The sequence below is a fragment of the Symsagittifera roscoffensis genome, chromosome 2 (assembly GCF_963678635.1).
Source record: "Symsagittifera roscoffensis chromosome 2, txSymRosc1.1, whole genome shotgun sequence".
Classification (NCBI taxonomy): Eukaryota; Metazoa; Xenacoelomorpha; order Acoela; family Convolutidae; genus Symsagittifera; species Symsagittifera roscoffensis.
Window position 1 is genome coordinate 66,926,186 of NC_087063.1, and position 65,667 is coordinate 66,991,852.

General features: G+C 33.7%; 1 protein-coding gene across 1 annotated transcript; it reads left to right on the forward strand.

The window, feature by feature from the left end:
- Positions 1–33,232: 33,232 nt before the first annotated feature.
- Positions 33,233–60,165, forward strand: LOC134839924 (uncharacterized). Its single transcript, XM_063855552.1, has 6 exons — positions 33,233–33,485; positions 33,745–34,254; positions 36,560–36,743; positions 37,025–37,142; positions 59,426–59,587; positions 59,983–60,165. Exons 1-6 carry the CDS (start codon positions 33,257–33,259, stop codon positions 60,163–60,165), a joined length of 1,386 nt encoding a protein of 461 aa, XP_063711622.1. The 5' UTR covers positions 33,233–33,256.
- The last annotated feature ends 5,502 nt before the right edge of the window (positions 60,166–65,667 follow it).

Consider the following 65,667-nt stretch of genomic DNA (forward strand, 5'->3'; position numbering starts at 1 on the left):
TTTGTCATTTCCAATTCCCAAGTCAAGTACTTAAAGTTAAGTCAACATATTTTTTTCAATCTTTGCTCGGTCTCATATAGATTTCAAAAGTTAAAGTATAGGTCATATTTAGGATAAATGTTTGCAGGTGAATGCAGTTTGGAGTGCCGACCTCAATGCAACTTCATATCCTATGAGATATTCACGCAGTCGACTAAATTCCCATTACGTGACTCGTTTGCCAGAATAAGACAATTGAATCCGATTCTTTCTAATTTTTCAAAAAATTATTGGCGACAAAATTCGTTTGATGTCACCATTCATTTTCAGGGGTGTTAACTTAAGAAAAACAAAAAAATAAGTTCAAAGATTAAAATTAGGGCCCAACTAAGAAGTCAGCGTGTTTACAGGTACCTTTGATGGCGTATAAAACAAATCAGGATAAAGTGAATATCAAAATTTTATTCTATGGTCAGCATCTTCATGTAAATCTGTGACAAATATTGAAAAAAAATTTTAATCTTCTACAGAAAATTTTGAAAAATTAAGTTTGACCAACTTGAGAACTCTTTACTTTAATATAATTTTTTGGGTCAAAGACAAAAGTACTGTCTTTTTTTAGTTTTTTGCTGATAGCTTAAGCTATTATAATCCTATAACTTTTAATACCCCTGTCCAAATTTAGTCTTTGATATCAACTGAGATAACAGTGAGCCTCAAGTACTCGTTTCTAGCCACCATAAGCGCCTTCGGAGGACTTGGAGGAATATTCGTTGGTGCCAGTTTGGTCAGCATGACAGAAATACTGTTTCTATTTGGAGATATAGTCACCACTCTCTTCGATGTTCTGAACAACAAGATGAGAATGTTAAAGGGCAGAAAAATTGAACCAGAGTAGAAGTAATTTATCTAAATCAGTTTGGAAATTAGTACTAATTTAACCTTGAAAAAGATTAACGTTGCTATTGGGGACCAACCTTTTACCAGAAAAGTTATAACATGGACCTTGTACCAGACTCGATAAACAAATTTGGTTGACAGATGTATTGACGCCGTTTAGTATGGTTAAATACAATAATTTCACGGTTTCCAGCAAAGATTTGTTTGTTTTAACCGCTTCCTTTTTGAATCTTCCACTAATTTAAATTTATCTTAATTGAACTATTGCATTGTGGTCTGGTAAAAGGTCAGTCTGGTAAAAGACCTAATCCCGTTGCAATTGATTGAATTAACGCAGAATACTTTTTGTATATAGTGAATCAACAAAAGAGATCAAAAATATATGTATTTGTGTTATGTTTCAATTTTTTGTATGCACGGGTGGAATTTACGCATTCACCAATATTTAGACTAATTCAAAAAGGAGTGATCATAAATAACCCTGGTCCTGATTGACATGTTTCAACTTGTCGAGTAAATGTTGATTTTTGTTAATGTTTTGACCAAAAAAAACTATTCTCGACTTTGCATGACTCAACTTAGATATGTTTCAACCAGTCCGACTAAAATTAGAGTTGCCTCAACTGTCTCGACCAGGGGGAGAGCGATGAAGAGGTGGAAAGGTTCAACCACGCCATCCCCCCCCCCCCCGAGATTGAACCCACCACCCGCTTTCAGAGATTCGACCCCCTTATCAACCAAAGGGTACCCCTTTTACTATTGTAGTGAAAGCCGAAAAAACGCAATTTTTTGATCAAAGTTATCAAAAAAGTGCCAAAAAAGATTGTTTAAGAAAATTTGCATGCCGCGCAAAATTTTTAAATCAAAATAGGGTCTTAATAGTGTTCTGGGAGCGCTCGGAAAATCAGTTTGGTTGACCTAAAACAAAGCTTGGCTCATTTTCGTTTCCCTCAACACCGGCAAAATTTTACAAGTGAAAATTCTCAAATGGCAGAAAATTTGTAATTTTTCTATATAGAATAAATAGACTAACTTGTGAAAAGTGGCAGGAGTATTTGAACTAACTTGAAAACAATATTAACGGAATTCTCAACAGAAAGAGAGAATTAACCCGCATTTAAAAAAATGAAAACAAATCGATTATATTGGATTTTTGTGGTCCAAAATGTTGTAAATATAATCGATTTCCATGTTACGTTCAGACAACAAAATTGAAGTAAAATGGGTTGAAATTTTTTTTTCTCGCCATAACAAAATACATTATAATTCAATTTGAATCCATTATAATGGATTTTATATTAAGTAGGAAATCGCATTAAAATTTTTATTCATGGAACTCCAATGCGAGAAATTGAATGTAAAATTTACAAGTTTTGGCAGATTTCTGAAAGATTATGCCATTTGGGAAGTTACCATAGGTCAGATATACATGAAAAAATTTTCTCAAAATTCTAAAACCGGCGTTTTGATTGAAGTTGGTTAATATTGAGCTAAAACAGCTACTTTCTCTAAATCATTTGTCAATAAACGATATAGCACGCACATCGTTCCTAACTTAAGTCGTTGTCTGACACGAACAAAAAAAACAATAAAAAATGAAGAAAAGAACTGTTCGATTTTTCGACGAGTCTCGAATTATATATTGTCGGCGCTCGGCTTATGTTTATTATTTTTCAAATTTTTCCACTACTAAGTTGTATTAGCCAAGTAAAAAAATTCTAAAACAAGCTTTTGAGGCAATTTTTGCATTGATAAGTGACATGAAAATTTTGTTACAGCTAAAACTTATTGTTCCTAATTTATTTGGACTAAAAATGTACTACAAATGCTGGTCTCAAAAATGAATTGTACAAACTTTTTTACTACAACGGTGAAATATTGATGTAAAATGTTATAGTGTTCTACTGAAACTTCTAGTTGGATAAAACTAAAGGTGTAAAATTAAGTAATTAGTAAATATAAATCAAATCTGGCACAGGTTTCAGAAGGAGTATTTTCCGATGCACTTGAAAAGAACTACATGTTTCAAAGAGTCAAATAATGAGCTTCATGAAGGAGATCTTGTATGGATAGTTGACCCACAAATATTCACAGGCAAGTTTCACTTAGGAAGAACAGTGAAGTTAATCTATAGTGAAATTAATCTATAGCATCAGTAGATCAGCAGAAATGAAAACGAAGACGAAAACGTTTGAACGACCCATAATTCGACCCGTGAAAATACTAAAAGATGATGAAAAATTAAATTGAAATTTTAAGTCAACTATCTTTTCCATTTTTGAAATGACAAACTCCAATAAAATCATTGGCGATAGTCATGTTAATCGTTTACAAAATTGTTATAATACCCAAACAGAAAATAGTAGTTGTGTCAGTTTTTTCACGAGAGTCATGGGACGCTAAAATAAGCGTCCTATATACCTTCTTGGAGATGAAGCTTAGAAAGAACTTTGTGCAATTGCTCGTATATCCCGAGCGTACTTATCACAATGAGAGCATTTATCACACAATTCTGAAACTCTAATTAGAAATATTAGTTACTAATTTCATTAACTTGTTGATCTTGTTTGGCCGGTGGCACTAAGGATTAAAGATTTACTCATTTCATTATTTTATGCACAAATTTTTTGTTGATTATTTGCTTGACATTACTTATATTCTAATTAGTAATAATGTTTTGGCTTATGATGCCAAAAAAGGGCCGGCTATCAACGCCTCTGAGGGCGATTGGCTGACATAAATATTTGGTTCGTATTTTAAGTTCAGTTTCTTATTTGAAATTCAAATTTCATATTCACTGATATCCTTAGGCAACATCAAATATGACAGAAGATGATTTATATATGTCGACAAGCTACAAAAATTAGGACTATAGGGCGACGCAACTTATGGGCAAAACTGAAACTGAGCAAAGATATACTACCCACAAATAGCCAGAAGTTACAGTTTTTGCAAGAAGATCGGCAAAGCAGTTGTGTTGAATTGGAAAGTAAACTAAAAGAAAGATTTGCAAAAAATATCAGCAGAGAAGTTGAAGAAAACCAGAACAAACTAAAATAAATAAAGCAGATTCGAAATGAACATTTAGAAGTTTGCATAGTTTTGACATTTCTCATTTGAAGATTCAAAATCTTATTGATTAGTTGTTTATAATTGTAATATTTCATCACGTTTTATTTCAAGTTGGAGTGGAAAGGAAAAGCAATTTCAAGGCGACTTAGAGTAAGTTTCTTTAATCGTATTATCAGGCGCACCGTTAATTTTTGAAACACCAAATGTTTTTGAAAATACAATTTTTTCCACCGTTTTTATTTCATCCTCTGAATTAAAAAAAATTGGCTGTAATTTCCGTTGACGCTGAGACAACTTTGAGTGACAAGCCGTGATATTCTTAGAAAATTGCAAAAGAGACTGCTGTGCGTTTTTGCAGGTTGAATGTTGAAAATCTTCGAATTTTTGGGCTCTTTAAAATTTTAAAATTTTAGCAAAACTATTTTTACCTAGACTTGCGTTTTTAAATTTGTTATTCAATTTTTTCCCAAGTATGGTTTCAAATCCATCATTGAGTGAAAAGAACTGGAACAAATTTTTTTTGACAAAACTCAGGAAAAATTACGCAAATGAACACTTATTTTATCAAGTATGTATATTGAATACGAAACGACTATTTGGATTTGTGCTTGATTTTCAAGCAACTAACTTGATATTGTTAACGTTTATTTGAAAGACAGCTTAAAAGCAGTTTTGCTTTTCATCCGAACTAATGACTTCTCCTACGTGTAGTTGAACTTTGCAAAACAGAGCACATATTTTATAGTATGCACAGATGGTGTAGGGAAATCTCTCAAAATGCCCGGCATACACATATAGTTTAAGTACCGGTCGGTTTTTTGGAAAATCTGTTGAGATTTGGCTTTTGCAATTGTTTTGTCGGTCAATGGGTTGCGGATTCATTTTAACCGGTGCCTGATCCAATACGGTTTTTCTCTCCACAAATTTCGGCTCGGCTTAGAGTTTGATTCTGATTTTTTGCCACGACCGAATTTGGAAGTTTCCTTAATCTACCATTTTTCTAGTTACATCGCCTTTATTTCCGCTCATTTTTTAAAATTAAGTTAATGTGAACACTGATTAGGAAGTTGTGTGCTAGCGCACAGTTATTTAAAATTGTTTGCTTAGGCATTATTTGAAAGCATTTCCAAGTCAATATACTTTCTATGAAGTCAATTATTTATTTATTAATTGTTAGAACTTGGGACAGCTTAAACGCAATAATTCAAAAATATAGGGATATAAAGGATGGAACCAGTTTAAAACTAGTATTTATAACCAATTATTTTCTTGATAAAACTATCTCTAAACTAACCAATCATGATCCATAACTAACACTAATAATTATTGGTATTGCTGATACTACTTGTAGTTTCAGCACCAGAACAATTTAAATATAATTAAGAAGACAGTTGTTGTTTATCTCTGGAACAAGTTCCATATATCTAACCCGCAAATACCAGTTTACACTAGATTTTTTGAGACTAGGAGATAAAAGAGTAAGAATAAGATCGGTATTAGACTAAGAAGTTGCACAAATCTATAGGGCCGAAAATAAGATAGCGTGACGAACAGACGGTGTGCCGTATCTGAAATTACTTTATGAGTAAGCTACTCCAAGATTAAAGTCATCTGGTGTGACCTTTATTGATAAAAAAATTAGTCAGTAACAAATTTGAAGTTAATTTCATTCAAATTATCAAGGTTGCTTACTTCTCAAGGACTCTAATCTTTTCACATTTTCATCTTTTTCCAATTCTTTTCAACCTTGTTTCTTAAGCTAAGAAATAACAATAATTATTCAAAACCTAATACAAACTAAATTTTTAATCTTCAAATCATTTCTTCTAAACTCTTAAAATTCTTTTTAGCTTAAACTTAAAACTTAACTAATATCAAGGCCTATACTTGTTTTCTGATAATATTAACTTTCCCAAAAGCAGATCACAAGGCTATCCTTGGATCTTTAAATTGTAACTTATTTTTAATTTGTAGTTCATCAATTTAAAATTTTTTGATCATCAAGGCTTACCTTGGATCAATTAGAATCATTTTTCCCCTCAAACTCCTTGTGAAAAATGTATAACGACTTCAAACGTCGATAAATTTTCCAACCCTTATCAACGATCCAGTAATAAAAGAAGTAATTAAGATAAATAGTTAAACATTTCGGTTACTCATCCTTCACTTGAGCTCCTCCTCTTAGTTGACCCAGACTAGAACAATCAAAATGCTTGTAAGATCTAAAATAGTATCTAACGATATACTTATGTTCTAATTAAACCTGAACCATGTGGATTGATTTACTATTCTCCAACCCTCGATCACAAAATCAGAACTCTTACTAAGATTAGGCAAGTTTTTCTTAAAATAAACCTTAGCCACCACAAAAATAAAACATTATTCTAACGAATTGATATTCTTTTTCTTCAACCCGTCAACATCGACAAACTTTGCTCCAAGTTAGGGTAACCTCACAACAAGAGTAAGGACTAACATTTTAGGAAACAATAGTTCTAACCCTTGAATTTTGCAATCATCATTCTAAAGCTTATATCAGGAGATAAACTAGGCAAAGCACGTACAGAAAAACTCCAGAGTTATTTAATTCAAAACGAAAGATACGATCTTGTAATAGACTCCTCATAGACAAAAAATAGGATATAACAGATCGAAAACACAAACAAGAAAGAAGGCAATTTTAGCAAAACAAAAAGAAATTACTGAAAAACAATTTTGCCAAACACGAAACGTAGTTTCGAAATCCGACGCTAATACAAAACAAAAATTTCAAGACCTAAAAGACTCAATCGACAAATATAACCCAATAAGCGAACAAACATTTTTTTATGAATCCGAATCCACAATATAATCAACAAATTAAACGCAGAATAAATAATTCATACTTTCGTAAAACGGTACAATTAAATCATTGGAATCAACCATTAGGGCGCATTGAAAGCTACACATTAACAGTAATACAACGCAGAAAATGATTCAATAAAGCAAAAGTTTTGACAATGATTCTTTTTTTCCTTTGTCATTCACCCACAAAACGATCCCGCAAGTATCTGCCAAAATTTCTGCCATTATCTAATAGCAATTTTGTTCGAAAAAGGAAACAGCTCATTTAAACAAGAACTCCTTGAAGTAAAAATCAGATGACAAATACTTGATCACGTTCTACCAGGCATTACTAATATCATCTTACATTACGAAATAATTTCTATTGAAGTTTCACCATCACAAACAAATGAAACAACACACCGAACACAAACAGATGACATGCACTTAGATCTCTCAAAAATTTTCACAGAATAAACTAAAATCATTCTGGATCAAAATTCACAAAGAGCAATCTCAATTTTCTTAAATGATTTTTTAACCATCTTTTGGAGTTACATTTCTATATTAGAATCAAACGAAGTTTTAAATGTATCACCACCTCAAGCATCAGGACATTAAATAGTAAGGCAGGAAATGAACCTTTTCTCGCAACTTTTAGACTGAATCTGTGACACACTCACCGATAAAAAAAATTAAAATTAGTAAAAATTGATGTACACAGAATCCTAGCATGGTTCATAATAGACTTTTTTTACACAGTTTAGATTTAATCGCAATAGCAAGAAAAAGTTTCCGACGAAAAAATCAGACAATGAAACTATATTAGCAGACCGCACAGACTATGTATGGGACCCTGAGTGGTCTCATCTAGTTTTTTTAATATATCTAACGATATTTCAAGTGCAGCAATGGCCGCTGTCTCCCTGCACAGAGATATTTTAGAAGTAATTCTATTCACCATTGATGCAACATTCTCAACTTATAAAACAAAATTCAATGATAAAACAAGTAACAACTGTTTAAACTCAAAATGTTTACTTTAAAGGAAACTCCTAATGGTACTAGAAACCTGACAAAACAAGATATTCAAACCCCATTGCACTTTATGAACAAAGAAATATTTGAAACAATACATACAACAACACAACAAAGTATCTCTCTTATTCGCCCAACAATCACAACACCAAATAAAAAAAAATACCCCCTTTTCACAAACAACACTGCAATCAAACCATCCGTTGTTCCAAAACATTCTCGAATGAATTATGAAACATATAAACCAATAACTAAAACGCGACAATCGAACAAACAGAAAAACGCAAAGTGAAATAATTTCGCAAATCACAATTGTTATTTTTCCACAAACAACAACACTAGTAACCCAATAGCAAAAACCCTTTGCACAACCCGACATCAATCACAAGAACACAATTACACTCAAAAGATACCACAAAGAGTTTCGTTTCCAAGTTAGTATTCTTTGAAGAAATGCAAAAAACTCCAACAAAACGTACTGAAAATTACCCAATTTTTTAAAGCAAACAAGGTATTCACACCCCATCGCACTTTAATAATAAAGAAGTATTTGAAACAAAACCTACAACAACACAACAAAGTATCTCTCCTATTCACCCAACAATCACAGCACCAAATAATAAAAATACTTCCTTCCCACAAACAACACTGCAATCAAAACATCCGTTGTTTCAAAACATTATATTATGAAATATCAAACATATAAACCAAAAACTGAAACGCGACAATCGTTCAAACAAAAATACGCAAAGTAATATAATTTTGCAAACTACAATTGCGATTTTTCCACAAACAACAACATTAGTAACCAAATAGCAGAAAACCTTTGCACAACCCGACATCAATCACAAGAACACATTTACACTCAAAAGATACCACAACAGTTTCGTTTCCAAGTCAGTATTCTTTAATGAAAAAAGAAAAACTCCAACAAAACGTACTGAAAATTATCCAATTCTTTAAACGAAATAACTCTTCACAAGAAATCAACCAAAATATTCGGAAATTGAAGATTACTTCAATCAAAATCAGCAACGATACAATAATATCCCACAAACAAATAATTGGAATGACAATTGTGATCAACCGCATTATTTTTATCAACCAGACATTTTTGAAACTTACATGAACTCAGAACAAACACGACAAACACAATAACCCCTCTCTCATCGAAAAAAATCTGGCAAAATCAAATAAAAATATGCAATCACAAAATCAAATTATTCGAGGTTACCACACCAATCTAATGCAAAATGAAATGCAATAACCATATTATTTACAACAACACGAAATTACAGAAACTTAAAATACAAATTTTACACAAATACCAAACACAGCTAAATCACTTCGAATGACATTGAATCCATACCTTATGAGGGGATCATCTTTTACATCTAATAAACCACTCAGGGTGTTCACAGGAACAGACCCAGAATATTCATTAGAAGACTATTTAAATGCAGTTACAGCAACTTTAAGTTTTCAATTTAGGTCCAGAACGAGTAAATACACCACTTTAGAAGAATTGAATACATAGGCGCAAAGCAGTAATTCAAACCACTCTTGATGTTGCAGTTAAAAAATGGTTTTTAGTCTTACCTATAGATTTTAAATCTGATGGGAAAAAATTTACACAAAATTTTCAAAAACGCTCAATTCTGACAAAAAAAATGAAGAACACTTAAATTTTTTATGCAGCAAAAATTGTTGACTTTCAAACGAAACAGAAAACAACTCGCAGTAAGATTTTAAAATCTTAGTGAGAAAAACATATTCTCTCAAAACATATGATTACTAAAACACGAAAATTACCGGAAAGTTAATGACGACCTTAACACCACAATTGCGCAAAATAGCAATAACAGAGAGAACATCACATTCATCATTAATTCGAGAACCCGATTTAGTTTTTAGAAGTTTAGTAGATAAACTAGAACAAGTTGGAATCACAATGATATTTGAAGAAAATTCAAAACTAAAATATGTAAGCAACGTCCAAACAACAATTCCATAAACTAATAATACCCAAGACTCCGATAACCATTTAACAGAGAAAACCACTCAAATATTAAACATCTATGAAAAAAATCCGAATTTCAAAGACAAACCATCATTTTCGAAATAGCGCAATTCTTGTCGGAGATATGGAAAAATCATTGCTGAATGATGACAAAAACAACACGACAACCTAAACAAATCACAAAAACACAGAGAACCAAGCAAATCTTTCATCAAAACAATGAAAAAAGATCAAAGTTTACCAAAGAAAAATGTTTCAAATCAACAATTGCTCAGGAAAATCACTCCCAGATAGCTATAGTAAAAGAAATCACAATCCCCTATCGAAATAGATGTTACGGAAGATCACCAGATCCACGAAATTCACAAAACTATCCACAAAATAGATGAAGCAGATCAAACAGTCAAAATAGTCAGTACAGAAAAAATTACTCTAGATCAAACTCGAACAGAAGTAATTATTCAAACAATAATAGAAAACGATCTTTTTCAAACTCTAGGATTATATAATATTCCAATGACCATCCAAGAAATTCTTCAAACAATCGAAACCGGAAATTTCAAGTAGTCGAAATCGAAACTATTCGAATAAAAGATCCTAACAATAATCCAAAAGTAGACTGCTCCAACAACCATAAAAATTATAAAATTGAATCCCGTGATAATTTTAGAAATAGAATCAACAACTACCAAAACAGATCGAGAAACTATTTATAATCATCACATCGATATAAATCTCAATTTTCAATACACAAAATCAAAACTATAGAAGCAGTACACCAAAACATCACAGAAAAACTATTCAAGTACAATCTACAGATGAAACAAATTCAGACCCTCAAGGTATCGACAAAACAGAAACTTCAGAACTGCAGTTGAATCAAATACACTGTGAAACCACAGATGACGAAAGTGATACGAAAAACACACTTATTACTAACACGCTCAAAGTAGAAAATGAATGCGAAACACCATCTGAATCGAAATTTTGACAAATTGAAATTATTAGTTCTAACACTCAAGAACCAGATAAGAAACAGGAAACAACAAATTACACCCCACATATAGTTGAAACCAATATGAATGATACATAAAAAAACAAAATAAAAAACACAAATATATAATACATAACAGACATCCAACATTTTATAACTTGAATCGCATTTATTACTAACTATATCCAAACTATAATCTTTTTAAACACTAAATTATAATCAAAAACAATTATACAAAACTAAGTAACACATTTCTAACCTTTTTCCAAAGAGAAAAAAAAACAACCTCTATTTATTTCAAAGTTTACCCTTTATACAATCAACAAAGAAAATATCTAAGACCACTAACAGGATATGTATATGAGTTTTGCAACAATCAAGTATATCAATATAACATTGATCAAAATACACAGAAACTATATATGACTAATAATGAAGTCAAGCCAATTCATAAAATCCTTTGATTCACGATTTCATCTATCAAATACGCTAAAGATACAAATCGAGATAAAATATCCCTACATGTATACAACATTTAACCATATACATTTATACTACCTTTCGGACTTTTAGAATACCGCGAAACAAATGCAACATTTAACCTTAAACTTGTAAGAGCATTTAGAGTTAATAAAATTTTGAAATTACTTGATATTTGTCAATGAACAATTCTTAATGAAGACGTATCTTTTAAAAACAAAACAAATGTTTAAAAAGTAACACGGCTAATTTCATGAAAATCCCCTATTTTAAACCAATATTTAAATCTCAAAACAGACAATTGAACAACAGAAATTATTAATAATTTTCCATTTTCAACATTCTTGAATCAATCAACAAGAAGTTGAACAGCTAGCAGAATTAATGTTAAAAAATCCCACGGTTTATGCCACATCTAAATTTCATGGTGGAAAAAAGCATTCACAACTACACCTTACATTTAAGCGTGACGCACTTTTCAAAAAACAACGAACAAGTAGAAAACCAATTCGTTTACAAGATAAAGTAAACAGACTCCTAGACTTTCTTGAAGAGTACAGCATTATCTCACCAGTAAACAGAGAACAGCAACCCAAAGGAAACATCTTCATCAACTCCGTAATGATTCTAGTAAAAATTGTTCTAGATGCAAGATATGTCAATTCCCTTAGAACCATTACAACTAATACTCACAAACATAAATGGACAAAACTAACCACTGTCGACCTTAATAGCGCATACAATCAAATGCCATTAGACGAATTCTCATGTCGACCTACACAATTAGTTATTGGAAATCAACAAAACGAAATTTTTTGTCTCTTCTATGGTATAACCAAAGGATCAGCTGTGTTTTCAGCATTGATGAGTAAAAATTGTTGACCACTTTTTCTTCGCGAAATTAAAATAACTTTTTTAGATGATGATTTAAGAAAGATTTAAAGTATTATACTAAAATCACCAAAACTTTTCAAAACAAAAACTCAAAAGCAGCCCCAGATAAATAACTTTTTTTCCAAACTCGTGTAAAATTTCTTGGACACAATATTGAAGGCACCACAATTACACCTTTATTACACGGCACCACTAAATTAAAACTCTAACCGCCATCTAATAAAAAAAATCGAAGAAATTCTTAGAATTCTAGGCTTCTTGAGTAAATACATTTAAAAAATGCAATTTTATCTAAGACCATTTTTTAATATAATCCGACAACAAAATATTTTGAAAACGCTTTGACGGAAGAAAACTCTCCTCGCAGAATAAGTCTCATGCCCATATCAACTCTGGAAGCATATCAACTCTGAACGCCATGTGAGATGCCTCCAACTTTGGAATCGGCGCAGCTCTTCTACAATCACATAAACGTATAATTAAAACAAACCTTATATCACTAAATTGATGTCTTTTTGTCCAAGCAGAGCTTTGATTCTCTAGCCCTATGAGAGAATGTACAGCTATAATATATACATTAACAGAACATGAAATCCTGTCCTGATCAAAACATCCAACAGTTCTATTCACAGATCATAAGTCAATAATTTTCCTGTTTACACAAAAGTCAAATCCAAACCACAGAATTTATGGATTTCAACTTAGCCTAATGAAGATTCCAAAGTTACAAATAGTTTAGACAGCAGGCAACACCTTGCTCTACCTGATACACTTAGCCGAAACATCCCACCTGAACTAGTAACAGGAAAAACAACAGTAAAAAAGCCACAAAATATGAATTTTTTCTTGCCAAAGACGAAACATCACCACGAGTAGAATGTGAATACGCAGTAAAACCTGACTCTGACAACTACGTAAATAAACACCTTAGAACACTTTCCACTATATCGTAATTGTAAAAACAACCACTATGAAGTAGATTTTTTAAGAAATAGTACGTTCAAACCAATACCATACTCATTATGGATTAAAAAAATACACAACAAAAGACATCTAAACATCAAACACACCAAAATATTTTGTTCCCATTAAAAGAAAAGGAAAAACTTAAAAGACATTGCCAGCCCCCCCCCCCCCCCCTTCCCGATTTTTACCAAAATAATACAATCAATAAGATATTCAGTTTACAAGACCCCCTGGATAAAATACCTCTCTCAAAAATTGAATTTCGAACACTGGTCTCGTGGAATATCACACTTCTGAAACAAAACTCTCCTGCCTCCCAACAAGCATGATTTTAATTGCATTTCACATTTCACATTCTTTACAAACACTGGATAGCAAAATTTGAACTATCAGAAATCTTTGTCACAGACAATGGAACAGAAATTTTAGATAATGAAATCATAACATTATGCCACCTCTCTAATATAAACATAAGTTTAGAACATCCCATGACCCAAGACAAATCAAATGGATTAGTTAAAGACATGAACCGTTCCTTACAAGAATACTTCCAATGTATTACAAACGGAGATGATAAAAAGTACACCGAATGGTCAAAGGACCTAAAAGTTTTACCATTAGCATTTAATTCACAAATCACAACAATTTTTGGACCCACACCATTTGAAAAGGTTTCTAACCAAAAACCACGTAAATCCATAAATTTCACAGCAGCAAATTCTTTAGAAAACGCATAAGGTTATTGTCAATCCAACAAAGACTCAATTTATTATAATCTACCACTTCACAATCATGCCTCTGGAGGCCATACAGAATGGATTTTAAGTCGAGACAAAAAGCATATTGAAATTTATCAAAAAACTGCAAAGAAATTGTTTCAAAGACAAAACTTATAATCTCAAGTAAATTTGCGTTTTACACCAGCTTCAAACCTAAAAATAGGAACATTTTTTAAACCCAAATATTGCTATCTAAAAAGCAATTTTGAAAAATTTACAACCTCTCCAAAAAGATCATTTCAATTAATCAAAAAACCTACAGATGTCACTATAAACTTAAAGATTAATATAAAAAAGAAAAAATACAACATAGAAACACTCTTTTACCATACTCCGGAAGGAAGGCACCATCCATGAATTACCACAATTATGTTCCTTCACAGGACTACATATTGTTGACAAGACCACACAAATAACATAAAACAAAAATAACAAACTCTAAGTATCTATCGCAATCGTCAGATGTATCTCGACAACATTTATGAGAGAACCCCAAAAACAAACAAACAAGAACCAAACACAAATTCGTAACCTACAAGAGGAATTAAAGAAAAATCACAACAACGTCGATCATCTTGTTTTAAAAATCAACCAAGAAAAGGTTATAGAACCTTTTTTCCACAATCCAAAAAACTGAAGAGAGAAGAAATTCGGAAACCCTCATGATTAATTAAGCAACATAAAAATGTTTTTGATAAAACTTTAAATTAGTGGTTAGACAACCAAACTTATCTACAAGTACGATAGATATACAAACAAGACAATAGGCTATATAACCTTCTATAACCACTTTTCAGGATTATCATACACATGTGTTTTTTAATAGTTTTTCTAATGAAAACGCTTTTCTCCCTTGTACTTTTAGGGCCCGTACCACATCAAAATCCTCAAGCGAGTTTGAAGCACAAGAAATCGAATCAACAACTATACTAGCTACAATTTACTCAAAATAACGAGCTACAGCTCTAACAGGATATAAGATCACAGCAAAGTTGTCAGAAAAGAAAGTACACTGTTCACAAGTCTGGAACAGCAGTAAAACTAGAAAACTAGAATCGGTTTCTTCAAAAAACTCACGGGTAAAATGTGACATTAGTCATAACGTGCTAGGAGCTTGCCTTGAACAGGAAATTGAACCGGGAGGTTTGGCCCCAACTGCGTTTGCTTCGCGTTTTCTTAATAATGCCGAGGCGAAGTATAATTCAAATGAATTAGAACTGTTGACGATTGTTTGGGCTTGCGAACACTTTCGTACTTATTTGTTGGGTAATCGTTTTCAAGTGCCGAACGGATCATAAAGCCATCATTTTGGCATTGAATGAAAATTATAATAATAAGTCGTATCAATCTTGTCTTTCTAGATGGGAAGATCGTGTATTACCCTTTGTTTTCGAGGTCATTCATGTGCCTGGGGTCACTTTGGATATTGTGGATTATTTATCTCGCTAACCTACATTTTCGGCTCCTGCTCCATCTAATTACGATGAAATTTTTGTCGTTAAGTCATTGAGGTTTTTAGTAAAGCCTTAACAATCATCAATTCATATAGCTCTTATAATTCGAGTGATGGGTATTGTCCTTTTTCGCAAGAGGAGTTTTTTCGAAGTTAATCTTTCACCATGGCATTCTGTTTTGCCTTCATCTAAGCATTTTCCGGTAGGGGGCGACTAAAAATTTACTCGGTCTGTTAACCAATCAAATCACGTACTGCAAATATGTCCTTCAAATTTCTCGCCGATAGAGGGCGTCGAGTTATGCTTAAAGAATGTCATCCAATCAGAAGCGGGTATGCTAATTTAAAATCGTAGGCCAGTTTCTCTCACTCAAGATCATTGTCTCCGACCTGAATCTTTCCCAAACAGTCATACATCTATGCTCTCTAAAACAACATTTTCTCCTCATATATGAAAACCTTACCATCAAGTCCTGAATCTACCGGATCCGAATCTACCACCTGATACTACTCAAAAACTCACTGAAAACGATCTAAACCTACTTTAACTCACCCTATCGACTCTCAGACTATACTCAACTCAACAGAGGAACCAATTGACCTCCTCATTTTTGTGGAAAGCTTTCCATTGAACTCGCCGAATTTCAGACGACCAAGCTCGCGTCCTCCGATGAGGTCCCGACAGTTGGGTCGAAATTCTAGAATGGATCAAATCCGACAACATAATCGGACCCGTGAACGAGCAGCCAAAATTCGCTTTGTTGCCGCGAGGACTAACTCCAGAAAATGGGGGACATAATCAGCTGTTGGAGGCTATGAGAAGGAGCGGTCTAACTAAATCTGGGAAGGTCAACACAGCCGCCAAGATCAAGGTTTTTGCTGCTAATGGCGGCAAGCCGATCCTCTCGAAATCCAAGAAGGACACTGTGGGACTGCCAGGCCTTTTTGATGCTGACCTCTTAGCTGAACTCACCGAGGAGGACCGCTTTCTGGGCCCTATGAAACTTGCTATTGTCAATAAAGTTGTCTTTACCTTCAATAAGCTCGGGTCCTATATGGCTCAATTCTGGCCCAAGGCAGCGGTGGTCAATTACTGCGTGATCATTGACAACAATATGGCAATTACCGAACCTCTTAGACAAGCTGTTCTTGCTCGCCTTCATCGCTCTCACCCAAGACAGGAGGCTATGATGTCAGCCTCCGAATACATCTGGTGGCCGTTCCTCAATCGACAGATTGCCCATCCTTGTGAGAAGTGCCGCAAAACGTTGTATGGTAAGAATCTTAAGCCGGCTAAGACTTTTCATACTGCACAAACTTTACCTAATCTGTCTGGGCCAAATCAGGAATTACAATTAGATTTCACCGGTCCTATATTAGATGATAAGGGTTCGAAGATCTTCCTCTTAGTTGCCGTAGATCGTTTCTCTAATTTTCTTTCTATTTTTATTACCAAAGCTACTGGGGCTAAGAAAGTTACAAAAATCCTCGCATCTTACATACGTATTCATGTTATTCCTCAATCTATCAGGACTGATGATGGATCTGGGTTTTAAAATGATTTAGTACAACAATTTTGTTCTAGCAAGGATATCAAACATAATCTTTCACCTGTTGGAGACCATAGAGGCAGTGGCTTAGTCGAGCGTTCGATAAAGACTATAAAGCGAAAACTGGGTACTGCAAAATTTGATCCTAAATTTAGTAATTTTAAGGAAACGATTCAACAAATAGTCGAACATATTCGCAAGAGTAATCTTCCTGTGCTTAAAAAATTGCCTTTCGAGTTACATTTTGGTCGTAAGCCAAATAACGAATGGTCTCAAGCTTATCAAAATGTTGTTCACTCTGATACTTCAGCCCAAAGACTTGAACGAAACCTCCTTACGCCGGACCAGATTGCCAGCCAGGACTACAGCAGGGATCGCGCTAAGGTGGTACCCAGAGGAAGTGCCAGCCCTACGATTAATCCCCGATTCAAACCGATGTTTTCCCTAGAGGATAATATTGCTGAGAGTGAGCCTTACAAGGCACTAACCGAACTCGCTCGGGCGGCAAATAAATGAACGCAGTACAAACGAAACCTGCCGCCGGATGAAGGAAAGCGGGTCCCAAAGGAGTTGCCAAGCCGTCATTCGGACCTTGCCCAATCCTTGAAGACGGATCTTACTCATAACACGCTTCGCTTCTCGGAGTGTGGGTCTGATTCTACGCCCCCAGGGGCTCAGACTACTTCACGTAGATTACCAGCTCTGCAACCTCGTCGTCCGACAAAAACAAGTAAATTGGAAAATTTTCTGTTATCCGATCCTAGTCTAGTTAGAGCGTTTAGGAAAATTATATATCGTCAGTCCGGAAACCCTACTTATAAGACTGCAAAAATCAAGATTACTCAGATTACCGATCACACTTATGTTACTGGCAAAGGAAAAGTTTATCGTACAAACCATGTTTGCCTTAAGCCTAATTTTCGTGATAACATTTCAGTTGGCCAAAACACACTAGGTGAACGTCTTCAAGCCTCAGGATCGACCTCTCGCAGTGCGGTCTAAAGGTCAGCTACTCGCTCGCAATCAATGATGTTGGAGAAACGGCCGGAAGACCCCAGTGTGTCTAACCCAATGGTGGTGGATCTTACAGCTGATTTGTCTAGTGAGGGCTCGTCCGGTCGCCACCAGTTACAAGTGGTTAGGAAATCTACCCCAGTGGAGAAACGGCCCAAATTACAGGATGATTTACCGCCTGTTACGTTTGCTAAAACAGCAATTACTTCCCAGCAACTTAACATGGATAGTGCTACCCTCTCGCCACCTGCTACCCAGATTACTGGTTCTGGCCTAGCAGATCCTCGGACAGAGTTTCTATCTTCGGATGGTGTGTCTCCGGAGGGCTTCGCTCCACCCTCGCAAAACGCGCTTTCAGAACCGCATTCTTCTTACCCTTCGTTATCCCTTCCCGCTCAGCCAGTCGTAGATGATTCAAAGGATATCAGGACCTCTTTACGTAGTAAAAAAAACCTCCGAAATTCATTGGCAACCCTCTACGCCACTCTGATAAACTAGTTGAGGACGAGGTTCAAGATTTATCCTCAGAAACGCCTTGCCGTTCTCTCCTTTGCCACGGAAACCCCTCATTCGTGACCGACCTCAGATAGACTTATTGGATGTGTCCTCTTCCTCATTTGTCAAATCTCAACAAAACTCTAGATGGCGATTGACTAGTTTTTGCATATCAAACTCTACAAAACTTTTGTCACCATGCATTTGTGTGGGATAGGGGTGCTACCAATCTAATGCTCACCTGGGTGCCGTTTATTTTTCTTTAAAAAAATTTGGGACTGATTTCCAAAATTTTTCCTCCCGCGGGGAATGTCATGAGGCGACCTTTGGTACCTCGCTCACAACTTGTCCTTTTGCAGCCATGCTGCAAATTTGTGATCATTGCTTATACAAGGTCACAGATATGGCCTATACCGAATGCCCCGCTGTGCGTTGTCACTCTGTTGTTTTGCCACATCGTTTTTTAGATGTCTGCTTATCTCTTTCTCAAGCTCTTTAATCTCTTGGTCAAAGTTTGACTAACAAAATCTAATTGGAGCTAAATATCTAATAATAACTTTTGCAACTAACTAAACAAGTAACCTATCAGTTTACTTCTACTGAACAACTAAGTTTTGACTCGTTATTTCTCGGCAAATTTCATGGCACAGCCAGCATTTCCTGTGAATGAAGACATGACTGACCTGTTAGTTACTCCTCCCTTTTGGCAAATGTCAAAGGTGTAAAAAAATTTTAACGAATTTTAGATTTATCAATCTTCAACCTCAATCCATAGTCTTATATTTCAGAGGCGAAGAGCGTGCTGCGCCTTTTCAAATGTTTTTTAAAAATAATTTTGAACAAATTTTGGAAACAGTCAATTCGAGCGTAGGACCAAAAAAATGGCGAACGTCATATTTACCGTTTTTATTTTTGGTCTCATGTTTCAAAAATAAAGTTTTTTGGACAAAATTCTTCCGAACCAGGCTGATTCAGAGTCTGAATGTTGGTTTTGAAAGCTCGAAACTGTACAAAAATTTTTTCTGAACTCTCAGTGAAAAAGCATCTTGTTTTATTTTTTGTCGGGTTTTGGAAGGTATAAATTTTTGTTCTTTTTTTACGAATTTTTGATTTACCAATCTTCAATCTCAATCTATTGTCTTAAATTTCACAGGCAAAGTGTGCTGTACCTTTTCAAATGTTTTTTAACGATAATTTTAATAAGATTTTGGAACAGTCGACTCGAGCATATGGTACCAAAAAAATGGAGAACGTCTTATTTACCATTTTTATTTTAAGTCGTATCTTTCAAAAATAAAGTTTTGCAGACAAAAATCTTCCGACGCAGGCTGATTCACAGTCTGAGTGTTGGTTTTCATTGCTCGAAACTGTACAAAAACTTTTTCTGACCTCTCAGTGAAAAAGCATCTTGTTTTATTTTTTGTCGGGTTTTGGAAGGTGTAAGCTTTTGTTCTTTTTTTATGAATTTTGAATTTACCAATCTTCAATTTCAATCGATTTTTTTTTATTTCACGCTCGCAGAGTGTGCTGTGCCTTTTTAAATGTTTTTCAACAAAAATTTGAAATAAGTTTTGGAAACAGTCGATTCGAGCATAGGGTACTAAAAAAACTGGAGAACGTCATACTTACCGTTCTTATTGTGGTTCTTATGTTTAAAAAATAAGATTTTTTAGGCAAAATTCTCCCAAAGCAAGCTGATTCAGAGTCTGAGTGTTAGTTTTGATTGCTCGAAACTGTACAAAACCTTTTCTGACCTCTCAGCGAAAAAGCATCTTGTTATAATTTTTGTCGGGTTTTGGAAGGTGTAGTTTTTTTTCAATTTTTGGATTTACCAATCTTCAATATCAATCGATTGTTTTACCGCTCTCAGGCAAAAACTATGCTGTGCCTTTTCAAATGGTTTTTTAACGATAATTTTGAATATATTTTGGAAACAGTCGACTCGAGCATAATGTACCAAAAAAAACTGGAAAACGTAATATATACCGTTTAGTTTTGGGCCTTATCTTTGAAGAGTAAAGTTTTTCGGGCGAAATTCTCCTGAAGCAAGGTGATTCAGAGTCTGAATGTTGTTTTTGATTGCTCGAAACTGTACAAAAACCTTTTCTGACCTCTCAGTGAAAAAATATCTAGTTTTATTTTTGGTCGGGTTTTAGAAGGTGTAAATTTTGTTTTTTTTTTCGATTTTTGGATTTACCAATCTTCAATATCAGTCGATTGTCTTATATTTCACAGGCAAAGAGTGTGCTGTGCCTTTTTAATTGTTTTTTCAACGAATTTTTAAAATAAATTTTGGAAACAGTCGAGCATAGGTTACCAAAAAAAAACTGGAGAAAATCATAATTACAGTTTTTAATTTGGGTTTTATCTGTGAAAAATAAAGCGTTTCGGGCAAACTTCTTCTGAAGCAAGCTGATTCACAGTCAGTGTTGGTTTTGATTGCTCGAAACTGTAAAAAAAAACTTTTTTTGACCTCTCAGTGAAAAAGCTTCGAAAAACAGTCGAGGAATGTGATTATGCTCAAGGGTTCATGCTTTTTCACAGTATGGGCGGAGGAAAGGGTAGCGGGCTACTGTCTTTTATCTGTGAACAACTTTTGAACTGTTTTCCTAAAAAGTCCAGGGTTTAATTCTCAATCTACCCTTCACCGTCTGACGCATCGGCCGTTACGGAACCGTATAATGCTGTTTTAGCTACAAATGAAACCCTGAAAACTTCAGATTTGGCGCTTATGCTTGACAATGAGTATTTGTATGATATAATACGTCGTGTTTTATACCAAGACAGACCAACTTTTTCGACTATAAATTGAGTTCTGGCTCAAGTTTACAGCACAATAACGGCTCCAATGCGTTTTGATGGCCCTTTGAATTCTTATTTAACCGAGTTTGAAACAAATTTGGTACCGTACCCGCGAATTCATTTCCCATTAACTACTTACGCGCCATTTCAGACGGTTGAATCGAATGATTATCAGGACAATACGGTTTACGACCTGACCAAAAATTGTTTTCAGGCTTCAAGTCGTCTATTGCAGGTCGACTCACGTGAAGGAAAATACATGGCTGTGTCTTTATGCTCTACAGAGGTCAATTTATGCCGAAAGAGGTCAACGACGCAATTAATGAATTTGTTCAACGACGCAATTCTGTTCAATTTGTTAACTGGTGTCCAACTGGTTCAAGGTCGGAATTAACAGTTCAAAGGCCAACTTGTGTGCCCGGAACTGAATTGAAACCATGCGACCGAGCGTTGTGTATGTTAATTAATAGTACAGTATTAGAACACAGTTTCAATAGCCTGATGACTGAGTTTGCGATGCTGCACTCAAGACGCGCTTTCGTTCATTGGTATGTCGGTGAAGGTATGTGAGCAAAACTTGAAGTCACCAGCGCCGTTTTTGGTACTTTTTCATGACAGCCAATCCAGGCTGACCACGCTAAAAGTTTTCCAAGGCACCTTCGTTGTCAATATGTAATATGCAAAACTTCAAAATGGATGGAATTTTTGAAATACTTTTACCCTCCACTCCTCTCGTTGATTTTTGCCTTTTTTCACACTGCCTCAATTTTTCAATTTCAATTTTCAAAAACTAGTTACACGCTAACTCTTAAATCCTTTTTAAATGTTTTTTAGCGATAATTTTGAATATTTTTGAAACAGACGATTCGAGCATAGGGTACTAAAATTTATTTCTAATTTTAGCTTCTTGGTAAGTGTGTTTCGTTTAGTTTTCGCTTTTTTTTAAATTTTCATTTAACTTCTCTAATTTATGTTTGATTTGGATGATTTCTAGCTTTCAGTTTTTGTGGAAACAAATTTGTTGTTGCCTTAAAAAGATAGCATGTATTTTGTGTTGGGACCATGTGTAGGCCTTCTCGTGGCGGTCCTGTATATGATCAGCAAATTTGTTGATCTAGCTAACTGCACATTAAAAATTTATTTATACTGGATAATTTTGCAATCTGAACCTGTATAATGCTTATGCAAGCAAAAAAAATCCGACAACAATTCCATTACTTCAGCTTTGCGCGACCCATGTTGCGACTTTGCGCGACCCAAACTTTTGTTGCGACCCTGTTTGACTCATGATTCGACCCTGTTCTACTCACGATTCGACCCTGTTCTACTCACGATTCGACCCTGTTCGACTCATGATTCGACCCTGTTCGACTCATGATTCGACCCTGTTCGACTCATGATTCGACCATGTTCGACTCATGCTTCTACCCTATTCGACTCATGATTCGACCATGTTCGACTCATGATTCGACCCAGCTCGACTCATGATTCGACTCTGTTCGACTCATGATTCGACCGACCCTGTTCGACTCATGATTCGACCCTGTTCGACTCATGATTCGACCATGTTCGACTCATGCTTCGACCCTGTTCGACGCATGATTCGACCATGTTCGACTCATGATTCGACCCAGCTCGACTCATGATTCGACTCTGTTCGACTCATGATTCGACCCTGTTCGACTCATGATTCCACCATGTTCGACTCATGATTCGACCCTGTTCGACTCATGATTCGACCCTGTTCGACTCATGATTCGACCCTGTTCGACTCATGATTCGACCATGTTCGACTCATGCTTCGACCCTATTCGACTCATGATTCGACCATGTTCGACTCATGATTCGACCCAGCTCGACTCATGATTCGACTCTGTTCGACTCATGATTCGATCCTGTTCGACTCATGATTCCACCATGTTCGACTCATGATTCGACCCTGTTCGACTCATGATTCGACCCTGTTCGACTCATGAATCGACCCTGTTCGACTCATGATTCGACCCTGTTGGACTCATGATTCGAACCGGGTGTCAACATGACGTTCCAAAGCGCACAAAAGGAGCTGTGTAGGTCCATAAAAATTCCCGGTGAAGTGTATGTGATAACCCTATCGTATGAATAAGGGGACACCCAGGTTGACCTCCATAGCCCAAAAATGCTAATCATACAATTCCATAAACTAAGTCTATGAGAAAAACACTTATCAGACAAATTTCATTCATTTTGCTAAAATGGTGTCGTCGAATTTTCGAAAAACTTTTCTCTTGTTTTGGCATAAAATTCGGTGTACATCGTACTAATTAAAAATGAAAAACTTTTTGTCCAAACAAATGCTAAACATACAATTTCCATATATGGAAAATGTATGACAAGCAATTTTTTGATGGCGACGACAAAAATTTTTCAAAGTATTTTTGAAACAGCCCCCAACATTTTTTTGTGTTTTTCTTTCGTTATATTATTCGTGTGAGACAGAATTGAAACATTTCTGGCTGTTTCCAATGCATTTTTAATGCGAGTCGGCCAAACCTTTGGCTACTACGTTTGAGTAACCAAGGTTTATGTCATTTGTGTTTGGTTACGAACACAACCAAAAAATTTTGAGAAATTTAAATGTAAAAAGTCAATATTTTCGGTTTATGGAAAAATGTTAGTCATACAATTTCCATATATGAAAAAATACTAATCATAGACCTTTGATGCAATTTTCTTTACTTAAGGAATTGCATCAAATAGCTTTTTTCCATTTATGAAAATTGTATGACTAGCATTTTTGGTCAACCCGGGCACATATGTGAAAGTGGCTTATCATTAGCGTCAGCGTGGGCGCTCGAAATCAAAACATAACAAGTGAGCGCAAAATGAGCCGAATCATCGACCACGTCGTTCAGGAGGGGAAGAGAAGAGAGCAAACAAAGAGAAAAACAGAGAAAAAAGAGAAAAAAATGACAAGAGATAGAAAAAAGAGAGCTTCTAAGGTTTTGTACGCCCAGGAGAGGGCAGATCTCATTCAAGACTTCAATTGATTTTCTGTTTTTGAATTTTCAATTGTGTTTCAAAATACTAAATGAAGGGGATTGTTATGTATGTACCTTCAAGTAATTGGTAGTTTGAGTTCTGAGTTGTTTGTCTGTGGCCTTTTTAGCGAAATCATTGTGTCTCCAGTTCTAATTGGTATCAGTACACCGTCAATTCTCAGTTGCAGTTTTTATACGGTTGATCTTATATAGGACGTTGAACTTACTAGAAATGCATTTGCTTCCTTGCGAAAACCCTTATGATTGTAGCAAAACAGTGTGAATCAATTGTGAAATGAGGAGTAAGAACTTGGTTAAAATTTTTGCAAATCAATATTTCAATGAATACTATAAGTTTCACTTTTATTAAACTTAACGAAAAAAAGGCTTGCAGCAAGAAGTTTGTAAGCAAATCAAGCTATTTTTATCCCATAATTTTTCAGTTTCTGCGTTTAAGTTGTCCCAAACTGCGTCTAAGCTGTCCTACAGTTAGACCTGAAGAAAATGAGGTGAAAAGCCAAAATTTTGTGCGCAACTCATTTATATCCCCAAATTTTTCAATTAATGCGTTTAACCTGTTGGAATTAGTTTAAAACTAGTATTTATAACCAATTATATTTTGATAAAATTATCTCTATAAAATATTATTTACTGACCAATCATGATCCATAACTAACACTGACAATTGTATTTTTTCAAACTGTATTTTTCTAAACTACTAAAAAAACTAATGGAAAAAATGTTTATTTTTGCTGAGATTTGACCTCATTTAAAACTTTCAATTTTTCAATTTTTGCTATTTATATAGTTTCAAAAAAATGCTCGTGAACTGTTAAGCTCATCCTTCAAATCAAATCTCGCAATTAGGACAAATTGATTGTAATGAACTAACAACAAACAATGCAACAAACAAAAAATTTACACACGCAGGTTGCTACTATTAGGGTTTACCAAATTTACGAAAAAAAAAACTTATCAACTATTCTATACAATCAACTAATTTGTAGCTTGAAAGTATGGAAAAATCTTTTTCAAACAATTTTCACACAGAAAAATTTAAGGATAAACATGTAAATTGTGAACCAAAACCAAAAAGCACACTGGAAAAGTTGCTCAAGCTCGCCGACAGCATCAAATGTTCTGAGATGACACGCACAGAACTAACCGGATTTTTATGATAAATGCTACTTAAGTGTAAGCGACACTTTTCAACGAGAGAAATAAGATGGATTTTGTGGGGGGAAACTAAGTCATACATGAATAAGAAACTAAGTCATACATGAATAATACTAAACTAAAGTCATCAAGTAGCTGGGTTTCAAAACTTTTCTGCGACTATTAAGATCACAAAAAGCAAGGACAAGATGACAGCCAAATCTCAACGCGACTCGGTGACATTTGAAAGTTTGCCAAACCCAACACATGAACACAGTGGAAAAAGAGAAAAAAACCTCTTGAACCAGATAAGACATTTGTCACAAATCGGCCTATCAGAGGTTTAATACAAAATTCAAATACATCAAAAAACATAAAAAAAAACTCACTACACAAAAGCAGCAACATTTTCAAGTTTTTTGCAATGTTTCCTTCCCAAAATCCCAATCACTCAATCAACTTAGCTCTTAACTCTTAACTCTTAACTCACAAAACGTTATATCTGAAGCACATCAAAACAGATTCTCGATGTGATTTATTTTTTTTGATCCGCAATATGTACAGGCAGATAGTAAAGCTTCTCTTGTCAAGATGTTATAGAATCTGAAATGATTTGTCAAAATATCGCCAACAATCTATCTAGAGAAATCGCTTACTTTTCTGGCATGTGACCTCGTTTATACACTTTCAATTTCTTATTTTTTGCGTTTTTCATAATGGTCAACAAAATGCACTTAACCTGTTAAATTTTGCTTTCAAATCTCTATTTTAAGCTACGCTGATTGTATTGAGCTAGGCAAACATTCAAGAAAGCAGCAAACAACAGATGGAGACAATCATGTACTAATCATCCGGGTTGAAATCCAGTTACAAAAAAGTGTATTATAATTTTACTTTCAAAAAAAGTTATCTATTAGTTCGTACCTAATTTTAAAAAACATTTCACTCAACTCCTATACAAAAAAAATGTCGATGAGCACGATGTAATACATGGCATAAAAAAAACCAAGGAAAAGATATTCAAGCTCGCCGATAGCATCAAATGTGTTATATGACACTCACAAAACTAAGCACCAGATTTCTTAAGATTATGAGACTCATTCCAATAAATGAAATCAAAGATAGCATTTTGCGACAAAATTTAACGAAAAAATATCATTCTAAATTAATGTCAACCTTAGTTCTAAAAGTTTTAAAAATATAATTATGGCCTTGGTTTTAATTGTTTTGTCAAACCCAACAGAAGATGATGACACCAGAAGAATAGCCAAAGAAAGCTTCTCAAATTATATCAAACAATTCTCTGAAATCCATCCATCAGAGGTTTTATACAAACGTAAAGCTTATCAAACACCAAAGAACTCACTTAACGAGACTAGCAACATTCTCATCAATAATGTCATGCTTCTTACCAAAACACCGATCGCTGAATCAACTTGTTTGTCCGATCTCAGCTTTTTTGCTTCTTTGTAACACACTTAAAACTAACAGAAAACATTAGAAACACATCGGAATCACAACCAAAACAAAATTTTCAAATGGAAGCCTTAAGGGTTTTTTTAAATCCCTTATGCGAAAAGCAGATACTAAAGCTTCCCGGGTCGAGTCATTTTAAAAACTTTGCTGTCTTGAATGTGCTTAAATGATATGTTAAAAGGTTGCCAAACTTTAACTCTTTAAATGACTGATTTTGCTAAAATTTGACTCCATATCTTACTTTTTCCAAATTAGGTTGTTTCAATAAAATGCACTTGAACTGTCAATCTCCGCTTTCAAATGTTAAATTTAATGAAGTTAGCAATTAATAACACAAGTAGACCTACAGGGAGCAAGCGCTCGGGTCAGATTCGATTTAAAAAAGCTAATTCAAATTATAAATGCTTTACATAGAACAAAATAATCATCAATTACTATGTACCTTAATAGTACTGAAAAAATTTCACGAAATATCCGTGAAGGAAACTTTTATTTTAAAAGTGTAACAAATGTCTCAAAAACACCAAAAAAAAGTTGACACGGATAAAACTAACAAGCAACCACTACCCGGTTTGACCGCTTGTGTGCAACATGCTTGCCTAGAAAAATTCCATGGAAGAAAAACGCTTGTCATATAATTGGTACCTTGAGAGTATAGGAAAAATGGTTTTTAAACATCGTCCTTGAAGAAAGTTTTTATGAACCGCATCTATTAAATGACGTTTAAAATGTTAATGATTAGGGCTCAATTTTGCCAAGAGCATCAAATGTTTTGAGATGACACGCAAAAAACCAACCACCTGTATATGATCAATTCTGCTTAAATTCTAGCGACATTTTTCAATAAGTGAAATAAAAAAAATTGCCAGATGACTCATACAAAAATTATAAGAAGCTAATGTCCTGCGGTCCTAAGGATATCAAAAAAGCAGCAAATGAACTCGGTAACATTTGTGTTTCTCAAACCCAATACACAAGACTCCACCGGAAAAAAACCGAGGTGAGCGTCTTAAATCAAATCAAACAATTCTCAAAAATCTATCCATAAGAGTTTCTATACAAACGCAAAAAACAGCAAACATCAAAGAACCCACTACGCGGCAACATATTCATTGTTTTTGCCAAATTCGTTCCAGAAATCAATCACTATTTCACTTTATCAATTCGTTCTCAATTTCGCAGATTTTACAAGGAGATAATACCCCCCCCCCCCCCCCCCCAGGTCCAGTCATCCTAAATGTTGCCAAATTCTTAAAAAATTCTGAATGGTTTGTCAGATATTGCTAACTTTTAATCCAAAGAAAAGACTTACTTTACTGACATTTGACGCCATTTATACACATTCAACTTCTTTTTGTAACTTATTTTGTTACAACAAAATGCACTCAAACTGATAACCTCTCTTTTCAAACCTCTCTTAAGCAACTTGTCGTATGACTGAAATGACACGCACATTACTAATCACTTTTTTATGATAAAGGCTGCTTAAGCTTATGGGACACTTTTTATTAAGTTAAGTAGTTAAGTAAAATAAACTTTGCGAGAGTTTTTAACTCATACAAAATCATACTAAACTAAAGTCATTTTGTAGCCATAGTTTAAAAATTAACTGCAGTTTGTAGGATCTCAAAAATCAGAGGAAGGATGACCTCGGTAGCATGTGTAACTTCCCAAACCCAGTCTATCAAATCACCGGAAAATATTCAAACAGAGCCTCTTGAACCAGATCAAACCTTTCTCTAAAATCTATTCATCGGAGAGAGAGCCCGGGTCGAGATCCCGCTCAAAAACCGCTCAAGATATGAGCGCTTTGAGCGGTTTTTCAGCAAGGTTTGAGCAGTTTGGGCGTTTTTTTTTGGAAAACCGCTCAAACCGCTCAAATCTTGCTTAAAAACCGCTCAAAAACCGCTCATTTCTTGCGGTGATTTTGGAACGGTTTTTCAAGCAAGATTTGAGCGGTTTTTGAGCGGTCTTATAAAGAAAACCGATTAAAACCAACAAAAAGGCCTGGAAAGGTAATGTGACCCCGGGTTGACATCCATAAACCGAAAATGCTTATTTTAAATTTCCCACACCGAAAAAGCTTATCATACAATTGCCTGCATCAAATGTATGGAAAAATGCTACTCATACAATATTCATACAATTTCAAAAAACCATTGAAAAAAGATTCAATCTAGTTTCTCCGGCTATTTGAACCAAATACAACAGTCTGAGGATGAATAATAACTACTAGTTCAAATAAAAGAAAAGTAGAGCAAACATCCTGGAACCGCTACACGAAACCAACAAATTTCTCATTTTTGCAGTACTTCCTAATTGAAGTATCAATGACGTGTTTAAATTACATTTCGTTCTCTACTATTTGTATTGCTATATCCGATTCAAAGCGTACAAAAAGGAAACATTGGAAACACAACAAGACTGCTCGTATCGGGGCGAAGCCCTGAATGTTCCGACTGCTTTTTAAGTTTTATGGAGCAGTATGATATAATAAAAATTCAATGAAATAAAACAAAAAGAAAAAAAAATTTCTAAAATTTGAAATTTTTTTTATGAAAACCAATTATGGCAAATAAGCTTCTTTGAACCAATTTGGAATGATTTCTAAGACGCATTAAATCGCCGCTTACGCATTAATAGCGCGAAATATATCGCACATTAATTGTCGCAAATTGGCCAATATGGCAATCATTAAACTCCCATAACTTCGCGAAAAACAATGCCTTTTGAATGATAAAAAACATTCAGTCAAAAGAGGCTAGTTAAAAATTCTAAATTAGTCCGAAGAAAAAAAAACCCACCCCAAGCAAAAACATTCCGTTACTTTCGTTACGAAAGTCGGAAGAATAAAAACAAATTTTCAGACCAATTTTCAAAAACAAAATTTGAACTCAAAAACAGGCAACCAGTTAAAAAAAATTTCCAGGTCCATATATTCTAGAAATCTTGCCCAGACCTTTAAGTTTCTTGACGATTTGACAAAAAAATTACCCAGAATCAACAAAAGTATTTCTGTCTCTTATAACTTAATATATAAACTTATTCTCAGAATTCCATCTGATGGCTAAGCAGCTCAGGAGGCCGCATAGAGGCCATGATTATCAATCTTGGAATATTTTTTCTAAGACTTCCAAGAAAACCGAAATAGGATTTTTTTTTAAAAGTTAATCTCAAGGTCATGATTTCAAGTCATTTGATTTAATTATTTATACAACGCAATAGCTTTGTTATGGCTTAATTCATCGCCACAAGTTGCTTTGAATTTGAAGTTTTTCAGTAAAATTTCAAAGGTATAGCTCGCAAAATGTAAATGTAGATTGTTCAATACAGCAATCCTTAATTTGTTTTTTTTACTCTGTTTAATTCTACTGCCTCGAAAACAAAAAAATTGTTAACAAATTCCCCTTAAATCTACATAGGAATTTCAAATTCTCCAATCAGACATTGTTATAGGGAACAATCGATACCAAATGTAACCTTTGCAACCCACTACTTCTGAGAAAACAAATCAAAATTTATTGAGAAAAATTTAGTCAATTTAGTATTTATTGCGCCACATACTAACATAGAACTGACGGTACTATAATGATCTCGATTTAGGTAGCAGGATTCGGCCTGATGACTCTGTTTCGTGTTATCTTCGTTTTAAGAGCCAAATTGTCGAGAAACATTCCTCCACCTACATAGTAAAAATTAAATATTTAGAAATTTATATAATCAGGGAAACACAGTTTGCACATTGAAGGCGCCAGGGGATTCCTTTTAAGTTCAAGTTATTGCGCTTTGCTTGATTTGCGGCTTTTTTCTAATACTCTAAATGATTAAATCATGATAATCAAATAATTGAATCATAATAAAATGACAAAAAGAACTTTTTGAATGGAGTCTCGGTTCTAAACAGCTGAATTTTAAAATTAATATGGGGATCTTTTCATTTTTGAACTCAAAAACAGGCAACCAGTTAAAAAAAAATTTCCAGGTCCATATATTCTAGAAATCTTGCCCAGACCTTTTAAGGTTCTTGACGATTTGACAAAAAATTACCCAGAAATTTATCAGAAGTTTGTAGAGCGTTTTCAGGCATGTTTGTCATGTTTTTCAAATTTCTGATTATTCACAAATTTTGTAACAAGCTTTAATCCTGAAGATGCACCAAAAAACCGAACACTTTTTCGCGTTAAGCGTAAACTGTCTTTTCCTAAAGTCATTTAATTATAATAAAAAAACTGATTACAGTTGATTACAGTATGATTTTGGCGCAAAATCATACTGTAATCAACTGTAATCAGTTTTTTTAATATAATTAAATGACTTTAGGAAAATGACAAAAAATTACAACAAAAGTATTTCTGTCTCTTATAACTTAATATATAAACTTATTCTCAGAATTCCATCTGATGGCTAAGCAGCTCAGGAGGCCGCATAGAGGCCATGATTATCAATCTTGGAATATTTTTTCTAAGACTTCCAAGAAAACCGAAATAGGATTTTTTTTTAAAAGTTAATCTCAAGGTCATGATTTCAAGTCATTTGATTTAATTATTTATACAACGCAATAGCTTTGTTATGGCTTAATTTATCGCCACAAGTTGCTTTGAATTTGAAGTTTTTCAGTAAAATTTCAAAGGTATAGCTCGCAAAATGTAAAATGTAGATTGTTCAATACAGCAATCCTTAATTTGTTTTTTTACTCTGTTTAATTCTACTGCCTCGAAAACAAAAAAATTGTTAACAAATTCCCCTTAAATCTACATAGGAATTTCAAATTCTCCAATCAGACATTGTTATAGGGAACAATCGATACCAAATGTAACCTTTGCAACCCACTACTTCTGAGAAAACAAATCAAAATTTATTGAGAAAAATTTAGTCAATTTAGTATTTATTGCGCCACATACTAACATAGAACTGGTCGGTACTATAATGATCTCGATTTAGGTAGCAGGATTCGGCCTGATGACTCTGTTTCGTGTTATCTTCGTTTTAAGAGCCAAATTGTCGAGAAACATTCCTCCACCTACATAGTAAAAATTAAATATTTAGAAATTTATATAATCAGGGAAACACAGTTTGCACATTGAAGGCGCCAGGGGATTCCTTTTAAGTTCAAGTTATTGCGCTTTGCTTGATTTGCGGCTTTTTTCTAATACTCTAAATGATTAAATCATGATAATCAAATAATTGAATCATAATAAAATGACAAAAAGAACTTTTTGAATGGAGTCTCGGTTCTAAACAGCTGAATTTTAAAATTAATATGGGGATCTTTTCATTTTTTCCGCCCAGGCAATCAAATCTCAGATTAAAAAACGGCAGGAGATGAAAATAAAAGATAATAAATTAAACAAAAAATATATTGCCACCACGCATAACTTGAACTACGACGTTCAATCAATAAGTGATTCGCTGGTTAATTAATTTGGGGCGGAAAGAGTAAAAAGCATCAATAAAGTCACAGTTCGTAATTTCTGCCAAGATTGATCAACAGCAAGTTCACGCACATCAGAAGAAAAGATGTTTTTAAAGGTTTTTCATATAATACGCAACTTTGCAATGGAAAGTTCCTACCACGGAATCAACAATTTTTTCGGACTCCGGCTTCAACGAACCAAATTATGCTGGTTAATCATATCCAGTTTGTTTTTTGGTTTATTTATTTATTACTCCATTTTGTCATTCGACACTTACATAATCAAGAGACCAATTAGAACTGATTTACATTATAGAAATCATGAGCAAATTCAAATGCCCGAAATTCTGATTTGTCCTACTTTGCCGAATCAGACTGCGTTCGAATCCTTCTTTCCGGGAACCGTTGGACCTATGTTTTCTTTTCTAGGAAGTCTCTCCGAACATCCCATTTTCTCGGGAATACGAGACGTCATTCGGAAAAACGTCTCGGCCGGGTTTGAGAAGTACCCACATTTGGAGGAAGAATGGGGCAAATTGTACACCACTGCAAACTTGGATCCAATAACGACTTCTTTTTATGGTTTGTTGTTTTTCTAAATCGACGTGCTAAATTGAAGAGAGTAAACTTGCATGAGTTGCAGTTCTCATGCACCTTAATTGCATGACGGGCACTTTCCTAGCATGGAGATGAGTCACTCAAATATATGTAAGCCAAACAAATCGATGCCCTCTCAAATATAGTTTCTTAAGAAAAGCAAAACTATCCAATAACTTCCTAAACACTCCTACGAGGTTCAATATATCCTAAAACAGATGCGAGAGTGAATGAATGCAATGAAAAGTTTGTTGCCAATTTCAGTGTACAAAGTATCATTGGGAAAACTTTAACTTCAAATTAGATATTTTAAGCGTTATTTGTTGAATTTCTCTAATGCAGCAAAAGTACATCTTAATGTTTTTAAGGAAATTGATCATTTTGTCAAAGAAACTTTTTCTGCTGTTCAAAGGAGTGCAAAGTAGTCTTGAGAACACTTTGATTGACTTCGCAGCTGAACAGGGATCAAAGAGTGACCAAACAACTTCATCTGGAGACACCACTACACTAATAAAACGGATGCTACCAAAATTTGAACAATTTTTCATACGTTGCTTATGGAGAGGTAGCGTTTTCTTACATTTTTGCCAGAACTTATCGATAAAAGCATGAAACTTATGTTCTAGAAAATCGTGCTTTGACAATGAGTTATTCAATAAAAAATTTTCGCGATTATATGCATCTGTATATGCATCTTCTAGAAGTTTCATGTAAAATGAAATTCTCTTCCAAAAAATTTATAGAACTAATTTTTTACATATAAATTCTTGAGTAATCTCGGCACTCAGATTGTGCTGAAAAAACTTTCATGTTATTTTTATTAGATGATAATTGCCTTGATGCATTGCATTGGACTCAGCAACAAACTACCTCAATATTCTGTCATAAACTTACTCTTACAAATGCATTTGTTCATGGACCCTACGAGCGCCTTCAAATCAGCTTCATGATCGACCCAGTATCTGCTAGCGTCACTGGCAGAAATGACTTGCAGGTGGAAATTTATTTCGTTATGCCTGGTAGTCACTTCTCGGTCAAAGATCATAATATAATGACTAAAATTGGTCCGGGGTATTCTCACAATATTGGACTCGAATTGTTCCAATACGCTGACAACTCGGGAACAACAGATTGTCTCAATGAGGGTACACGAGGGGTCCTTAAGTATAGTGAGGAATATACTTACCCTCTATGCATAGGTGAATGCATTACTCTGAAAGAGCAAATGAGTTGTGATTGTAATATGCTGAGGTATGCAAGAGCCGATGATAAAATACGAATCTGTGGTTTATTGGACATGGTCGTTTGCCCTTTCGACAGTGGCGAGGCATTGGGTAAGCAAAACAACTTTAACGTTACATAAAAAATAGATAATAAGTTTCTAAATGATCTTTCAAATGCGTACATATAGAGTAATTTGGTTTATAGGAAATATAATTTTTATTATTCTTCAGCAACAGATAAACACATCAGAGAAAAGTGAAACTCTAAAATATTGGATAAAATTTTGATGTAATTATCTATCAAACGTTCAAAGCTGACCTTACGTTAAAAACCGTAATCAGAAGTGAAATTCAATTTTAGAATAGCGACTTTGAAGCAATACATCTAGCCGGTATTGCTCAGAAAAAAATATCCATGTTTTGAGGTCTACAACAATAACAAAATAAAAATTGTCAAAAAAACTGTTTGCAGTGGCGGAAAGAAAAGTTGTATTCAATAACTTTAATTTTTCAATATCAAACTCTTTAAGAAAATTCAGTTAACCTCAATTACAGAAAAGAAGCAAACTTTTCCAAAGGATTTTATGTGATTGTTTCAATGCCACTATTTCTTTCCTCATATATGGGTGAAACTGACATTTTTTTTGAAATATGATCGAGTTTTCAAAACAGTTTGTTGTGGTTCTTGAAAACGTGGTAACCCTATCCTACAAGTATAAAATTCAATAGATAACAAGTTTTTGCTACTTTTATAAAATTCATTTTAACTTGTTATACCACATCTTTTTTCTGAAATTAAATCTTTTCATTCTCATGTATAATAATAGTTTTTTTTTTCGGAAAATTAAGGACGAAAACTTTAATTGATTATAATATTGGGATATGGCAATCAATTGAAATCTTGGGTTGAAAAAGCTGCAAGACGCCAGCAAGATGGTCAGATGAATTGTCTTAAAATGATTATGCTTGGGATTTTTTTTCTACAAAGCAATTTTGGTATTGAAATTGAAATTAATTACGTTTTTTAAAATTTTTCACTGTCGAAGCATTTTCGATGAAGCGTTGTGCAATTTTTATTTATAATTTGTTCGTACTGCTGGGGTAAAAAATAAACGCATCAACTCTAATTGATTTAGCACTGCAAAAAAGACCATTGCCAGTTTAAATCGTTTGATATATTTAAGAAGGTACTCAACTCTTTTCCACGATCAGATTATATCGCGTGAACTTTTTTATTGGGCGGGTGGATGAACTTTTTATCTTGTACTAAAAACAATTCGAAACAAAACTGCTCGTATCAAGCCAAAGCCCTGAATTTTCCGACTGCCTTTTAAGGTTTATGGAGTAGCAGTAAGAACATAGAAAAAATTAAAACTTTTTAAAGTTTTTTTAATGAAAATCATCCCCCACACGCCATATAAAGCAGAAAAAGATAGATTTCGTTCCTTGTAACAAATCAATTATGGCAAATAAGCTTCGTTCAACCAATTTGAAACGATTTATAAGACGGATTAAATCTCCGCTTACGCGTTAATAGCGCGAATTATATCGCGCGGTAATTGTCCCAAATTGGTCAAAATGGCCAAAATGGCAACCTTTAAACCTTCATAACTTTACAAAAAACGATCACAGGTGAAATATCTTTATAATACGAATCATAACGGAAAATTGTTAAATTGTTTCATCAATATACTTCCATCTTTTGAACATGTCAGCTCAATTAGTTTGTTTTTTTACCATTAATAAAGATTCTCTTCATAAGTTGCATTCGCGAAATGAAAGCTACGCTTATCAATTCAAAGCCTGCTACGATAACTGACAGTATAATCATGATTTTTCTCTTTTCAAATGAGATAATCTACTTAGCTTTTTCATGGGCAACTTACTTAATCATTCTGGATGCCATTCCTTGATCGCTACTAATTTCGCAATGTTGTAGCGCTCAAGTGCAATGTTGATTCAGTGCAATGTTGATTCAATTGTTTAGTGATACCGTAAGTTCTCAACCCATCAAAAAAGGTTTTTTGCTAGATCTGTTTTTTTTAGCTTTTCATTTGGAAAGTTAAAAGCTTAACTTAAAAAGTTTCGACAAAAAATTTTCTTGAATATTTTGGCTCCAACAACCTTCTTTATTGAATCTGAGTTGTTGCTGATTCAAATTTAATTACTAACCTAATAGAGTAAAGTTTCAATCTAAAATGACCAAAAATTCGAATTCAACATTGTAGTTTTTTTTTGTTTTCTAGTTTGATTTAATGCAATCGCAAGAACAATTGCAAAACATTGCCAAAAAATATTATTTAAGAGTATTTTTGCGGTTGCAGATGTAAATCAAGGATTACCAAAACAAATAGAAAAAAGAATAAGTTAAAAATTTAAAACGAATGTTTCTTGCTTTATAGAATTATTTTTGCAGGTGAATGCAGTATGGAGTGCCGTCCTCAATGCGATTTCAAGTCATACCATATAAAAACGCAGTCAACTAAATTTCCATCACGCGAATCGTATGCCAGAATGCGACAATTGAATCCAATTCTCTCTAATTTTTCAGAGGAGTACTGGCGACGAAATGCATTTGACGTCAGCATTCAAATTCAGGGGTGTTTAAAAAAATCAAAAACTAAATGCAGGAAAATTATGAGCATGTGCAAAAGCTGTAAATGCATCATTGATTCAATGGTTAACTGGCTGCCTTTTGAGTCAATATTATAAAAACCTGAGTTTTCCTTATTAAGTTTGGCGGAAATATCAAGAGGTTTTCTCGTGGAATCAGAAAGATTCTGGAAATAACATTTTCGAACGTTAGAGCGCCTAGTATTTGAAAAAAAGATGTTTTTTTTTAAGGATAGGCCTAAATTCATAGTAAATAAATTATAAACAGCTCTGACCAAAATCAGTCGATGATTTCAACTGAGATTACAGTGAGCCTCAAGTTCTCATTCCTGGACATCATCAGTGCATTTGGCGGACTCGGAGGAATATTCATTGGTGCGAGTTTGGTCACAGTGGTTGAATTCCTCTTTCTGTTTTGTGATATGCTGGCCGCAGTTTTCGATAGTCTAACAGCGTGGATAACGAAAAAAATGGACAGAAAAATTAACCCAATGTATAATTAAACCAATATTGATGTGAATAAAACACCCACATACAGTTTCAAGCGTTAATAATCGAATATAAAATGATTCTAGTACCAGTCTTACAAAAATTGAGAAAAATATGATTTCAATCAATTAATAATTGATTATAACCGCTCTTTTTGAAATCAAATATAATCAATTATAAAACATAATAATCGATTATAAACAATTGTTTTATCCGAATTCCTATCTCACTTGTTTTGCAGTAAAAATCCATTATGATCGTTAACAATCCTTTTGTTTGCCGCTTTTGTCTTCGACCTTGCATGTTAATTGCTTATATTTTATGCTTTTTGTAGACGTTGGTTTATCTGAAAAATGGGAAAACTGTTCTTAAATTTTTCAAATCAATTCAAATTTATAACGTTTTTATTTTTTCATTTCTTCTTGATTAAAGTTGTTTCATGATGTATATTTTAAAAAAAAAATTACCACTGAAACATCAGCACACTGCATTAGTTGCATGATTTATATAGAAGAGTTATATTTCTCATAGCGCGGAGTTCTTTCAACTAATATGAAGGGATCTCTATGAAACTTCTGTTTCGTGGTATGACTTTGTGCTCAGATGAACCAAAAAGTGGCAAGACAATTGATAATGAAAAAATTATTGTGAACTATTATAATAGATTATAACAGATTATAAGAAATTGTAGGAGATTAAAAGAGATTATAAGAGGTTTTCGGAAACAATTTAATCAATTATAATTAATTATAATTTATTATAATGTCATGAAAATTGTTATCATGAAAATGGATTATAAATTGTTTGAACATCTAAGCTTGGCTTTTCGTTTTAATTATAGTTTTGATAAAAGTACATTCATAATTGTAATATAACTGATTATTTTCTCTTTTTAATGAGTGCGGGTAAATGAATTCTGTTTGCCAAACACATTGTACCACTCTAAGTTAAAATTACGAACTGGGCAATTTTGAGTGTTTTAATTACTTTTATTGCCTTATCTATTGAAATCTAATTTGTGTTGCTATTCTTAAAAATGGGAAACGAACACTTTTTTGGCAGATTGTTCATGGCTGCAGAGTCTGGACTGGTGACTACATGTTTGAATCTAAATCAATAAAAAAAACTGAATTATACAAGTTTTTGCTGTGTTTCGAATTACAACTGAAATTGACCCAACCAAATTAACTTTTTTCTTTTTCTGTGCCATCAAAAAAATAGCCGAATCCATATATAAACCCTAGTAAGTAATCGGAACACCAAAAACGTCAGAAAAAAGAATAATTTTTTTAAATAAAATTCTATATTGACAAATGTTGGGTCCTTTTGCACGGTTTGAAATAGTGATTTTCAAAAATATAATACAAGTCGAAAGTTTCCTTATTAATTGTTTTTCTGTTTTTGGATCAGCATAGGATTCATCAAAAACTCAATTACTGTTTCGAAAGTTGAAAAAAGAACGAATTATGTGTTTTAATACCCAGTAAGTTCCGGGGTTGACCAAAAATGCTAGTCATATAATTTTCATATATGGAAAAATGCTAATCATACGCTTTTCATGCAATTCCATAAGCACAGAAAATTGCATGAAAGGTCTATGATTAGTATTTTTTCATATATGGAAATTGTATGACTAGCATTTTTCCATAAACCAAAAATTTTGATTTTTTACATTTTAATATCTCAAAATTTTCTGGTTGTGTTCGTAACCGAATACAAATGACATAAACCTTGATTATTCAAACGTAGTAACCAAAAGTTTGGCCGTCTCGTGATAAATAAGCTTTGGAAACAGCCTGAAATGTTTTAATTCTGTCTCACACAAATAAAATAACAAAAGCAACGAACTTTTAAATTTTGGCAAAAATTTTCAAAGATGATTATTTGTAAAATTTGAATTTTTAAATTGCCAGACATTGCTCAAAGCATAGGAAAACATGTCATACAAAAAAAAGGAGTTTTAAGCGTTTTTGAAAAAGTTATGAAGAAAAAGGAAAAAAAAATCCGATATTAGTATATCTAGGACTACTTTATACACACAAAAAATTAAATTTTGCATGCAAAATTTTTTAAAAATGTTTGTATGAGTACGGAAATCAAATGTACGTTGAAAAAAAACACACAAAAATACTTTGAAAAATAATTGTCGTCGCCATGAAAAAAAAAGCTAGTCATACATTTTCCATAAGTTTTTCTTTTTTTATGTAGTACGATTCACCGAGTTTTATGCCACAACAAGAAAAAAGTTTTTTGAATGGTCGACGGCACCAATTTAGCAAAATGTATGAAATTTTATATGACTAGTATTTTTTCATAAACTTAGTTTATGGAATTGTATGATTAGCATTTTTGGTCTATGGAGGTCAACCCGGGTTCTAAACAAGTTCAATTTTCGAGACAGCCAAAATGAAACTTAAAATGAAACAAATATGGAGATTTGAATTTGATGGCGAGTTACGATTTCAACCTAATGCAATGTTTTAGAAATGGTAGGGGATCTTATTTGCAGACCAGATCATTCTTTACGGCCTAAGCAAAGTATGCGATGCTTAATTGTAATTTAGACAGAGATAAAAACGAAGCGCTTTGCCATCATTTGCAAAATTAAAAAAAAAAAAACTGTCTCACAAAAGCTAGGAAAACAGTTTTTCTATATTATCAATTCAATTTAATTACCAATTGTCATTAGTTTTACAAAACTGGGGAAACACTCTCATAGTGTAGTATTGGAAATGCTACACTGAAATAAAAGGCTATTGTTTTAATTGTTTTCATAAGATCCGAGTGGACTCTTTTCTTCTCTAAATTTGTTCACACCGCAAGATAAGAATTTTTTTAACTTAATATTTGATTCAAATTTCAACTGAACAACTTAACTTAAAACTTTAAAAGTCAAATCCAAATATCTAACTTTTCGAACACTGAACGGATTTTTTTCTTAAAGTTTTATTTACCTTGGAAAAGGGCAAAATTTTCAATAAAGTTTAACGGATGATCGAGGGAACTGAGTATTTATCCACGAAGCCAGTCAGGCGGAGTGTGACTAATGTTTTGGCTTTGAAAAAGGATGAAACCCCCGCTGCTCTAAATTTTAAAGTAACTAAAGCAGATGGAATTATTGTTCCCCCAGTTAAACTAAATATTGCAAATTGCGATTAAATGCAAATATCAGTCTCCTGATCAAACGGAGGATAAGAGACAAACAGAGATAAAAAGAGCGGAGAACCGAAGTTTAATAGCAGGTGCAGGGGAAACAAAACTAAAACTGTTTCGGATGAGCCTGCCTGCCTTTTTCAGTGACTCTAATTTCTTACGCTGAAACGGACGGCCAAAATATTTTCAATTTTCAACTTCTTCTTACAAAAACCTAAAATGCTCGGAGAGTAAATTTTCGCATCAAATAGATTCACTCAAAACTTCACTCAAAATTTAAGTGAAGAAATTTCTTCAGTCAAATTTGACGGACCGAAAAGAAAACGAGGTGCCACCACCCTAGCATCTGACAGTACCCCAACTGACACTGAGGATTAGACAGTGTAACCTTTCCCGGCAAGAATTGTACAACAACTTCTCCACACCTTATATTCGCTACTTTCCTACGAATCTTTTAAAAAATAAAAAGCAATAAGTTAAAAAAATCAACAAACCCTCCTATTGGTAAAAGTTAACAATGGATGAACAGTTGTGCATAACACTTAACCTTGTATATTTAATCAACCTTTTTAATTTATCTGTTTATATTACAATCACTTTAACTCTAAGATCAGATCAACTATGTTCTATGATATAGTTTAAACGAGACTTATAACTTAAGTTACCAATTTAAACAAAGGGATCTATTAATCGACCCCAACGTTTATTTTAGTAAAAACAATTAGCTTAAAAAAAATGAAAGTGCGTAAGAAATCAGCAAACAGTTTTGCAGCTATCAACTTGAAGTTTTCAGAACACAATTGAAACGGCATTACTTTTTATCACGGTTTGAAACCAAGGATGAGAGTTTCAGAAAATGTAGAAATGGATCCAGGGAATTCAAATAATTTTTTTAGCTTATTTCTAACAAGGCCAAGTTTTTATGAGATGTTTAGCATATTTTTTGTGTTTTTTTCTGGTCTAAGTAAAACTGCAGGTTATTTCTATCACACGAACAATTTTCAAAATAATTAATTTTCCGGCTAATTCGGCCCCTATTATGAATCGACTGAAGATTGTATAGAGAAAACATTTTAAAATGGTGCTGAAATTTGATAGGCTAATTCTAGCCAATCAAATTGAAGTAAGATAGTTTCAGCTAACGATAGTGAAAAAATGACTTTTTGGGCGGTATAAGTGAAAAAAACCTTAGATTCTAGAGTTAAAGGATTTGCTTAGTTTTGAGTAAAATTTTTGCTAAAAACTGACACAAAAAGTTGTTTACGAAATTACTACATTATAGAAATTAAATGTATGTTAGCACACGCTAGCAGAATGAGTGTAGAGTGATCTCTTCTGTCCACGCCCTCCCCCCCCCCCCCCCCCCCTCCCATTTACCTTCTCCGGCCCAATAGTAAATATGGGACGAGGTGCGGGGTTGGGGACTAATAAAATGAACTTGAGTGAGTAAATTGAAGGCCCCCAGGGTTGTGAGGAGGGATTCATCAAGCGATGAATCTAGAAATGAATTAGCGGTGCATTTGCAAACGTTTTTGGCGCTTTTTTCTTCCCCCACCCCACACAAGCATCATTTTTATGGTTTAACGAGGATTTACAAGGTAAAGCTAGACGACGCATATTTTGTCAAGGTCCGATTAGTCTGCAGGACAATTTTTGTAACAATCTGCTAACGTTAATAATAACTTTACTAGTATCAAATTGCAGGTGGCGAACTGCAGGTGGGAAAAAAACTGATTTTTTTGCGATGAATTTGCGATATTTATTGCTTTTTTAGAGCTAATTTTAAGCGCTAAATCGTCAGTAAATCATCGGAGTTGTAGATTGTATATGTTGGTGGCGATCAGGGGGGCATTGGGTGACCCCCATGTTTTAAGGTAGGGAGCAGAGCATCCGGTCACCCACATATGTATTAAGATAGGGAATAGATTTCATATGTATTGTGATAGGTTATAGGTGTTACCAGAGGTTTGAGATGGTAAGAAAATTTCAGAAAAAGTTCTCTGCGCCCGATCTTTTAAGATAGCGTACGGATTTCTCTATATAATAGAACTAGACATTCATTGTATTAAGATAATTTTCCCAAGTATATAGCTATGGAATAGGTTTCCCAATGTTTTAAGATAGGGAATGGTAAGGTTTCAGTGTGATGGTAAGAGAATGGTAAGAAAAACGATATTTTTTTTAGTTTTTCTCCAATTTTTTCGAAAAGAAACTCGGCGCGCGTTATGTTGTTGGTGAATATCATTGGTATTTTACGTGTAGATAGTGGAATGAATGTATCATGTTTTTGGATCATGGAAAGTTAATGGTAAGATGCTCAAATGTTTAGATTGAAAGCTTTTCAAAAATACTTCAAAACACGACAAAATTTGATATAATTTTTCTTATTAACTATTTTATTAGATGAGGCTACTCTTTTAGAAAGTGCTCTATTTACCTGAAACTATGCTGAAACCTAACTGAAATGCCGCTGAAACTTCCGAAAACTCGGAAAAATTGTCAAAAAAAGAAAACTGTTAAGTGCAAGTCATCAAAATAGACTCAGCATCTATCCAAAACCTATTTATTCACGCTCTGTATCTATTTTGCTATTAAATTCCTCTCCTAGAGTATATATATGTTGTAAACATTATCGGTTCAAAAAATATATTTTAATATCAATTTTGAAAAGATGTTGAAAATTTCCATGATTCCATTCTAACTTGGCTTTTCATTATAAATTAGCAAAACTCAATTGAAATTCAAATCATTATATAGCAATCCAAAGTAAAAAAGTGAAGCATGATTTCTGACAAACTTTTTCAATTTTTTGCTAATTACCGAAAACACATGTTTTATCCAAGTTCTTATCACAATTAACATCCTAGGTTCGTATATGAAACAGATTTGGAGGATTTTTCTATGTCAAATCTCATGAATTGTATCTGTTTGTTAACAAAATTGGTGTATGTGTTCTCTTTTCTGATGATCTGAAGTTGTTCTACATCTTCATCAGTTCTAGTCCTCAGTTTTCAAAACTATTCAACAGCTGTGGTTTGCATTTTTTTCTTTGACAATGCAAGTAAGAAAATAACGCAGATTTTGAACCCAAGTTTTTGGTTGCTGATTTATCTACTTTCCTCCGACAGAACTGTTTTTGCATGACATCCATCACTAAAACGACAATGGAATGAATGGAAAAAACGTATCAGCTAACCGATCATTTTCATCTGAGTTTTGAAAGAAACTTTCCATAATTTCTTTTAACTCATATAGCAAAACGATAGAAAAAAAAGACCCGATAAAAAAATTACGATGCTCAAACTTGAGAGCTTGGACTTTCAATTGTTTCTTAGACGATTATTCATAACCTAAAATCAAGAACATTTTTCTCAAAACTCACCAAATAATTTAATGAACTTAAAAATTAACATTTATTTGGTTTCTGCTTCATCTTCCATCTCCATATATAATTTTTCAATAAAATTTGAATATCGTTTTGCTGAGAGTATGAGTTTTAGATGCTAAAGTTTTTCTGATCCAACGATCGTTTTCTTATCCAAAGCAAATTTAGCATCAAAAAACCCCTTTTTTTAAGAAACTTCTGCACCAGATAACTGTATATTCTTCCGTTTTCCTGATGTTTTTGAAACATCTTTTAGTTCAGAGTTTAGAAAACTTTGATCTGGAATATCTAGCAAAAACATTTCATTTATTTTTCTTTTATTCTTCAATTAAAAAAAAACTTTTCTAAAATCGTTGAGAACGATAGAAAAAATTGTGAGTCTGAAAAATGCATGCAGACAATAAACTAGAAAACCTATGAAATGATAGCTAGCAAAACAGTTCAATAAATTGATGTTTTACAAATGAAAAAAAAAACATATTTTTGACCAAAAAATTTAGCAAATACGTTTCGACTCGATATTTCATAAGGTTTGACACTGCAATTTAACACCACCGATTTAATGTAAGAATTCTACTATTTCATTTATAACTGTCGATAAAAAATTTTGGATCGATTCCCGTAGAGAGTGTCACGACAATTTGACCTCGATTGTCAGACAGTAAATTTATTTGAAAATCTTTTCAGTTTTGTTTACAATTCTGTATTTCCTTGTTGCTTTTAAATATTTTTCCAAAAATTTAGTTTTTGATTCGTTACTACAAAAGCAGACACTTGATAGGTAAGAGAACCAAAATTTGATGATTTTTATGATGATTTTTTCCTAAAACTATAACTTATAATCTCAATTCAAGCATTTTGATTTCAAAACCGATAAAAAATAAATTGAACTTCTGTTTAATTTTGTCAAAAAAAAATTTTTTTAAAATAATTTTTGCCTGATCTATTGAACCCACTTTGAACAAGAACCTACTCAAAATCAAAATTCACTTGTAAAATTGCGTCTTTTTATCGATCCTTTATTTTCCGATGCAAAGTTTCACACAAAACCCCATTTGCTAAGACGCTTCAGAGAAAAAATTTCTGATCCCATAACTGTATCTTCTTGCTTTAGTTTCTTATTTTGGTTTTGAAGTGAATTTCCAGTGCAGGCTTAGGTACTTTATTATCTGGAAATGATCAAAATCCAGCAAAAACTTTCCAAATTTTCATCTTTTTGTCATCGACAGTTATCAAAAATTGTTGAAACTCTCTAATTTTGATACATAAACCACCCTTTATCTGCTTGAAAACGCACTGCTCTATGAGTTCAATCAGAGACACTAATTTAGGAAGTTTATAAAATGATAGCTAGGCAAAACGAACCAATTAGTCGAAATTTTATAATTATCCACTGATTTTGGTACAAATTTTTCAGAAATACATATCCATTTACTAGCTCGCTTAATGCCCTTTTACATGAAAAATAAAACAACAGAATCCCCGTAAGCAAGCCGCTACTGAAGTTCTCGATATAGATTAAAGATTTTTGGATCGATTCCGTTGAGATTTTTTCGATAATTTGAATCTGATAATCGCTCGAGTTGGTTTTATCATCAATGAGGGCCTTTGAGCAAAAGCATAAATGAACGATTAAGAAATGCGTTGAAGTTATTTCATATTATTTACTAGAATAATTTTTATCAAAGTTTATCAAAATGCTAGAACTTCGGACAGATTTTTAGATTTTTTCAGGTTACAATTTCTCAGTAAAAATTTTATATGCTATGTTTGCTATGTTTTCAGGGAATTTTTTAAATGCACCTTCTCGTGGAGTGTGCTTAGAATTTTCTGAGCGTATGTTTCATCACCATGTAGCAATTTTGAAAGAAGATTGCTTCTGTTTAATATGAAGATTCAGTTCTTATAAAACGGTATAAAGCAGTATAAAAGAAAATTGAAACATGGACTTTTTAAAACGCCACAGTGGTTACAATGTCTTGATACTTGTGATCGAATGTACTCTCTACGACATACAAGACACGCAATTTTTTCATTTTTTCCAGTGACCGCATTTTAGTTAATAAAGAAAGAACATGAGAACAAATGGAAAATTTCGAATATCCCAAAACATTTGGTAGGAGACTTAGTTGAAGAGCCCCTAATTGAATAAGCAAAAGTAAAAAAAATTGCAAAATTTTATCCAATTCTTTTTAAGAAACTGGATTTTGTTTTATTTGATGCAGCTGAAATATCAATCAACCAATTTGAATGGAACAATATAATTTTCAAAAGTTTTGATAACAGTAATTATAGAGAAACGAGCTTTACTATCCTGGGAATTTCAATAGTTTTGATATCAATCAATAATCAACAAAAAACATGACACAAAAAATATTTATGACAGACCATCAATGTTAAGAGTTATTTCACAAGACAAAAAAAAAACATTTTTCATTGATTTTCTTTTTTGATAAAATTTATGTTGACTCTTACTTTTTTCAAACTTTTTTGGACGTTTCTATAAAACAAAATACAGTTATCTGGCTAAGTAAATGTCTCTTCAGAGAAACCTACACCATCAATTAGTTTAGTTTTGATCCAAGTTTTGCGTATCAAAGCTTTAAACTTACTGCTGACTTACACCTGACAAGGAAAGAAGTTTTATTTATTCTAGAAAAATTGAAAATAATAAAAAAAATCATATAAAAATATATCAAAGACTCTTTTTTTTCTTACACGATACCCAAATGTGTCAAAGTTCTATAAAGTTTGAACGTAGCAAATTTTTTTAATCCTCCATTTTGTAAAAAATTTTCAAAGTTCAAAATCCTGCGTGAGCAGGTTTACCTACTCCAGAGATTTGCTTTGAAAAATAAAACAACTAAGAGCTATCCTCTGCAATTTACATCAAACTCAAAGAACTTGAATATTTTCTCCAAAACCAGCAATTTCTCATTGTTTACAACAAAAAAATCAATAGACCTAATGAGAAAATTGCAGAGATGCTGATTCTTTCATTTTTTTGTTACTTATATTGGCAGTTTTTCTTGTTATTACTTTAGGGTGATTTTTTTGTGATTGCTTTTGTGTAAACTCTTACTTATTTGAAAGATTTAAGTCATTAAAAGGGTCCTCCTATTGGATACACCGCCATAACAAAAATGATCGTTTTTGTGATTGGAAACGACAATGTCTTAGAGTTTTTTTTGAAAATAACTTTGTTTCCGATTGGATACGACTTTATTATATAAGCTGATATCTGATTCAACGCGACTACAGACCGAATATGGAAAAACAATTCTGATTGGTTCAACCCATACATTCGAATTGAAAGAACCCCTCACTCTTAACTGAAAATCATTTTATTTTCAACCTAACTACCGTCAACTACCTCCCCTCTCAGCATTACGCATTTCAGTTTCAATTTAATTACCGTCAACTACCCCCTCTCTCAGCTTTAAATCAGTCATTATTCTTGTTTTTATTCTGTATTTTTTACTCAATTGTTTGCTCAAAATGATGTTTTCTGCGCAAAACAGCAACAATATGTTCTTGGTAGAATTTTTGCCTGGTCTAAAATAAATTGCGAGAAACAGTCTGTGGAGTGTTTTTGGCCCGAATGCACATCCCAATCGAAGTCTGGCCCATGGTGGAGGTGATCCAAAGGGATTTCAACGATCATCATATGACGCAAGTACCCATCACAGAGAACCAACTTGGAGAAATGTAAACGATGAAGGAAAAGTCTGAAAACGTGGGAATAAACTACCCCGAAGTCCTGACTCTAGATATGTGCTCAACCAGTCGACGAATTCTTCTTTCAATGGGAGGAGGAGAGGGGATCAGCAGAAAACCCCATCGTAGACGAAAATGGGGGCTTCTCGGAAACCATGCCACAAAACACCACATCACACCACAACAACCACTACAACCTCGACCAGCACTGCGTTCTATAGAGAATCTCCAGAACACTCTGCTGCTCGACAGCTCCTTGATTGAAAGTATTGGTGAAAGATTTTTGTTTGATATTTATTTCGTTCTGTGTAAATAAGAATTTTCTTCAATTGAATTTGAAACATGAGAAGTTCAGGGTAAACCATTGAAAAACAATAAGAATACAACCTGATTTACCGCTACCAATTTGCCCACATGTTAGGAAACTTGATTAATTTTCGCACACATATTAGAAAAAAAACATTAAAAATGTTTGCAGACTAGTCAAAATAGCTGATGGTTTTTTCTGCATCTTGTCTAAAACATTGACAGAAAAATTGTATAAAAAAAGAAACACTTTTCGCATTTTCGAAAAAAAAGAAACTTGAAAAAAGGAAACTTTTTTGGCATAATGCTGAAAAAAGTGAAATAATTTTCGCATTTTGTCGTAAAGAAAAAAAACACTTGTCACATATTGTCAAAAATATTGAAACAATTTTCGTGTTTCGTCGAAAAAAGTGAAAGACTTTTCGCATTTTGTTGAAAAAAAATGAAAGAATTCGCGCATCTGATCAAAAAAAAATCGAATCAATTTTCAGATTTGAAGAAAAAATTAAATCTTTTTTGCATTTTGTTAAAACAATTGAAACGTTTTCCGCAAGTTCTTGACAATCAGAAGAAAATATCAATTCTTGTTTACAAATTTGAAGATATTTTTGCAATTTTCTTCTTGACTGTGATATTTTTTTCAGATTTTTTAATTATGTTGTAAACATTTGATAGATTATTAAAAAAATTTTTGTTTTTCTTTGAAAAACTGATTTGATCACTTTTTACAAACCCATAACCATCAAAAAAACAGTCAAGTACTCTTAACGAATCATGTTGGTTTTTTGGGTTTTGTACTTTACGAACTCTTTTAGTTTGTGTAGAAGCTAGTTTCTGATCAAAACAAAATTATTGACGTTAGAATTTTTTGCGTAAAACCTTTATCTGCAAAAGTTTGAATTTTTCTGCTCCTTTTAATGTCAATTTTTGATGAACAGCGCAATCAAGTTGGTTGAAAACTTCGCCAATTGATGAAATAACAATCGAGTAAATCTGTATTTGTACAGAGTTTTAATACAATCAATAATTTGGGATGTGAAATGAAATTAACTCTATCGTTGCAAAAAATGACTAAATATGATCCAATCAATTTTTTAAAGAACGGTAAGAATTGTGGATAGAGACACAAAATCAATGCGTTAAAAAATTTTTCTTAAGAATCACTAGACATGGAAAAAACTCGCGATTTTTTACAATAATCAGAATAAAAGATGGGAAGACCTTGACACATAGTAGCAGCCATCTCAAACAATAGTTTTAGCTGATAATTGTAGATTTATTCAGGAACAATAACGCCCTCACAGTTCCATTTTTGCAAATTTCACACAAAAGTTCCAATTACAGGTCTATTTCTTTTTATGGTTAAATTGAATGACTCAAATATGCCTACTTCGTTTTTCATTTAATCTCAAAATCTACTATCTCATTGCTCCTCAACTTGTCAGGCTATTCCCCTATTGAACAATCTACTCAAGAAAAGTCACTAGTCCCAGTATTTTGAGTTCTCAAAAACTCAAACAAGAATTGGGAGATTTTCTTGGTCCCAAAAATCCTACAAGGGGAAACTATACTTTGAACCTTGCTTTCAATTATCCAAGAAAAATGAGTTGGAAAACAACTCGAAAAAAGACAGCAAGTCCATCTTGGTGAAATAGAAGGAGAAGCAACCGCAGCAATTTGAAGTACTGTTATTCACAATGCTGAAAAACTTGGACTCGTTCTTATACAGGAACTAACGTCTGACAAAGAGTCAACTATGGATCAGGAGCTTGCCAACTGCTACAAAGTGTATGACAGCAACTTACAATAGAAGGCAAGTTAGTCTCACGATCAAGAAGTACAATGTTGATAAGCCTCCCTACATTCAGATTTGATTCTTCCCTGCAAAAAAGAATGAAGCAAAAAAATATGTTGCCTATTTAAACTTTACTTTGAACAAATTCAAATAACTGTCCCAAATTTTGGGAGAGTTTATGTTTGTTGAGAACTGTAATGTAGAAAAAATTGTGTTGCTTATGTGTTAAATTGTATGAGTGGGATAATTGGTTTTTCAAGAAAAAAATATCTTGAATATCTCAATAAATTGAGACTTTTTCATCTTGCTCTACAAGAAAAAACCCAAAATAAGTCTCACTAACTGTTACGGAATCACAAAAATACCAAACTTGCAAAATTTGTTAATATACCAACAAATATCCCATTTTGAGTGGACTCTGCATAATGGTAAAAGAAACAATTACCTAGAATACGGATTGATTACCAAAAAAAAAGAACTTATAGAATATCGGAATCAATGGAAAAATAGTCAATCATAACAACTACAAAGAAAAGAAAATGATAGATTGTTCGATATACTTACCTAATTACCAGATTATGTATGGACAATATAAAAAATTTGTTTCAATATTGACGAATGCACTGTAGAAACGCACGTACAGAAATTGAAAGAAAGTTTTAAATTTTCTGGGATTATAAAACTACATTTTTGATAACTGCAAAAAGAAAAAATTTATTCCTTTTTACTTGTATTGTTTCAGACCCGGACATAAAAAAGAAAGAAGTGGATCAAAATATTCCTTTTGGAGGTCTGGTTGAATATGGAAATTTCTTTCTGGATTATTTTTTCGCAAACTCCAAAAATTTTAGACTAAATGCAATTCAAGGACTCTGCTGGATCTGTGAATTCTACTATCAAGAAGGACCTGGGTTTTGTTATGTTGCACCTAGTCCCCCCAGTTCATGCTTTCTTGGCCACATGACTGGATTACTTTCTGCTTATATGTTAAAATATTTGGTTCATCAGTATATGCGTTGGTCTATTGTTAATAATCTTAATTTAAAAAAAAAAAAAAAACAGATAACAGAAAGAGCAGGGTTGTTTTGTATTTTAAACGTTTTGAAAGCAATTTAGTGAAGGAGTTAGAAGTTTGTAAGGATGGACAAACTGTAAGATATTCTCTTCTTCCTCCCAGAAACTTCAAAGCAACATCCCAATTTTCTTGGCGTACAAAGCATCTTCATGGAATCAGTTGGAGGAGCGGTTACGGAAAATTATACTAAACCTGAAAAACAATGAAATTTTGAGTAGCCTCAGAGAAAGAATTTTCCACAAACGGTTATAAAAATTTAAGATTCTGTCAGAGTTTTTGGAAAAAAAATTATAAGATTGAACGGCTACGCTTGCCCAAAAATAAAGTTTTTTTAATTTTCAAAGATGAAGAAAAAGATTGGAGGTGTAGCAACTACCCAATTCGTCATGCAAAAACTCTTCGTTTTGCTGCAACAAAATCATTTGCATACCGAACATGGACTCGATGTTTTTTAACAAATTGTAAATCACAATAGTTTTATGTACTGCTATTTCTTAAACTTTAATTAAATGTCATTGTCAACTTTTTTTCTATGTTTAAGATGGTCGATCAATGTGACAAGCCCGTAAATTTGGGAAGTTTTGTTTTTGATGAAGAAAATTATGATCAAAAGTCATGCATGTTGTTTGAAGGTACCTGTAATGTATGTCTGTTAGTTTTTTCGCGCCAAATATTTGTTACAGTTTTGATGCTAGTATAATCAATCATTCGAATTACATTATCCACAACGTGTGAAGAAACGACAGTTAGGGTAGCTATCTTATCAAAAACAGTCGGTTGTTTTCTGCCATCTCCAAAGCTATGAACAAATTAGCTTCTACCAAAGAACGAATTTTTTTCTCCTATTTGGACCAAGTGGATCTGCAAAACCTCATCTGACTTTTGATTGGTATTTTTCAACCAGCATTCGACAGAATTTTCTTCTTTTATCAACGTTATCAACCTCTTTATAGCCAAACGCAAAACAAAAAACTCAATTTGTCCGAAAAACATAATTGGAATTGACCGAAAACCTTCCCAATAAAAGAATTAAAGTTTTGCTTTTAATTGATTATTCTTGTGAAGAAATTTCAAATTCCAAACAAATTGTAAAATATGCCACTGCTGTAGAAGTGTCTGAATGAAATATACATCAAAAAGAAATTGTATCATCAAAGCAAACTGTGAAGAGATTTAGAATTACAAAATACATAGTCTTGTTCAAGTCACCGAGAGATGTTTTACATATCAACACATTAAGTGAACAACTAGGTCTAGGATCTCACATTGAAACAGTTTTCTCAAGATGCAACATCAGTTCCTTATGGTCATTTTTTTATTGATTCAACCCCAAAAACAGTTGATTCACTTATGTATTGCTCTAATACGAGCTCCGATTGCATAGGTCTCTATTCTCGCAATATTTCAAATTGTTTCCGTAAGACTTCGAGAACAATTCACTCTCAATTTCCCAAAAGTTTTCTTTCAGTTTCTGAGCGAGTGTTAAGTAAACCTATTAAGAGGAGAGCTTCAAGACCTTCGGAAAGAAGACTTAGTAAAATATCGAAACCAAATTTGAAGATATTTTTGCAATTTTCTTCTTGACTGTGATATTTTTTTCAGATTTTTTAAATTATTTTGTAAACATTTGATAGATTATTAAAAAAATTTTAGTTTTTCTTTGAAAAACTGATTTGATCACTTTTTACAAATCCATAACCATCAAAAAAACAGTCAAGTACTCTTAACGAATCATGTTGGTTTTTTGGGTTTTGTACTTTACGAACTCTTTTAGTTTGTGTAGAAGCTAGTTTCTGATCAAAACAAAATTATTGACGTTAGAATTTTTTGCGTAAAACCTTTATCTGCAAAAGTTTGAATTTTTCTGCTCCTTTTAATGTCAATTTGTGATGAACAGCGCAATCAAGTTGGTTGAAAACTTCGCCAATTGATGAAATAACAATCGAGTAAATCTGTATTTGTACAGAGTTTTAATACAATCAATAATTTGAGATGTGAAATGAAATTAACTCTATCGTTGCAAAAAATGACTAATTATGAACCAATCAATTTTTAAAGAACGGTAAGAATTGTGGATAGAGACATAAAATCAATACGTTAAAAAATTTTTCTTAAGAATCACTAAACATGGAACTTTTTTACAATAATCAGAATAAAAGATGGGAAGACCTTGACACATAGTAGCAGCCATCTCGAACAATAATTTTAGCTGATAATTGTAGATTTATTTAGGAACAATAACGCCCTCACGGTTCCATTTTTGCACATTTCACACGAAAGTTCCAATTACAGGTCTATTTCTTTTTATGGTTAAATTGAATGACTCAAATATGCCTACTTCGTTTTCATTTAATCTCAAAATCTACTCTCTCATTGCTCCTCAAGTTGTCAGGCTATTCCCCTATTGAAAAATCTACTCAAGAAAAGTCACTAAAATTCTCAAAAACTCAAACAAGAATTGGGAGATTTTCTTGGTCCCAAAAATCCTACAAGGGGAAACTATACTTTGAACCATGCTTTCAATTATCCAAGAAAAATGAGTTGGAAAACAACTCGAAAAAAGACAGCAAGTCTATCTTGGTGAAATAGAAGGAGAAGTAACCGCAGCAATTTGAAGTACTGTTATTCACAATGCTGAAAAACTTGGACTCGTTCTTATACAGGAACTAACGTCTGACAAAGAGTCAACTATGGATCAGGAGCTTGCCAACTGCTACAAAGTGTATGACAGCAACTTACAATAGAAGGCAAGTTAGTCTCACGATCAAGAAGTACAATATTGATAAGCCTCCCTACATTCATATTTGATTCTTCACTGCAAAAAAGAATGAAGCAAAAAAATATGTTGCCTATTTAAACTTTACTTTGAACAAATTCAAATAACTGTCCCAAATTTTGGGTGAGTTTATGTTTGTTGAGAACTGTAATGTAGAAAAAATTGTGTTGCTTATGTGTTAAATTGTATGAGTGGGATCATTGGTTTTTCAAGAAAAAAATATCTTGAATATCTCAATAAATTGAGACTTTTTCATCTTGCTCTACAAGAAAAAACCCAAAATAAGTCTCACTAACTGTTACGGAATCACAAAAATACCAAACTTGCAAAATTTGTTAATATACCAACAAATATCCCATTTTGAGTGGACTCTGCATAATGGTAGAAGAAACAATTACCTAGAATACGGATTGATTACCAAAAAAAAAGAACTTATAGAATATCGGAATCAATGGAAAAATAGTCAATCAAAACAACTACAAAGAAAAGAAAATGATAGATTGTTCGATATACTTACCTAATTACCAGATTATGTATGGACAATATAAAAAATTTGTATCATTATTGACGAATGCACTGTAGAAACGCACGTACAGAAATTGAAAGAAAGGTTTAAATTTTCTGGGATTATAAAACTACATTTTTGATAACTGCAAAAAGAAAAAATTTATTCCTTTTTACTTGTATTGTTTCAGACCCGGACATAAAAATGAAAGAAGTGGATCAAAATATTCCTTTTGGAGGTCTGGTTGAATATGGAAATTTCTTTCTGGATTATTTTTTCGCAAACTCCAAAAATTTTAGACTAAATGCAATTCAAGGACTCTGCTGGATCTGTGAATTCTACTGTCAAAAAGGACCTGGGTTTTGTTATGTTGCACCTAGTCCCCCCAGTTCATGCTTTCTTGGCCACAAGACTGGATTACTTTCTGCTTATATGTTAAAATATTTGGTTCATCAGTATATGCGTTGGTCTATTGTTAATAATCTTAATTTAAAAAAATAAAAAAAACAGATAACAGAAAGAGCAGGGTTGTTTTGTATTTTAAACGTTTTGAAAGCAATTTAGTGAAGGAGTTAGAAGTTTGTAAGGATGGACAAACTGTAAGATATTCTCTTCTTCCTCCCAGAAACTTCAAAGCAACATCCCAATTTTCTTGGCGTACAAAGCATCTTCATGGAATCAGTTGGAGGAGCGGTTACGGAAAATTATACTAAACCTGAAAAACAATGAAATTTTGAGTAGCCTCAGAGAAAGAATTTTCCACAAACGGTTATAAAAATGTAAGATTCTGTCAGAGTTTTTGGAAAAAAAAAATTATAAGATTGAACGGCTACGCTTGCCCAAAAATAAAGTTTTTTTAATTTTCAAAGATGAAGAAAAGGATTGGAGGTGTAGCAACTACCCAATTCGTCATGCAAAAACTCTTCGTTTTGCTGCAACAAAATCATTTGCATACGGAACATGGACTCGATGTTTTTTAAACAAATTGTAAATCACAATAATTTTATTGTACTGCTATTTCTTAAACTTTAATTAAATGTCATTGTCAACTTTTTTTCTAGGTTTAAGATGGTCGATCAATGTGACAAGCCCGTAAATATGGGAAGTTTTGTTATTGATGAAGAAAATTATGATCAAAAGTCATGGATGTTGTTTGAAGGTACCTGTAATATATGTCTGTTAGTTTTTTCGCGCCAAATATTTGTTACAGTTTTGATGCTAGTATAATCAATCACTCGAATTATATTATCCACAACGTGTGAAGAAACGACAGCTAGGGTAGCTATCTTATCAAAAACAGTCGGTTGTTTTCTACCATCTCCAAAGCTATGAACAAATTAGCTTCTACCATAGAACGAATTTTTTTTCTCCTATTTGGACCAAGTGGATCTGCAAAACCTCATCTTACTTTTGATTAGTTGAAAATTGGTATTTTTTAACCAGCATTCGACAGAATTTTCCTCTTTTATCAACGTTATCAACCTCTTTATAGTCAAACGCAAAACAAAAATCTCGATTTGTCCGAAAAGTATATTTGGAATTGACCGAAAACCTTCCCAATAAAAGAATTAAGTTTTTGCTTTTAATTGATTATTCTTGTGAAGAAATTTCAAATTCCAAACAAATTGTAAAATATGCCACTGCTGTAGAAGTGTCTGAATGAAATATACATCAAAAAGAATTTGTCTCATCAAAGCAAACAGTGAAGAGATTTAGAATTACAAAATACATAGTCTTGTTCAAGTCATCGAGAGATGTTTTACATATCAACACATTAAGTGAACAACTAGGTCTAGGATCTCACATTGAAACAGTTTTCTCAAGATGCAACATCAGTTCCTTATGGTCATTTTTTGATTGATTCAAACCCAAAAACAGTTGATTCACTTATGTATTGCTCTAATACGAGCTCCGATTGCATAGGTCTCTATTCTCGCAATATTTCAAATTGTTTCCGTAAGACTTCGAGAACAATTCACTCTCAATTTCCCAAAAGTTTTCTTTCAGTTTCTGAGCGAGTGTTAAGTAAACCTATTAAGAGGAGAGCTTCAAGACCTTCGGAAAGAAGACGTAGTAAAATATCGAAACCACATTTTAGAAATAAACCGAGAAAGAACTGCTCTACACAAAAGAAAGATTATTTTAAGCTCAACTAAAGGGTAACAATTGATACCTATCATCAACCCTTTTGTCATTAACCGACTGACATAGGCAGAAACTGTTTGTTTTAATTCCGTACTCTTATTATCAATCAAAAATTTCCGTACACTTCCAAGAAAACAAAAGATGGAACAAAAAGTAACAAAAAAAGAGACTGACCAAAAAAATTGCTTTCAAAAACTGCAATTTTCCATAAAAAAGATTTCTGGAAAAAAACACTCCTGAAAAGTTTTTGGTTGATAAAGGAACATAATATGGGGTAACTTTCACAAAATTTTGCAAGGAGAAAGACATTGAAGTTTACTCACCAATGAGTGAAAGAAAGCTGCATTTGCAGAGAGAGCCAATCAGTCATTAAAACATATAATACCTTGTTAACTTGAAGATCATGATGAAAAATTTCTTCTTTTCTGAAATTACAGCATTTTGTTTATACTTTGAATTGTCGTAAAAAATTTTATATCGGAAAATCTATTTTTTAATCAAAAATCGTTAATGAAAATTACTAAACCAAAACTCAAAATTGAAGATAGGGTGAGAATTTCGAAAAGTGATATTCAGTTCCGAAAAGGATACAAGCCACAGTTTACAGATGAAATTCTTATAAAATCGGCAATAAACACTAAAAAAGTTCCTACATACGTCATCAAAGATCTCAAAAACGAAGAAAACATGGGAAAATTTCACGAAAAAATCTGAGATTTTTTAGATTAAAAGTTAGTCATTTTTAAAATTAAATTTCTTTTGATCAATTGTCATGGATTGATTTCTAATGCTTTTTTAAATTGTTATCCGATTGATAGTTTTAGTTCATTTGCAAAACTTCTGTCGGAAAAAAAATAAATCTTTAAGGAGAATGGCAACTTGCTAATTCAGAAAATTCACCCTTCATTGTACCAAAACGATACTGAGGGAAGTTTTTTTTATAGACGTTTTTCCGAGAAACTCTTTGGATAAAAAATAGATTTAACAGATGCATTTTGACCCCGGATTGTATCTAAGCATTATTGATGTAGTTGTACGTTGAATGACAAAGTTAGTAAACGTATAAATGCAAAAAAAAAAATTATATAACGGAATTTATGTATTAGTAGATAAGATTTCACAAAAAATAGCAATTCTTTTACCTGAGAGTCAATCAGTAATTCCCAATCAAATTGCTGATTTGAGCCACGTTTTTCGTTGTGATTTAAGGCAGAATTGGACAGTGGTTTATATGAAAGGAAAAGGTCCACTTTAACATCATAACAACCCTTACGACATTATAAAATTACATTCTCTGATGATTTATAGTGATCTTATAAAATATAATATAGTAGTTGTTATAAAAAAAAAAACTCTTTTAGTGCGTTATATTTCTTTTATTTTCAAGGAAAAACATGAGGACATAATTTCTACAGGACAGTACAAAAACTATCAATCCTTTACGAATCTACAATTGAAAAATTTTCGAAGAAATCTTTTCATAGCATAAAAAAAAACTAAGGGATATCAGGCGAAAAAATTCTCTTTGTGCTCGTAGGAAATGCGCGAACGGTTCTCTTGTTCCACAAGATTTCGGATAATCAATTTTGACTTATACTTCATACAAAATGGTGGCTCAAAGTTCAGCTAACTTAACATTTTTCGTGGAAATGCAAGACAGCCTGGAAGAGGTTTTGGTACTCCCGTACAGACTCTTGGGAGAACTGCAACCCCCTTTATTAAAAATATATAGTCCTAGCTGCAAAAAGATTTGCAAAAGATGTTGGAATAAAAACAATTCAAAAACAGTTGTGAGGTGGAAAAAAGATCCAAGCGTAGAGCTAGTAGAACCATTTCTCGAAAAAATAGGTTGAAAAACAATCGCTCTCGCAAAGATATTTTTGACAAATTAGAATGACTTTAATTCAAAGCAGACCTTTTCGGTACGGGGCTTCTACAAAATTTTCCCTAAAAATTTTTGATAATGTCCCAGTTTTGGAAGCAATTCTTTCTTTTTACGGGCAAGCAGTATTTCCTAATACTTCTCTAGATGAAAGCAGTATTGAGTTTGAGTTTTAATTTGAAACTGATCGTATTGTCTACTTGGATATGCGTGATATCTATCTAAGTTTGAAGCTTCAATTGTTCAAGGGAAGGCTGTTTGATGCTTTCAAGATAGAAAAAGCAAATCATAAAGCAAAATCGGAGGTTGATTCACATGAGGAACCAGAACCTTTTTTTAACTTTTATAAACAATCTTCCTCATTCTCTATTCTTCAATTAGAAAGTTAATTTTAAAATTACAAAGGATTACAACGCCAATGGCTTAAATCCTCACTAAGCACAAATATCGAGTGAATTCAACTCGTTGGCAGAGAGTAATAAAAGAATACTTGGTATAGTTTTAAATTCCCGAAACCTCCAAGGGCATGGATATAGTTTTAAAAAGTTCCCGATGCTTTTTTTATGCATTCGTTCATTGATAGAGCAAATCCTTAGGAACAGGGATAACGTTTTCACTTTTTGGGAGGCTCGCCATTGATTTGTTTACTTGCGAAAAATTGTTACTACCAAAATCCAAAGTTCAAATTAACCTTATTAGATCTAGACCTAACTCTTACATGGTATCTGATAACCCAAATGTCAGTTTGAAAATTGTCGATTGTTCGCTGTTTACTGGAAGAATTTTAGTTGCCCTTCCTAATCATCATTACTTGCAATTGAATCTGGAAAGGGAATCTGCTCATTACAATCACCTGGAAACTATAGCACGAACATTATCATTCCATCTTGTCAGTACCAGTTCATTCACGAAAATGATTTCAATAATTCTCCACTAAGAAGAATAGCTGTTGCAGTGAATACAAATTCAGCTGTTGTCGAATCTTAATTGGAAAAAGCTTCCAATTATCATCAATTTCATTTGAGAGAGCTTGCAATTCTTCGGGATGGAAGAGCAATTGTTTCATTAGAAACAACTTCTCCTTTACGCCCCTATCTTACAACAATGGAAGCAGTGCTCTATAACGATGATTTCTCAGCTCTTCCTATAGAAAATTTTCAAAGTCTTTATATTCTAGGTTTTGAATTGACTTCACTACAGGATGCAGCTGAACAGTTGCATTATCCAGAACCTAGTGGAGAAAGCTTGAGATTAGAAATGTAGCAGGAACAATTGGCGACGAGTTTGTGCAAAATTAGCCGGAGGATGAGGAACCCGTTTTGCACATTTCAATGGTATGTAACAAAACGCCGTATTTATTTGATATAATTGTCGACCCGCTAGTCTGCAAGTATAATTGTCTTTCTACTAGTCTGCATTTAAATCAAAATCACTGTTTTAGCCCTCTATTTCAAGGAATGACGGCGAAACCTCCAAGGGCACTGCTCCAGGTACTGTTGGCAACGAAGTGACAAACACTATTGATGAAGATACCTCGGAAGTCACCGGCCAGTTGCCAATTGGTGCGTCAGCTGCGTCAATTAGGATGGTACCACTTCCCCAGGTACCTATTGGACCGTGTCTGAGGCCAGATCCACTTCCTCTCGTACCAGAGTTTGTTTCGCCCTTTCCTCTACCAGGCTCCATTTCGCCAATTCATAGTCTGGTTGACGCAGATCTGAGGACAGATCAACGAACTCCTCTGGTGCGGATACAGAAACCAAAAGCAGCTCTTGGGGAAAGCCAAAAGCTCTTGGGGAGTTTTGCCGTGGTTTCAGACAGCTCTTGTAGCACGAGTGCCAATCATATTGACCTGTTACCTCCAATTGCATTGGCGAACTAAGAGACTTTCGCAAGAAAGCATCTGAAACTAAAATTAGCTCAAAGTCGTTTTAATTGAACTTCGATCATCTTTTTTGGATATTTTGTTTGATCATGCCTGCCTCAAGTCTAATACAGTGCGTGCCTGCGATTGATCTTGTCAACTGGATCCAGTCAGACTGGTTTACTGGTCAACAAGGGGCCTTGTTAGTTCTATCGGCTGAATCCATCAAAGGGTTCAAAAGCCAACAGGCGGATAGTTACCAGTTTCACAGCCGAATGTATGGGGACAGTTTCATTGACGAAATTCTGAAGGAATAACCCGAGGAAGACAGCTAGACGGTAGATCTTAAAGGAAAAGGTAATCAATTTGTAAAGTAATTAGACTCCTAATCAGACTCCAGTTTTCAAATAAGTTTAACCTCACTTTTGTGTTCAATCCTAGGAATATATACCATCAATTAAGCCAGCTGATGTTCAACCTTTGTTCCGATTAAGGCCGCCAATGTTCTGGAATATCATTGATGCTGATACTTCCTTGTCGGCCGCCACAAAATTCTCTGTTCCAAAAGCAGTCAAGGATATGACGTTGGGACACATACGTAAAAGGAAGTTGGAGAAGACAGAAGTACCGACGAAGGAGTCAAGCTATCTGCTGTTATCGCAGGCTCGTGCAATAACACCATTTCAAAAGAATTTCTCCGTTACATCTGTGATGTGATTTTTAGTCAAAGGTTAAACAAAGTTTGGTGCACAATTTTTTCAACGAATTATATAAATATGTTCCATTTAGTTCTTTTTTTTCTTGTAGGCTGCAAAACATTTTATTTGATGGTTCCGTCGGTCAACAACAAGAAAATAATTCAGGAATATCTGATGCAGCAATCTCTGGTTTGGAAACCGGTGTTTCCCGGGGATTAATCTCGCTGTGATGCTGGAGGGTGTCAGAAAGTTGTTCTGAAGGAGCCTCAGGCCCTTGTTATGCCAGCTGGCATGATACACATGGTTGAAACCCACTCAGAGTCAGTAACTCTGGGTGTCAATTTCATTCATCGTGGACACCTGCTGACGGCTGCCAGAGCTTTTCGACATGAGCGAAAAGACGAAGAGGCCTTCAGCAGCTGGTACCCTGTTTTTCCGATGTTGGATCTGAACGAGTTTATGGTGCATCTGTGGTTAGTATCAAAGATTAAACTGATAGGTTTTTGTCGAAATAAATGATAATAGAGAAAGATATTTTTATAGCATCAGAGACGCAATCCCGCCGCAAGAATCAGAAGATCTGGAGGAGGTCTGGAGATTTCTGACGGCGCACGACAAAGCCTTAGATAACCACCTTGCAAGAATAATTTACGTAAGTACTTCTGGCCGAATTTCATCCCAGATTATGAAATACTTACTTCCGTATCCCAAAAACTGCACCCAGTTTAATCGCATTAACTGAAATACTCAATTAATCCCAAAAGTTGAGTTTTGTCATCCCGTATACTGAAATGTTTACTTCATCCCAAAAACTCAGTTTAACTTTTGATAATTTTGTATTTTAAGCCAACAACTAAGGAAAGGCTGGCGAATAAATAAACAATGGACAGTCTCTTCCACCACCATCGTGCGTCATGCGGAGTATTGCCAGTGGGAGCATTGCCTGCCCAAAAATCAGTCCAAAGGGCCTGAAGACCTTCTATTACCACATTCGATAGTCTGTACAGTTTTTTTAACGAACATATGCAAAATGTCTAGATTTATTAATTGACATTTTAAAAACAGTTGTCTTTCTATAAATTGAATAAATTTTAAAAATTCTAAATATTAGCATGCAGTCTGAGTAACTAACTGAATTACTGAATTTTAGAAAACATGATGAATGAACCACAAAGAGCTGTGAAGATGGACGGAATTTGTTCCAGATCTATGATGGGGATGTTGCGCACAAGCTGTGCTTTACCTGCTGGCGGAAGGTGCAGGATGAGCATCATCCAAAGTGCCCCTTCTGTCGGCAGGATTTGTCGCCTTTCCTATTTGTCGCTACAGAATACCCTTCTGCTAAAGGCGCTCGTCCAGTTTGCCTACACCAGTATGTCACAAACTGCCCTACTTATAAAGGTTCAAATTCTCAAATCTCAAAAAATATTACTAAAATATTTAATGACAAGTTTTTTATAAAACTGTATTTTTTAGCCGTCACTCAACAGCGCTCGTCCATTATGCCCTAGCCCAATTGCTACAAAATGTCTTTTTCTAAAGGCGCTCGTCAAGTATGCCCTACACCAGTATGAGTATGCTACAAAAAGCCCTACTTATAAAGGTTCAAAATCTCAAATCTAAAAATTTATTACTAAAATATTTTATGACTAGTTTATTAGAAAACTGTTTTTAGTGCAAATGCCGCTGTCGCATTATGCCTACACAGTATTGGGCGCCTCATCATCATTTGCGGGTCACATAGTCATATCAGCCCACTTATCAGTAAAAAAGTCTATTATAAAACTTAAATTAGTTAGTTTTTTGCACCAAAACTACCTTTCGAGATCGTGCTTCCTACTGCGCTTCCTGAAGTGAAATCTTCTATATTGTTGCGCATATCATTCAAATTGTTTAGTTTTTTTAGTTGGTGGAATTAAAATTCCTATTTTTTTGATTTGAGAAAATTGTCTCCACTGAAGCTAATTGTTATTGTTTTTCGGATCCACTCGTTTATTCTTAAATATGAGCCAAAATGATAAAAATTTTGGCTGTATAAATTAAACAAGGATAGATGCTTACACTCAAATGGGCTCATGGCGATCAAAACCTGGTGGTCTTCTCCTTTGTTAAAAAATATAGAAATGTATCTTCAATCCTCATTTAATTAAAAAAACTGTTCATACCTCTTTTTCCCTTCTACAATTATTTTAGAATTTGCCGGTTCATTATCAGAATTTCTTGGGGTTTCAGTTGATCGCTTCAATGGTGAAAACCTCAAATCTACGGTTTATTTTTTTTCGCACTGTCATACAGATCACATGGTGGGCCTTAATGAGCCTGAGCTCGTCGATAGGTTAAAAGTCATAAAGTTTCGGCTACTTTGTTGAGTACATTGCCGCTTTATGTTCACTTAACTCCATATATAATACCTCTGGAGTCAGATAATGAGATAACATTCAATCTTCCTTTCGAAGAGGACGAGACTCAAACCCTAACTGTCACTATTATTCTGCAGGTCACTGTCCAGGTTTAGTAAGGTTCTTACTAGTTTCCAGAGAAAAATGTGTCCTTTTTACAGGGGATTTCAGATGGCAGGTTTGTCATATGTTGCGAATCGATCATCTTTTTGACAATTTACAAGAAGCTGCTGTTCATAATTTTGATAATATTTTTATCGACACAACTTTTTGCAAAACAGATTCCAATTTCATACCTTGTAGGAAAAACTGTCTTTAAGCCATCTTTCAAGCCGTGTCCGCATGGCTCTGTTCATTTCAAAATAAAGTGGTCAATTTTTGCAACAAAAGTCGCGACGTTCATGAGTTTTTGATGAAAGAGTTTGCACTTAGATTCAACATTAAAGTTCACGTTTCATTATGTCAGTATCAACTGTAACAATTTGTTCTGCCAATTCAAAATTAGCTCACCTTAGACGGCGAAAGCAGCCATCTCCTGCGTCTACAAACTTAAAACCGCCTTGCAATCCGGGCATCCCAAGACCAGAAGCGCTTACAGTCATTCCAACCGAAATGTGTTTCACTAAAAACGAGCTAAAGCCTGGGAGATTGGTTAAAGCAGTGTCTGAGAGAACCATTTGGTGCAGCTATTCTTCGCATTCTTCAGCTGACGAATAAATTTATTTCCTTTCAAGTCTGCAGTTCGAAAGTATTACACCCTTCGTTTGTCCGGATAAAGATTCTTCAATTGACTCTGTGAAAGCTTTCATTTTAAATACGCACAAACATCAGAATCTAAACACGTCAAACAGTTCGAGTATAAAGTTGTGGAAAGAGAAAATTAAACTCAAACAGAGAGGTAAACGCAAACTTTATCTAGAGAAAACTTCAACAAATACACCAGACTACGAATACCATAGTGAGCCAATAAGACAACAAAGACGCTTTGTCGAAGGTGGAATTTTCGAGGGAAAGGATTCAGAAACAGCCAAAACAGCCGAGGAGACAAATATTTCTAAAAAAAAACAGCAGATGATGAATACCATAGTGAGCCATTGAGACAACAAAGACCCTTTGTTGAAAGTGGAGATTTCGAGGAAAAGGATTCGGAAAGAACAGAAAAATTGATCAATTGCTCAACAATATTCTTTTCAGTTTTAATTAAACGAGGATTTGTACTCAGGTTTTCAGAGGACTATTCAGTTCAGCTTTCAAAAAATACAATCGAGCCGTCCTTTATCTCGTCTCAAATACTGAACCATCTCATTTCAAAAACTCGCCTCAAATACTGAACCATCTCATCTCAATTACTGATGAGTGACTTAGCTGCCATTGCAAACTGAACCATCTCATCTCAAATACTGATGATGATTTCTTAACTATAACTGAACCATCTCATCTCAAATACTGATGATAATTTCTTATCTATAATTGAACCATCTCATCTCAAATACTGATGAGTGACTTAGCTGCCATTTCAAACTGAACCATCTTATCTCAAATACTGATGATGATTTCTTAACTATAACTGAACCATCTCATCTCAAATACTGATGAGTGATTTAGCTGCCATTTCAAACTGAACCATCTCATCTCAAATACTGATGATGATTTCTTAACTATAACTGAAACATCTCATCTCAAATACTGATGATAATTTCTTATCTATAACTGAACCATCTCATCTCAAATACTGATGAGTGACTTAGCTGCCATTTCAAACTGAACCATCTCATCTGAAACACTGATGATGATTTCTTAATCATAACTGAACCATCTCATCTCAAATACTGATGATGATTTCTTAACCATGAATGAACCATCTCATCTCAAATACTGATGAGTGACCTAACTGCCCCCATTTCAAACATAAACTGCCATTTCAAACCCTGAACAGCTTTTTCAAACCCATTTCAAGCCAAAACCAAAGATTTACATCCGCATAGTTAACCAATGTTTTAAGATTCGTTTGCGGATTCCGCTGACCAATGGATAAATCCTTTTGCGTTCAAATTGAGCGTTCCTATAAATATTAAATCAAATATTCCAACTCAAGCTTTTGACTGTTCATATGCAATTTCAGTCATAAACAAAAATGCGGAATCCACTTACAATTTGCGGAATCCGCTTACGTTTGCGGATTTCGCATACAAATTTTGCGGATTCCACTTACATTTGCGGATTCCACTTACATTTTGCGGATTCTACTCACATTTTGCGGAATCCATTTACAGTTGCGGAATCCAGAACAACTAGCTATATTTGCTTGTTGCGGAATCGGCAACAAAACAAATGTGCCGACAAAATTTACGTTACAGGTATATGTATGCGGAATCCACTGAAATTTTGTTTGTGGAATCCACTTACATTTTGGAACATATTTTAAGACTTGTGTCTGGAATCCATGAACATACAGACACAAAATTGTGCTCCTATCCAGTGCACAGTTTGGCCTCGTAATGCAGGTTATTCATCATTCAAACTTTAATTATTATGACTCTGTTGAAAAAAGTTTTCCGAATCTGAATTTCACATGTGTGTGGAGGGAGGGGGTGGGGTCGTAAATGAGTTTTATAATCATCTACAAAAGGGGAGTCTGAATACTCGGACCTTTGTCGTAGTACATTCGTGCACTCTCGGTCTGTTCCAGTTTATGGACAAATCAGATTGATGCATAATCGTT

Excerpts from the sequence above, each read along its gene's own strand:
- LOC134839924 (XM_063855552.1), top strand. The coding sequence starts at position 33,257 with ATGCAGCAAAAGTACATCTTAATGTTTTTAAGGAAATTGATCATTTTG. Across the intron at positions 34,255-36,559 it reads CGACAGTGGCGAGGCATTGG|GTGAATGCAGTATGGAGTGC; the intron begins GTAAGCAAAACA and ends TTATTTTTGCAG. Across the intron at positions 37,143-59,425 it reads TATTCATTGGTGCGAGTTTG|CCCTCTATTTCAAGGAATGA; the intron begins GTCACAGTGGTT and ends TCACTGTTTTAG.